The 68,088-nt window shown below is 44.9% G+C and overlaps 1 protein-coding gene and 1 long non-coding RNA gene across 9 annotated transcripts; one reads left to right on the forward strand and one right to left on the reverse strand.

Annotated features, from left to right (window-relative positions):
- The first annotated feature begins 45,621 nt into the window (after positions 1-45,621).
- Positions 45,622-53,490, forward strand: LOC120666091. 5 transcript variants are annotated; one of them, XR_005671551.1, is made up of 8 exons: positions 45,622-46,433; positions 46,544-46,725; positions 48,190-48,254; positions 48,379-48,591; positions 48,690-48,809; positions 50,139-50,352; positions 50,907-50,959; positions 52,234-53,490. It is a non-coding gene; the product is annotated as an uncharacterized LOC120666091 (long non-coding RNA). The 5 variants fall into 5 exon arrangements; XR_005671554.1 differs by having other exon boundaries at positions 52,988-53,490; XR_005671553.1 differs by having other exon boundaries at positions 45,623-46,433; positions 48,379-48,496.
- Positions 53,491-54,650: 1,160 nt separating this feature from the next.
- LOC120666092 lies at positions 54,651-59,403 on the reverse strand. 4 transcript variants are annotated; one of them, XM_039945879.1, is made up of 7 exons: positions 59,240-59,403; positions 57,505-57,651; positions 56,792-57,021; positions 56,297-56,379; positions 55,658-55,769; positions 55,195-55,269; positions 54,651-55,126 (listed from the first exon to the last, which is right to left on the reverse strand). In XM_039945879.1, exons 2-7 carry the CDS (start codon positions 57,620-57,622, stop codon positions 54,944-54,946), a joined length of 801 nt encoding a protein of 266 aa, XP_039801813.1. In that variant the 5' UTR covers positions 57,623-57,651; positions 59,240-59,403; the 3' UTR covers positions 54,651-54,943. The 4 variants fall into 4 exon arrangements, with proteins under 4 accessions (XP_039801813.1, XP_039801810.1, XP_039801811.1 ...); XM_039945876.1 differs by having other exon boundaries at positions 56,792-57,027; XM_039945877.1 differs by having other exon boundaries at positions 56,792-57,027; positions 57,505-57,648; positions 59,240-59,392.
- Positions 59,404-68,088: the final 8,685 nt, after the last annotated feature.

Consider the following 68,088-nt stretch of genomic DNA (forward strand, 5'->3'; position numbering starts at 1 on the left):
TGCATCGCAGAACACCACCGGCAAGATGCCACGGTGGAGAAGGCCGGCGAAGGACCCGGTTGTAATTTCTTTTTTTCGTTCAAGGGTGTTTCTGCAAGTTTTCCAGTGTATATCAGTGAACTTCTAAAATGCGAAACAAATCACAGAAAAATCATAAAAATGTAAACTCAACTGATCTGGAATCCTTGTAACAAGATCTAAAAATTTTGTAACAGTCACATCTGCAGAAACTCAACTAATTTTAATCTGGGAAAAAGAATAAGAAAACCACCTTATGCATGTTTAGGAAGTTCTACTCAGCAAATGACCTTGATTTTTGGATATGTTATCACTAATGGAATATTAAGATCACAGTAAAAAGATGACACCCACCAAAAGCAGTTATCATGTAGGAACAATCAAGATTCTCTAATCTGTTGTTAGCTTTCTCGATTTAATTATGGAAATTATGCACCTGAACTTAATCTGGAATTTTTACTGAATGCATGTGCCACTGAATACCTGCTAATCCCTAAAATTCAGATTTATTAGAGTTCATTTGATATATACCATGATTTATGCTTGTTTAATCAACTTAATTCTTCATATATAGTTCTTATGCTCAGAAAAATCTATATTTATTTCTGAAGTCTCTTTTTGGCTCTGTGACCACGCCTAAAAATTTTGAGCTGCAGTTGCTCAGTGTTTCTTTGGTGAATAATCATGCTTAGCATCTTAGGACTAGATTTACTATTTTTGTTCTGAATAATCTACACCATAACTGATCTTGATCTTTGGACATGATCTTGTTTAGAGTATGTTCTATCTGTAATAAAAAGTTCATATGCAGTACTGATTAAATTCACATTGAGAAATTTATGCTAATTCATGTTAAGTTAAATGCATAACCAATTTATCTGGTGGTTATAAAGCTCAATAATTTTTCTGGAGTATGTTTAGCTCATGTTTAGACTCTGGTAAAAATTTGAGAACCATATCCCAAGCAAAACTTTCTGTAGAATTAAACTTTGTTAATGGCTTGCTGTTTTTGTTCTTTTTGTCACCCCTACTGTATAAGTGTATAAAATCTGGAAAAATTTCAGTGCTGAGTATATGCTTTGAAGTTGCTCACATAACATTTGTAGCACCAGAACTCAAGATGAACATTCTGTACAAAAAGGTGAAGCAACTAGAGTAATCCATTTGCATGAATAGTTAGTTTTTGCTTTATGGGTAGATGCTGAAATTTATACCATGAATGTTTAAGTTTGGATCTGTGTTACTTTAGTGTTTCATCACTAGCTCATTAGTAGTTTTGTGTTATGAAATAATGAATCGAATTTTCCCAATAATGAAAGCATGCTATGTGTTGAAATTGAAAATGAAAACCAAAACCCCCACTCATTCATGAAGAAACGTAGTTATGTTTACTACTCTATAAATGACTGCCCATGAAACTGAAATGTTGAAATCGTCATTAACGTAACCTTTGTTGACTACAACTTTATCGTGAAGGAAAGGAAACGTTATCCATGAGTAACTCATAATCTTGCATTGCATATAGAAACGGTTAATCTCACGGACGGTGACTACGAATTGGTGCCCGCGGACTCTCGTGCGGAGCAGGAGGTTAATCTGAATTGTGCTAACTTGTCTCAAGACCTGGGCCAAGCCCCAGAGGCTTTTCTGCCTGACAGTGCCCCAGAAGGCAAGCCCCGGAGCATAATCCCACTATTTTCCGAATTATCATTCAGCTATCTATTTATGAATGTATTGTAATATTTTGTTTTCTGCATTTAAGTTTTCTTGGCGTTGATCGAAAACCGTAGATGCATGATCTCTAGGAACCTATGTTTGATACCGGATCTTTTATCGACTAGCTGCCATGCTAAATAGGTACGGTAGAAGTCGAGTGGTTTCCTGCCTCTCGCGAGCAAATAGGAATTGTACTGACTTTATTTCCTGTTGAAATGTAAGGACAACGGGCGGGATTGTGTAGTTGTGATACCCCGCTGGTGTAGTCAAAAATGGCTAAGGTCGCGGTGTGTGGCTCATTTCGTTAAGCGTTTGAAAGTACTAGCCACATACCGAGAAATATGGTAATCGGTAAGCTTAGGTACCTGATTGGACCGGCGAGTGGAACGATTGTAAGGATCGATGGATCAAGAGGGGGGGTGAATTGGGCCTTTTTCAAATTTTTAAGATAGATAAAACAACCTTAACCTATGCAATGCTAGTAAGGCTCAATTCACCAACCGGTTAAACAAAGCAAACTACACAAGCTAACAAAGATATGAAACTAAGCAAGGTAGAGCTAAGCTATGATCTCTAAGGTCAAGCACATGAAAGAATGCATGAAAGTAAGTGCTTGAAATGAAAGAGAGTGCAAGAGACAACCGGATTTTTTCCCGTGGTGTCGATGTGTTGGCACACACCCCTAATCCACGTTGTGACACTCACTAAGAGTCTTGTCACCTCCCATGTCACCGAGACTTGGGCGCTCACTAAGAGTCTCCGTTCACCATCCCGGCGTGGTGGAGCTCAAGCCATGTACAATCTTCTTCTCCGGGCTCCCACAATCCTTGGCAAGCTCCGCGAGAAACACTTCGATCACCAAGATCGTCTAGGTGCTGCCAAACACCAAGAGTAACAAGCTCCTAAGCCTTCACTTGACCTACACTCAGTTGGCCCTAGCTCAAGCACACTTGCTACACTTGCAAAGGATGAAATCTTCAAGGTTGAAGCATAAACAAAGCACTAGATCTTCTCTCTTTTGCTAAAAGCTCTTTCTCTTCTTCTCAAGGGTGGCCTCAGGTTTTCAAGGTGTCAAAGGCAACTGAAAAGAGCCAGGGGGTACCCTTATATAGAGTGGAGGAGGTCACATAGCCGTTGGAAGTTTTCTGCAGAAAAACCGTGACCACCGGAAGAACCGACGGTATAGAAAGTATAGGCATCGGTTCAACCGGTCTCTCTGTGTCAAAGAAGTAGCCGTTGGAGTTCTGACACAGTATCCACGCTTGTGTTATTGCACCGGTGCATGCTCCGTAGGGGCATCGGTTCAACCGGTGCTGAAGAGGTTCACTGATCAACTCAAACAAGCGTTCTGGAATAAAGTACATCCAATACACCGGTGCTTTGATTCTGAAGCGTCGGTTCAACCGGTGCTGAAGAGGAGTTGAAGTCCACCAAAACATGCTCTCTGGAACAAAGAACTTCCATTGCACCGGTGCTTATCTTTTGACCATCGGTTCAACCGGTGCTATACTTGATTTCTGCCTTCATCCAGAGAAGTTAGACCGACAGGGCATCGGTCCTTCCGCCATGCATCGGATGCTCCGATGCTAGAGCACCGGTTCAACCGGTGCTGCTGATTTTCTTGGTTTTCAGCTGTTTTGACTTGGATTTGAATGTGACTTTGATTGTTTCTTCTTCCAAGAGTTGTGTTGACTTCTATTGACCATCTTTTGCTGTTTTTGAGTGAGTGTGCAAGATTTCTAAGGCCAACTCAAGTTTGATCAAGCTACTAACTCATGAACCCCTCTTAATAGTACGATCAAGAACTAGAAACTATAAAACCTAACTAAATCAAGTGTCCTTCAACTCCTTGTGACACTTGAGACTAGAAAGGTCCTTAATCTTTCATATCGAGTCCTTGGTACGCATGATTGTTTCGAATTGAGGGGTCACCTTTCATATTTCATATGAGACTAATCCAGTCAAAGAGATTTCCTTTAAAACACACGTTAGTCGCATACGGTTGTCATTAATCACCGAAACTTACCATTAGCATCTATCGGCCTAGATGCGCTACAATCTCCCCCTTTTTGGTTATTGATGACAATACAAAGTAGAGATACACAAGATATGAAAATTTAAAGCGATAAACAAGCATGCAATACTCGAAATAAAGCACATGTAGGGACATGTCAACACAGAGCATACACAATATCCAAAAAACATGTCCATACACAAAATCCATGAAGATCCAAACACGCCACAAACCACCAAGCTCCCCCTATCTCTACTCCCCCTATCTATCTCCCCCTTTGGCAACAAAGCACCAAAAAGGAAGGCGATCTAGCCCTGAGCTGGAGAAGGCAGGGTCTTCCGGCTGGGTCCGGTGGAGAACTGAGCGGCGGAGTCGTCGGCGTCGTCGTCCGTCCAGTCGTCGTCGATCGAAGAGGACTTCTGCTCGATTGGAGTCGTCGGAGCAGCAGAAGTAGCTGGTGTAGCGGTAGAAGCTGGTGCGGCGATGACCGTGGAGTCCGTCGGAGGAGCAGACGTGACGGGAGTCAGGTCTGGCTGAGTGGAGCGCACGACGGACGGACGGAGCACCTCAGGCTGAGAAGGAGAGTCGAACGTGAGAGACTGAGCCGAGGGGTGCTGGAGCTGGTGTAGGATCTGCTACTGCCTAAGGAACTCTGCACGCTGCTCGGCAGTCCAAACACTAGGCTGAGGAGCAGGAGCTGGAGCAGTAGTAGGAACAGGACTGGCAAACAACCCGGTCTGAAGAAGTGGTGACATCGGGAAAGATGACAAGGGTGTCTGCACAAATCCGCCAACAGGTGGAGGGGGAGCAGTGGGGTCGAACTGGAGCTGCTGGGGTGTAGGGAGCTGAGGCTCAGACAGTCCAGTGTGACGGTACAGCTGACCGAAGCATCCCGAGAAGAAGGTAAACATCTGCTGCTGGATCTGGGACTGCTGCTGAAGCTGTAACCTCATGGCCTCCTGCTGCTGCCGAATCCCCTCAAGCACTAGAGTCTGGGCCTCCTGCTGGCGAGCCTGCTCAGCTTGCATACTCAGCTGAGCTGCAGCAAACCGGTCCTGCTGGTCAGATAGCCTCTGAAGAATAGTAGCGAGTGCATCGGGCTGAGTGACCTGAGCAGTGGTGACTGGAGGAACAGAGGCTCGTGCTGCACCAGAGGATCCTGCCTCATCATCATGAGCTCCTCGAGGGACTGTAACAGTGGGAATGAAGTCTTCGTCATCCTCCGAGTCCTCTGAGTCAGTGATCAGGTAGTGTGGGAGCTGGGCCTCTGCTGCTGCTAGTGAAGCGTCCTCGGCTACTGTCGGATCATCTGCAATTCTGCCCTCAGCCAAGATACGCTCATCCAGAACCCGATGTGCTCGACGCTGGCCTCTCGAGCCACGACGACCGTCTCGAGGAGTAGCAGGTGAGTAAAAACTGAAGTGTGTCCTCGAGTGCTCCAGCTCATCCATATGCTCATTCTGACTTAGCTGAGCCAGAATCCAGCAGATCCAATGAGCAAACGGATGACGACGGTGAACAGTCATCCCATCCAGAATCACATCCTCTAGCTCGCAGATAAAGAAGTCGACTAGGTCAAAGTCATGACCTGTCATGATATAAAGTAGAAGCCACTGCTGCAGAGCTATGATCCCCTCATTGTATCCAATCCGAAACAATAGACTCTTCCTCAAAGCTAGATGTACTGAGTGAGCTACGTGAGTAAGTCTGTCCGGGGTCCTCGGTGTGCCAGGCAGGAAAGGCTGCTCAAAGAGAACGCTGATCTCCTCGTCAGATGGGATGTGAGACTCATGAGGACGACGAGGAGGCACTGTGCTGCCATAAGCCTGACAGTGCACGAAGTGTGGCTCCTCGGCAATCTGAACTCCAAGCAGTGTAGCTAGACGTGCTTGAGTCAATCTGTAATGCCTCTGCTAGAACATAAAATCTATGAACTGTCGGTCCTCCTCAACAAATAGGGTGGCGTAGAAAACGCGAACCCACTCTCTGATGTACCGATACCTCTCATTCAGTAGAGCTGGCAAACCCTCATATCTCTCAAACAAGGGGAGGATAGGAGTGCCTCCTGCTACCACGCGCATAGCCACCCAGTGGAGCATTTTGTGCTCACTGATCTTGATATCCATCTGGGTATAAGCGTGGTAGAAAGACTCCTAGAGCAGAGTGTGAAAGCGACGGTCAACTCCAATATCCCTCTGCTCGGGAAACCACTGCTCCGGGGTCACGTATCTCAGTCTCTTGACCCTAGGTCCTGGAATACCCCTGAGATCAAATAGCTCAACCTCGGGCAGCTCCTCACCACTGTCCTGACCTCCTACCTGAGTGTCACTGCCGGTGTGCTGCTGTGCATGGCCTGCTCCCCTCTGAGTACCACCACCTCGAGTCCGTGGACGAGAGCGGGACTCAGGTGTGGTCTGTGCCGTCTCTGGCTGACGAGTACGTCCTGAACGACGTAACTGCTGCTGTGGCTCCCCCTGAGTCTGAGGATCCCTGATCCGAAGTGATCCATGCCTGTCTGCAGCATCAGCAACTGCCTCAGCCTGCTCTCTCTCGCGGTCCTCACGGGTGCGCTTCTTCTTCTTTTGCACAACCATCTTTCCCTTGCCCTTCTTGTCACCAGCCATCTATCAAAGAGGCATAAAACGGAATGATATGAGCCTAACAAGGTAAGATCTAGTGGATAACGACTTCACTAACACTCTAAAAGGACTACTGAAGTGACGAGATTAGATGTGAGTGATCCTTAGGGTTTAGGGTGATATGTGCATGTGTGTAAAAGATGATGAACCAAAAGAACTTCACATGCTAATGAGTGTGTAGGTCATACCCTTGCAAAACAGGGAAGAAATCGAAGAAACAGCCTAAGAGGCAATTCCTCGAACACCTTGAGTGCACCCAAAACAAGGGTGGAGAGAGCTCAGAACAGGGCTCTAAACCTCGCGCCTGGAGTGGAGCAAGAGGGGCTACTCGCGTGAGATCCAAGAGGACACGTCGGCGGCAGTGCAGGCAAGCGGCGGCGCAGGCTTGCAGGTGGCGCAGGCACGGGGCGGCGCAGGCGCTGGCCTGGCGCGGGCGAGGCGCGGCAGCGGCGCACGTGAGGTGGCGGAGCAGTGCACAGGCGGCGGCGCAGGGGACTAGCAGCGGCGGCGGTTAGGAGAGGCGAGCACTGGCGCGGCGGCGGCGGCGAACGGGTGGTGGAGAGAGAGACCGGGTGTGGCGGTTCGCGTGGAGAAGAGGAGGAAAAGAGGCTAACACGCGGGGCCCGCGGGCGGGATAAGTGAAACAGAACACGCGGGCCCGCCAACCCTAAAGCACCGGAAGTTCCGATGGTTCAGAGAAAAGAGCATCGGTGTAATTACCGGTGTAACTTTGACCAGATCTGATTGAGAAGAAAACATGGTCAACAGGGGCACCGGAAGAACCGTTACTTAGGCATCGGAACATCCGATGGGCGTCGGTGCAACGGCAGGAGTAAGGTCCAGAGACACTGCAAGGGCCATTTCTCCACGCAGTAGCACCGGTTGAACCGATGCTTAGGCGTCGGTTCATCCGCAAACCATCGAAAGCACCGGTGGCCGTCGGTGTAATGGTCGGAGGTTGTTCCAGAGACGATGCAGAAACCGAACCACTAGGACTTAAGCACCGGTTGAACCGATGAAGAATAAACACAGGGCGTCGGTTTAACCGGTGGTTAAGGAAAAATTCTGCTGAACTACAAACTCTACTTCTGATCCAAAATTTCAACACCAAAGCCATAAACACTCAATTTTGGACCATTTTCGAGAGACAACCTCACCCCTCAAACACTCATACTAAGTGCTTGCAAGCTTTTATATTAACTTAGGCAAATTAAGATCCAAGCGAGGTTTAAACACAAAAACCAAATGTATGAGCCACTTTGCCTATGAACTTAGAGATTAAACCTTTAAGTTCGATAGGACGTGACTCAATAGGCATGAAAGCGCAACATTGATCTTATCACCCTTGTAGAGATGATATTTCATATTTAGCATGAATATCTTTCTCGAAGTGTGATTTGCTCCCTTGTGATACTACTAACGTGATGCAATGCCAAAGCAAAGCAAGAAATAGACATGGATGCATTCTATATGACAGGCACATGCATTGCACAAAATTAAATCTATCTTGTCAAGTTTGAACCCTTGGCAAGCTTCTTCATGATGAACCATTCTTCATGCCATGAGCGAAACAAAGACCACCGGCTCATGCAAGACCCACGTTCATCACTATCTTGACAAGGTTAGACAAGTGTCCTATATGTATGCATCTTTCTATATGACAAGGCAACTTACATGACGTTTGCCGCATCTAATACATTAAGCTCATTCCTTAGCCTAACAAAAGTACTCTCGTCTAAAGGTTTTGTGAAAATATCCGCCAATTGCTCCTCGGATCTCACATCTGGAAGAGATATGTCTCCTTTAGCTTTGTGATCACGCAAGAAGTGATGGCAAATATCAATGTGCTTTGTGCGAGAGTGTTGAACAAGATTTTTGGCAATTTTTACGGCACTTTCATTGTCACAAAGGAGCGGGATCCTATCTAGTTTCACACCAAAGTCCAAAAGGGTTTGCTTCATATATAGGATTTGGGCACAACATGCACCGGCCGCTATATATTCCGCTTCCGCGGTGGACAAAGCCACGGAATTTTGCTTCTTACTCGACCAAGAAACTAGAGAACGCCCAAGCAAGTGGCAACCCCCGGAGGTACTCTTGCGATCCACACGGCTTCCGGCAAAATCCGAATCCGAGTATCCCAAGAGATCTAAGCTAGCGCCTTTGGGGTACCACAAGCCTATGCTTGGGGTGTGCTTGAGATACCGAAGGATCCTATTCACAGCCGAGAGGTGTGATTCCTTTGGGTTTGCTTGAAAGCGGGCACACAAGCACACACTAAACATTATATCGGGCCTAGATGTGGTAAGGTAAAGCAAAGACCCTATCATAGAATGATAGAGGGATTGATCAACCGATTTACCGTCCACATCCAAGTCGAGATGCCCATTGGTTGCCATGGGTGTCTTGATTGGCTTGCACTCATCCATCTTGAACTTCTTCAAGATATCTTTAGTATATTTTTCTTGATGGATGAATGTCCCTTCCTTCATTTGTTTGACTTGAAAACCGAGGAAGAAGGTCAATTCGCCAATCATGGACATCTCGAATTCCCTAGACATCATGGTAGCAAACTCATGGCTTAGTAAATCATTAGTTGAGCCAAAGATAATATCGTCAACATAAATTTGACAAATGAAAAGATCCCCGTTGACATCTTTTGTGAACAACGTGGTGTCCACCCTCCCGATCTTGAAGCCTTGCATGATTAGGAAGTCACGAAGCCTCTCATACCAAGCCCTTGGAGCTTGTTTGAGCCCATAGAGTGCCTTGTGCAACCTATAAACATGATTAGGATTCCTCGGATCTTCAAACCCGGGAGGTTGCTCAACATAAACAAGTTCGTTAATAACGCCATTTAAGAATGCACTTTTCACATCCATTTGATATAACTTAATGTTATGATGTGAAGAGTAAGCAAGAAGGATGCGGATAGCTTCAAGTCTTGCGACCGGAGCAAAGGTTTCACCAAAATCCAAACCTTCGACTTGAGAAAACCCTTTTGCCACAAGTCTTGCTTTGTTGTGTATCACCACCCCATGTTCATCTTGCTTGTTTCGAAAGACCCACTTTGTGCCAATGATGTTCTTGTCTTTCGGAGGAGCTTCGAGGACCCAAACTTCATTGCGGGTGAAGTTGTTCAATTCTTCTTGCATGACCATCACCCAATCCGAGTCCTCAAGCGCTTCCTCTATGCTAGTGGGTTCCATACAAGAAACAAACGAGTAATATTCGCAAAATGAAGCATGCTTGGAGCGAGTTCTTACTCCCTTGGAAGGACTACCAATGATTTGACCAATTGGATGATCCTTGGAGATGCGACCATGCTTCACTAGCGGTGCTTGAGTGGATGCTTGTTGGGGTGGATCATGGGTGACTTGTGCTTGTGGTGGAACACTTTGCTCTTCTTGTTCTTGGACTTGGGGTGTTGGTGTTGGCACATCTTCTTCAGGTTGTGTATCATCTTTGTCTTGATCTTCATCCACTTGGGGTGCCATGGAGGTGCTTGTTGTAGATGAGGAAGGTCCTCCCCCTTTATCATTGCCTTCATGCACCTCTTCCGGCTTGATATCCCCAATTGACATATTCTTCAAAGCTTCATCAATCTCGTCATCACCTACAATGTCATAGCCAACAACCTCCTCTTGGGAGCCATTAGATTCATCAAACTCCACATCACATGTTTCTTCAACTAACCCGGAGGTTTGATTGAATACTCTATATGATTTGGAGTTTGATGCATAACCAAGAAAGAATCCTTCATCACATCTACTTTCAAACTTACCGAGCCTTTTCTTCTTATAAATGAAGCATTTGCAACCAAAGACTCGAAAGTAGGAGATGTTTGGCTTTTTCCCAGTGAGGAGTTCATATGGCGTCTTCTTGAGGAGTCGGTGGAGATACACCCGGTTGGACGCATGGCACGCCGTGTTGATTGCTTCCGCCCAAAATTTCTCGGACGTGCCATAGTCATCCAACATTGCTCTTGCTAGAGTGATCAATGTCTTGTTCTTTCTCTCCACCACTCCATTTTGTTGAGGCGTGTAGGTGGCGGAGAACTCATGCTTGACACCCTCTTCATCGCACCATTCTTCAATTCTCATATTCCTAAACTCGGTGCCGTTGTCACTCTGGATCTTCACAATTGGGGAGTTGTACTCCCTTTGAGCCCTTCTTGCAAATGTCTTGAAGAGTTCCGGAGTTTCACCCTTATCGCCTAGAAACATAACCCAAGTGTAACGTGAAAAATCATCAACAATTACTAGACAATAGAGGTTACCACCAATGCTCTTGTATGTAGTTGGTCCAAAGAGATCCATGTGAAGTAGCTCGAGCGGCTTGGAGGTAGACAACATCGTCTTGATGGGATGATGTGTTGCAACTTGCTTTCCGGCTTGACATGCACTACATAGCTTGTTCTTGTCAAAAGTGACATCCTTCAAGCCGGTGGTCATCCCTTTCTTGTGGGCTTTCTTGAGGTTGCTCATGCCGATATGAGCAATTCTTCTATGCCAAAGCCACCCAAGAGACGACTTGGTGAAGAGGCATGTCATGGTGCTTGTTTGCTTTGAAGAGAAATCCACCAAATAGATGTTGCCATGCCTAAACCCCGTGAATACCATTGACTTGTCTTCTTCAAGAGTTACTACAACACCATTCTTGTCAAAGGTACACGTTAGTCCAAGATCACACAATTGAGCAATTGAAATAAGATTAAAACTTAGTGCTTCTACAAACAAGACATTAGAAATAGATAAATCTTTAGAGATTGCTATTCTACCCAAACCTAAGACTTTCCCCCTTGAGTTATCACCATAGGTGACATGTTCATGATCGCCGGGGTCTTCAAGAGAGGTGAACATGCTATCATTGCCGGTCATGTGTTGAGAGCAACCGCTATCAAGTACCCAATATTTTCCACCGGCTTTGTAGTTCACCTACACACATGAGAATTCACTTTTGAGTTTTAGGAACCCAAACAAGCTTTGGGCCTTGCACATGTGTGACAAGAGCTTTTGGGACCCAACGTTGCTTGGGGAGCTTCTTCTTTGACTCCTTAGCAATTTTGCCAATGAATTTGGCCTTCACCTTGCCCTTCACTTTACTCAAGAGAAAATGGTTATTTTGAAACATTGATGAGTAATTCTTAGGTAAAGTGGGAAGAGGACGTGATGGTAAGGTGCACTCCCTAGTGTGGTGCCCGGTGACTTTGCAATGTTGGCAATATGAACCAACTTCCTTGATGACGCTAATCTTGATCTCCGGAGAAGGAGTAGTGCCTTGATTTGGCTCCGGAAATGAACCAAGACCTCTCTTGCCATAGTCACGGGCATTGTTGAAGAGAATCTCCTTGTGGATGTATTCTCCTCTTGAGAGCTTCTCCACACTACTCTTGAGGCTTGCCACTTGATCCATCAATTCCTTTTCCCTAGAAGGTACAAGCTTGGGCAAAGCATTAGTAGCATTTGCATTAATGAGTAGGTCATCACATGAAGTAGAAGCATTGACCTTCTCAATAGTTTCATGAGCAAAGTTCTCAAGACTTGGGTCAATTGCTTCATAGACAAATTCAAGTTCTTGATATTTGTGAGCCAACTCCCTATGCTCTTGTTTAAGCTTTTTGTGGCTCTCTTCAACTTGCTTAGCAAGTACAAGTGACTCATTGTGCTCTTTGAGCAAGTCATTGTACTTGCCAAGCAAGTCGGAGTGGGCAAGCTCTAACTTGGCATGAGTGCTCTCAAGAATCTTGACTTTGCCCTTTTCCCTCTTGATGACGGATGTATACTCATTAATGAGGTTAGTGAATTCATAAGGGTCAAGCTCTTCATCACTATCATCTTCACTATCCACCACACATACCTTGGTGTTACCTTTTGCCATGAGGCACATAGGAGGCGGAGGTAGTGGTGGTTCTTCATTTGTGAGGGCGATGGTGACGATGTCTTCTTCATCACTTGAATCTTCGCTTGATGAGACATAGGTCACCCACTCTTGTTTTTCCACCAAGAAGCTTCTCTTGGTGTGCCCTTTCTTCTTTGGGAAGAGCTTGGTCTTCTTGTCATGGCTCTTCTTCTTCCCAACCTTCTTGTTCTTGTTCCTTTTTTCATCCTCTTCATCATCGCTTGAATCATGGCGATGTTTGCCTTTGTTGTCCTTCTTTCTCTTGTCCGGCTTGGGGCAATCGGGAGAGATGTGGCCTTTTTCTCCACAATTATAGCAAGTTCTGTTCTTGACATCTCCCCATGACCGGAAAATTCTTCTTTTGGGGTCAAAGTTGAAACCCTTCTTGTTGATCTTGTCATTCAAGCGTGTGAACTTTCTCATCATGAGAGCAAGTTCTCCATCATCTTCTTCATCGGATGAGCTCTCATGATGATCCTCTTCTTCATTGCTTGAGCTTGATTCTTGCTTGACGATCTTGAGCTTGCGGGATTTGTTGGCCTTGGTTTTGAGAGAAATTGACTTGCTTGTTGTTGGCTCTTCGGACATACCAAGGATACCCATTTCATGAGCTTGATATTTTGTTTTCTGGATTTAAGTTTTCTTGGCGTTGATCGAAAACCGTAGATGCATGATCTCTAGGAACCTATGTTTGATACCGGATCTTTTATCGACTAGCTGCCATGCTAAATAGGTACGGTAGAAGTCGAGTGGTTTCCTGCCTCTCGCGAGCAAATAGGAATTGTACTGACTTTATTTCCTGTTGAAATGTAAGGACAACGGGCGGGGTTGTGTAGTTGTGATACCCCGCTGGTGTAGTCAAAAATGGCTAAGGTCGCGGTGTGTGGCTCATTTCGTTAAGCGTTTGAAAGTACTAGCCACATACCGAGAAATATGGTAATCGGTAAGCTTAAGTACCTGATTGGACCGGCGAGTGGAACGATTGTAAGGATCGATGGACCAAGAGGGGGGGTGAATTGGGCCTTTTTCAAATTTCTAAGATAGATAAAACAACCTTAACCTATGCAATGCTAGTAAGGCTCAATTCACCAACCGGCTAAACAAAGCAAACTACACAAGCTAACAAAGATATGAAACTAAGCAAGGTAGAGCTAAGCTATGATCTCTAAGGTCAAGCACATGAAAGAATGCATGAAAGTAAGTGCTTGAAATGAAAGAGAGTGCAAGAGACAACCGGATTTTTTCCCGTGGTGTCGATGTGTTGGCACACACCCCTAATCCACGTTGTGACACTCACTAAGAGTCTCCGTTCACCATCCCGGCGTGGTGGAGCTCAAGCCACGTACAATCTTCTTCTCCGGGCTCCCACAATCCTTGGCAAGCTCTGCGAGAAACACTTCGATCACTAAGATCGTCTAGGTGCTGCCAAACACCAAGAGTAACAAGCTCCTAAGCCTTCACTTGACCTACACTCAGTTGGCCCTAGCTCAAGCACACTTGCTACACTTGCAAAGGATGAAATCTTCAAGGTTGAAGCACAAACAAAGCACTAGATCTTCTCTCTTTTGCTCAAAGCTCTTTCTCTTCTTCTCAAGGGTGGCCTCAGGTTTTCAAGGTGTCAAAGGCAACTGAAAAGAGCCAGGGGGTACCCTTATATAGAGTGGAGGAGGTCACATAGCCGTTGGAAGTTTTCTGCAGAAAAACCGTGACCACCGGAAGAACCGACGGTATAGAAAGTATAGGCATCGGTTCAACCGGTCTCTCTGTGTCAAAGAAGTAGCCGTTGGAGTTCTGACACAGCATCCACGCTTGCGTTATTGCACCGGTGCATGCTCCGTAGGGGCATTGGTTCAACCAGTGCTGAAGAGGTTCACTTATCAACTCAAACAAGCGTTCTGGAATAAAGTACATCCAATACACCGGTGCTTTGATTCTGAAGCGGCGGTTCAACCGGTGCTGAAGAGGAGTTGAAGTCCACCAAAACATGCTCTCTGGAACAAAGAACTTCCATTGCACCGGTGCTTATCTTTTGACCATCGGTTCAACCGGTGCTATACTTGATTTCTGCCTTCATCCAGAGAAGTTAGACCGACAGGGCATCGGTCCTTCCGCCATGCATCGGATGCTCCGATGCTAGAGCACCGGTTCAACCGGTGCTGCTGATTTTCTTGGTTTTCAGCTGTTTTGACTTGGATTTGAATGTGACTTTGATTGTTTCTTCTTCCAAGAGTTGTGTTGACTTCTATTGACCATCTTTTGCTGTTTTTGAGTGAGTGTGCAAGATTTCTAAGGCCAACTCAAGTTTGATCAAGCTACTAACTCATGAACCCCTCTTAATAGTACGATCAAGAACTAGAAACTATAAAACCTAACTAAATCAAGTGTCCTTCAACTCCTTGTGATACTTGAGACTAGAAAGGTCCTTAATCTTTCATATCGAGTCCTTGGTACGCATGATTGTTTCGAATTGAGGGGTCACCTTTCATATTTCATATGAGACTAATCCAATCAAAGAGATTTCCTTTAAAATACACGTTAGTCGCATACGGTTGTCATTAATCACCGAAACTTACCATTAGCATCTATCGGCCTAGATGCGCTACAACGATCTCGCACCCTCCTGGTAGAAGTAGGATTTATATTTTTGTCGCGACGTACGGGTGCAGAGTGGTCAGACTCTGTAGTCGGGGAGGGTGTGCCGGATCCACGGACTGGAAAGAAAGGGGAACTGTAGCGTGGGCGGAAGCGAAGTCGATCCCCATGCGTGTGGTCTAGGTTCCCCTGGCCAGGTTGAAATTCGATTCAGAATCGTCCGCCTCTCACAGCATGAGATTGCTTAATGCTTTCAGTCACATAGAGTAACAAGTGGAACCAATGTTGATAATACTGCTGTACGATTAAATGTATGCTCTACCATGCTTGAGTAGAGATAGTTGCAAATTAGAATGGTTAATCTAACTAGAAGATGGCTAATTATAATATGAAAATAAGGATCAACTCTTAGTGGCATTTTTGGCAATCAAACCCCACAAACCAAAAAGCCTTGCATGTCTAGTTATCGGACTATGATATATCCGGAGACGGGTCAGTCTTGCTGAGTATTAGTATACTCAGCCTTGCTTGTGGCACTATTTTTTAGGTACTAACTTTGAGGATCTGTTTGCAAGTCTTACTTGGCCTTGTACCTTGCCTCTGGGTTGGTCTGTTGAGTGGGATGGCCCTTCAGCTGGTGCTAATCACCCTCCCGCGGAGTGACGCATTCGTACGGGCTTTATCGATGTGTCACGTATTTCGCTAGTTATATTTTACTGCTTCCGCTGAACAATGAAACTTGAATAATTTGAGTAGATGGAACTCTGTAGTACTTTACTATTCTGAACATGGTTTGTAATAAATTTCTTTTCCGCTGCAATCACTCTGAGATGTATGAAATGTTCTGTGTTGTAATCTCTAGGCTCACCTTCGTGTGAGTGTTGTCTGCTGATCCTGGAATAGCGTGGCTTTTATCGAGGCTTCACTCGAGGAACTACCGGTGAGTGCCAATTTGGGTCAGAGTTGCTTAGCAACAAAGATCAGTGCACCCGGGCCCAGTTAATTTGGGTGGTTCCGCCACACAACACGTTGAGTTGGCCAGTATAATATATATATATATATATATATATATATATATATATATATATATATATATATATATATATATATATATATATATATATATATATATATGAAAAGCAAGGCAGCTGATGTGTAACCATGGACTTAAGATGTTTTTAATAGGTACGAGTTTCAGATTTAACAGGCAACATTAAATGTTCTCTGAATTGTTCTACTAGTTCAGGAACCCTTCTATGGCATGAATGGCTTCTGTGCGTATGGCGTCGGCTTTTGCTATGATCGATTCGTCGTCCTTGTCATTGCCTGTTACTATATGTTGACTCAAGGTGCTTATCTCTGTGAAGTCTGCCCGTATTTGCTCGGTTATTTCTTGGGCTTCTTGCTTGGAGTTTGCAATCGAGGCTTTCTCCTCGTGGATTAGACTCTGGGTGGTGCAGACCTTTTCTTCGAGTTCCACCAGTTCTTTCTCTAGGAGATTGAGTCGCCTTGTACTCGCGGAGATATCGGCTTTGGCGTCCAGAGTTGCTTTCTTCTGGTTGAGCATCTTGCACTTTTGAGCGATGTCGGCTTTCAGAGGAATTTGAGAATGATGTAGTTCTATTCTCTGTTGTGCTGCTTTCACCTCTACCCGAAAGAAGGGAAGATGGCCGGCTGGCCAGAGCTTGACCTGAAGTGACTCTGGGAGTTGGGATTCTATCTGCTCGAGGATTTTCTTTATTTCACTGGAATCGTCAACCAGGTTACTAATTGGAGCAGATAGCAGATTTTTGATGTGTTGAAGCTGATCCGCGAGGTCAATCGGCTGCTGTGATGGTGGTACTTTCGCTCCAGGGGCGATCAGACCCATTGATGCTGGGTCAAAGGAGAGCAAATCTGAAATATTGAAGCCCTGTGGAGATATTAGAGTTAGTTTTGGAACAAGGTGCATCAATGGAGTTATTGGCTGATTTAGAATCGGCTCATGTAGTGTTACCTGTTCTGAGGAAGAAGCAATGGTCAGTCCAGGTGTGATCGGCTCAGTTGGGTTTGAGGAGACAATAGGGGCATCGGCTATGTCAGCCTGTTCATCACGCACCTCCATCGGAGCATCGGGAGTTCCGAGTTGAGCTTCCATCAGCACATCAGCTGTTGCAGTTCCTTCGCTGCGAATTTCTGCTGGGACAATGGTTGATTCTTGCTGTTCTTGGACTTCAGTTGTTCCAGTGTCGGCTTCATGAACGGTGGTTCCCTGTTGTGCTGGGCTTCCAGTACTGAGCATGTCTCCAGCTGCGTCATGAAAATAGGATTATAGTCAACCAGAATATATATGCGTAAGGATGAAGTTTCGGAGAGATGAATTACCTGGTTGGTGTTGGATTCTGATAAATTCGGGGAAGGTTGTACTGTTTTCTTGTTGACTCGTCTTGCGATGATATTCCTTTTCTTAGTCGGGACTCGGGGGGCAGCACTTCCAGAGGTTTGTCTCCGCTTAGAAGCCGACTGGGGTGAGTCTAGCTGAGCAGTCATTATTACTTTCTTCATTGGCGGTGACTCCTTGCAAAAAAGAACATCAGGGGCGGTTGGAAGGAAGTAGAATGTCTCCCCGTCACTGGTCATGGGTTCTGGATCATCTTGTTGATGTAAGCAAGGTGAGCAGGGTTAGCCAAGTAAAGTGGTGGAGGACTTACAAAAAATAGGTGCACGGATTCAGTACCTCTTCCTCGGGGATTGCGTATTCAGGATCAATTTGCTGTTGTAGAGGGCCTAAAGCTCTTCTGAATACATGAGTTTTCCACATTCCCCACCATGTGTTAAAACCGATTGACGAGGGAGTAAAGGATAGATCGGCTGGTATTGAAATGTGGAGGTTGTCAAACATGATGTAGCATCTTGAACTGGTAAGACCATCGGGTAAATCGGCTCTACTCTCCACCAAGTGGTAAATATGGAAGTGGGGAGGGACTTGTCCTAAGCCAAATTGCCGAGCTGCTATGACTGGTTGATAGGTTTCATAACCTGTTTGATGATTCTGTTGGAAGTACTTATGCCAACAGGGAGGAAGCCAGGTCGGACCATTAGGGAATACAGATGCCGAGTGCCGTCGTCATCGGCAAAGCTATCCAGCCTGAAGGTAGTTGGGTTCTCAAAGGCTTCAGATTCAGTGAATGGAAAGTAGAGGGGATTGTCTAGACCTTTGTAAAAAACTCTAAACCAGTTTGCTGCATCTGTCGAGTTCAGTTTACTGCCAGGGAGGCTGAATAGGGCTTGGCCATAGCTGGTACATCTAATTTGCTTGCCATTCTCGTCGGGAAAGGAATTCTTGGCTAGGCTTTGAAAGTTTGGAATCTGATGCTGGAAGTAGAGTTGTGCCCATAACTGAATGAACCACCAAGGGCCTCCAGTTCTGAGTTTCCTTTGGCTGAGCAAACTAGTTGTCATCAGATGGAGACATCTGTATGTTTCTCCGAGAAAAAGTTTGCCTAGGCTAGTGCGGTTGCCATGGGCCAGATGGTAAGCCAAAGGAAGGTAATTCTTAGTTGGAGCTAAGGAAGGACCACAGAAAATAAAATGTTCTAACCAAAGATTTAAAAAGGTTGTGTGTTCCTTTTTAGTCACTGGACCTTTTGTCTTCATGTGCTGGTTCATGTAAGTACTCCAGTTTGTGCAGTCTGTCTTGGATGAAAGTTTGAAGGGGACTTCTACCATTCTGTGTGCTGCAAGATCAGGGGATCTAATGTCTAGGCCAGTAATCATGGTAACATCTAGCAGAGTAGGGGTCATGAGTCCATGACTAAAGAGGAAGCAGTTCAGAGCATCGGACCAGAAATAGCCGATGGTTTTCAGAAGGTTTTCATCTTTATCAAGGGGGGATAATGATAAACTGAGTGCATCAGCTATGTTCAATTCTTGCCACAAGGGCATATAGGTTTTTGCTACTCTGCTATACCATGCAATCCAGCTCTCGGGTGGATTAGACCAGGCTCTTAAGCAGTTGGCCCAGGAATTTAAATTAATGTCTTGACTTACGAAGGGGATTCTATTTGCTTCATAGGAGATTAAATCTGTGGGATTTTCATAAGCTCGTGGGCCAAGACAAAAGGATTTGGGATTGGAAGGATGCGGCAAAAGGATGTCTGACACCTGGAGTTCAGAAATTTAGAAATTTATATATGGTGTCATATTTTAGAGTTTAATTCATTCCGAGCTGAGGAAAGTTGAAAGGACAGGCTGAATATTTTCATCAGGCCGAGGTTTGCCGTATCTACGATTGGAGATCTCGCTGTTTGAGTTTCAGAGTCCGCCATGGTTCAGATCTGCTAACTTAGGGTTTGGTTGTTTTGCGGGCTCTGGTTCAAGTTTTGAATACTGTGAGTTTTCGCTCGAACTTATGGAGCGGGATTCTCGAATTGTGCTCGGATTTGGAATATCTATTTCGAGTCGGATTCAGAGTGGGGTGATGTTTTGTTCTTATGAGGGTTACTTCCAGTTTTGAATTTTGTCGGCTCTTGGATATTAGTAAAGCCCGATGCAGTGCCATCGGCTTTTGGAGGGTTATCCGAGCAAGCAATTAAGTGATAAGGAACTTTATTCATTAAAGATAAAGTTTTTACAAGAGGAAGAGCCGATTTGACAAAGGGGCGAATCCTTCGGCTCAATCTACGCTATAGTACTACTCCTACAGTACTACCTACATCTACCACCTGTAGGTACCTAGGTGCCTACGGCGCTTGGGGCTTCGCGCCGACATGTTTCCGCCGTCGCTGTCGTCGTCGCTGCCGTCGCTCTTGTCGGCGCTACTGCCATCGCTGGCCTCGTCGTCGCTGCTCCAGCTGCCGCTGCCGTTGCTTTCCTCCTTGCGGTCCTCCTCGGAGGAGCCGAGATATCGGAAGGCGCTTCCGGCCATCGGGTCGTCTTCGTGAGTCGATTTCCTCTTCCGAGGAGGAATCGACTCTGTCCTAGGAGAAGTGGTCGTCGCTACTCTCCTCCAGCTCTTCCTGGAACAGGAGCCGAAGGTCCTCGCCGTTGGTCTTGGGTTCGTCATCTTCAGAGACGACCCCGAAGTCAAACTCGTCTGCATCCCAATGCAGAGGAGCAAGCGCCTCGTGCGCCGCCGTCGGGTTGTATTCCGGCATCGGCTCTCGGCTCTCGGAGATGGGGTCGAGGGAGGAGACGGAGGAACTCGAGGAAGAGGGGGAAAGAGGGGAGCCGATGGAATTGGAGACAGAGGAGGAGGAGATCGCCATGGCTACAGGAGGTTTGGGTGCTCTGTGCTATTTGGCTGAGGGAGGAAGACAAGTTTGTGGTGAAAGGAGTCGATTCAGGGTGAGATTAAATAGGAAAAAAATGGAAGATGAATCGGCACTTTCACATTCTGCGAGGAGCCGGCTGCAGAGACGTTGCGTCTTCCGTGGTGGTTATAGTGTGTTTTAATGAGCATCAACAGGAAGATGAAACAACGAGATGGTTTTGGAATTATCATTGCCAAAACCAGGGGGGCATGTGTTATCGCCATAAATTAACAGGGTTAATTAATGGGCTGCAAGTGAGTTGGGCTTAATGCAGAAATTAGAGGCTTACGAATCGGCTCCTGCGTGGGCGTTCGGGCCATCTGGGCCATGTACCTTTAGGTTTAAGTTCAGTTTGAGTTAGAGATAGAGTCCAATATGGACACGTTAGTTTAGATTGTTTTCCAAGTCTCCGGACTATAAATATGTACCCTATGACATTCGTAAAGAAAGAACGTCATCACGTCTCGCAACAACAATTCTCGGCGCACTGCCACCCCTAATCCTAGGGTTTCATCCAAGTAAGCGCCATGCTGCCCTGATCACTTCTTGTGATCAGGGCAGCATTGTTCTTACTTTTACCTTGGTATTACTCGTACTGAAGCGTTTTTGATGGCGAGTAGTGCTAGTTATCCTGGTATTCGTAGCATGGCCTTTAGTAGATCTATCATGCTCTTGTTGTTTATCATCTACGAATATCATGTTATCTCTGCGTGATCACGTATTAATCTTATACTAATTATCGTTGCATAGAGTTAGTCGCGTAGAGATAACGCCCTGCTTCTTTTCTATCTAGTAGATCTTGTCGGTCAAAACCCACCGGCGAGTAGTGACAGGCAACACGAAGAGCCGGGAGGCTGCCGGGGCGCTGGCTGGCACCGGTCCCTCGGTCAACGACCCAGATCCTGGCACACGCCGATGCTTCCGGAGATGCAAGGCGTGCCACCTGACCTATACCCGATCAGGAAGGTGCAAACGTGCTTTCGACGATTTGCCTACATGCACAAACAACGTGTAAACATTAGTTCGAGCCATGGTCGGCTCCCCGGGACGACTCTTGCATCGGCTTTAAAGAGCCGATAGAGTCCTGGTGTCAGATCATATCTGCATATCTGGATATTAATAGATAAAGCAAATAAATGCAAAAACTACTTCAATTAGATCTAGTTAATCTAATCCACGATGGTAAAAGCTTCACTACTAGATCGGAACATCCTACACATAGTTAGGCCTAACGAGCGTAATAGATAACCAAACTTTAACTAGAATAGAGGCCTAAGAATAAGCAAAAGCCGATTCCCGGATCAATCCCTATTAAGATCAAGGCAAAGCATCTAATACGTCGTCGGATCGTCCAACCTGTTTGCAAGGCCTAAACTAGCAGATATTAAGCCGATTCTTACGTATAAGAACAAACCATAACAGATTAGATCTAATAGATAGAAAAGAAGCAGGGTGTTATCTCTACGCGACTAAATCTATGACACGAGAACTAGTATAAGATTAATACGTGATCACGCAGAAATAACATGGTATTCGTAGATGATAAACAACAAGAGCATGATAGATCTACTAAAGGTCATGCTATGAATACCAGGATAACTAGCACTACTCGCCATCAAAAATGCTTCAGTACGAGTAATACCAAGGTAAAAGCAAGAACAATGCTGTCCTGATCATAAGAAGTGATCAGGGCAGCATGGCACTTACTTGTATGCAACCCTAGGATTAGGGGTGGCGGTGCGCCGAGAATTGTTGTTGCGAGACGTGATTACGTTCTTTATCTACTAATGTCAGAGGGTACATATTTATAGTCTTGTAGACTTGATGACCAAGTTAAACAAAACCTAGTCCAATACAAAAACTAATCTATCTCTAATGATTACAGATAAAGAGAGCCCATTGGCTCCCGACGCACACAGATAAGAAGAGCCCATCGGCTCTTGGCATGGACCACAATCGCCTCTTCCCTGGACAATCTGTATAGGCCCATCGGCAGCTTCGGCCCATATCCTTCTCGACTAAATTCTGGTGGTAACACAGCCGATTCACAAGCCTCCTTTAATTTCTGTACTAAGCCCTACTTGCTCTCGGCCCATTAATTAACCCTGTTAATTTATGGAGATAACACATGCCCCCAAGTTTCAAAGTATGAATGCTTTGAAACTTTGTATAGTCGACGCCTCAATCTACATGATAGACTCAGCGCCTCGGCTCTTCTGATGCTGCTCTTCTGATAGCTGATGCTTTACTAATAGCCGACACAAAGAGACGAATCGACTTTACTCCTCCTACTAAATAACTTGGATCTTTTGAACAGAAAATAACTTCACTCCTCAAATGATTCTCTCAAATCGCTCAATGTGTATGATTCCTCACCAAAGCATTATATTGCCTCTTTTCTCCCTATCTTTAGTATGGCTTTTTGTGGAGTTCAGGGTAGGGAATGAAGAGGTAGCATACTCGGGCCGCACATGTTGCAAAGTCAAAGACCGGATCCAATAGAGAAAGCAAGTCATACAATCAGATCAAGATGTGCATGTGTGTGGAATTTTTGTGGTTGGAACTCGCATCCCCCTTTTGCAGAACTCTCCCTTTTATCTTTTGCTGAGATATGAGTTGTCTTTCATTTTCCTTTCTTCTTTTTTTCTTCTCATGCTTTTTGGGGCACGGACATTTATATTTTTTTTCTTCTTTTTTTTACATAGCCCAAATCTTTCTACATGATGAATATAAAGAGTTCTATCAAAAAAGGAATGGAGCATTTTTATGGATGGAAGGCATATACTTGTGTAACTTCCAGTGTAGAAGTCAGCATATGAGTGGTTGAGTACATGGAGTGTACGTGATCTTGATCTTAAAAATATGAAGCGAATCTCACAAGGATCACAAAGAATTTGACAATGCTCAATGCAAACACAAGCATCATATGTATAAAGGCTTTAAATGTGTATATATGGCTCTGGTAGGAATTTAGTATATCACTGAGGAGCTAAGCTATTTAAATTCAAAATTCCCAAGTATTTTGCAGTAAGAAATAAAGTTTGCTCGTCATACCGGTATCAGTAGTGTTGGCAGCATCGGCAATTTGTTGGTGATCTCCAGTAGCTTCCCGATGCTCTCAACAATTGGTCGATAGAATAGATCCTACTCCTTTTTTTATATGCTGGAGGTGATGCAACGCATCGGCTTTCCTTAATGTTACTATTCCTGGATTTGATGGCAATGCATCGGCTTTCCTCACTGTCCCTTGAGGCGATGGCAACATATCAGCTCCCCACACTGTTCCTGGAGGTGATGGATTTCAACTCAATGTGTTGGCCTTTTATAATACAACCAGATGGATTTCATCGGCTCTTGTTATTCGCCTTCCCACATGCTCGGGAAATATTTCTTGAGGTGCTAGCCATTGACGGCTACAGGAAACTTGACATCGTCTAATTCTTCAAGCATGTACACATTTTCAGGCAGGACTTGATCAACCTTGTACGGCCCATGCCAAGTTGGAGACCATTTAACATACTTCCTATCTTTAGTTCCCAATGGTAGCACTGCCTCCCAAACTAGGTCTCCAACCTGGAAATTTTTTGGGTTGACCATTTTGTTGTATGCACGAGCGACTTTAGCCTTGTTTTCCTTGATCTTCTCAAGTGACCAAAGTCTTAGCTCTGTGAGATCCTCCACATTGTCACTCATCAAGGCTGCATACTCCTCAGCTGACAGATCATTCTGAAACTCAACATGCCTCGATCCAGCCGTGATCTCCCATGGCAACACAGCGTCTTGACCGTAGACCAGATGGTATGGTGACGTCTTGATGGATCCGTGACACGAAATACGATATGCCCACAAAGCCTCTGACAACACCTCATGCCAGCGCCTAGGATATTCATCGATCTTCCTTTTGATCAGCTTGATAAGGCTCTGGTTGGATGCTTCAGCCTGTCCATTAGCCTGGGCATAATATGGGGATGATCTGATCAGCTTGAACCCCATATCATCGGTGAACTTCCTAAATTCCTCCGATATAAAGACCGATCCTCCATCGGTCGTAATGGTCTGGGGAATCCCGAACCTATGAATGATGTGCTCATTAATGAAACTGATCACATCTTTCGATGCCACCGACCTCATAGGTACCGCCTCCACCCATTTCGTGAAATAATCCGTGACAGCCAACACTCATTGGTGACCTTTGCTGGATTGTGGGTTGATCTAGCCAATCATATCTGATGCCGGCACCATCTGAATCTTGCCGAATCTCTGACATGCCTGACATCCCTTGTAATATTTAAAGCAGTCCTCAAGCATGGTAGGCCAGTAATATCCCGATCACCTAATCAGCCACTTCATCTTATGAGCTGATTGATGAGTACCGCAGGCTCCCTCATGAACTTCATGCAAAAGCCGATTCAACTCCGAAGGCCCCAGACATTTAAGCAGCAGTCATTCCAAAGTCCTGTAGAACATATCGTCCCCTATCAGAATATACTTTATAGCTTTGAGTCTTATCCTTCTGGGTGCCCCCGAGCCGAATCCTTCAAATAATTGAAGATATCGGCTCTCCAATCTCCAGGTTCTAGAAACTGAACCTCTACATCTACCCCATCGACTGTTTCCTTGTATCCGGAAGCCATCTGTGCCAAGTCATTGGCTTCATTGTTCAAAGTCCTACGTATCCAGTGGAAATTAATGTACCTGAATTGTGACATCAACTCACGGCACTGCATCCATATCGGAAAAAGAGCCTCGCTCTCACATCTGTATTCTTCTGTGAGCTGAGAAATCACCAGTTTCGAATCCCCAAAGATTTCCACCATTTCTGCACCAGCTTCCAGGAGTAATTCCATCCCCTTGCGAACGGCCTCATACTCTACTAAATTATTGGTGCATGGAGTAGTCATCCTGATGGAAAAGGAATAAGTCACCCCTCGAGGCGATACCAAAAGAATTCCTACACTGCACCCATCATCACATGCCGATCCGTCGAAAAACATGGCCCATGGACGTATGAAAAGTGCAGCCACTTCAGTGCTGATCCTGTCTGCAATAAGATCTGCCAGTGCCTGTCCCTTGACTGCCTTTGCCGGTTGATATCGGATATCGAACTCTGACAGCGCGAACATCCACTTTCCGAGTCGGCCTTTCAGACTAGGAGCCGACAGCATATGCTTTATGACATCCGATTTGCAAATAACGATTGTTTCCGCCAAGAGCAAAATATGACGAAGCTTTGTACATGTAAAGAATAAACAGAGACAAAGCTTTTCAATCTCAGGGTACCTGGTCTCGGCGTCCAACATGCGCCTGCTAAGGTAGAACACAACCCTTTCCTGTCCGTCATGCTTCTGAACCAGCACCGAGGCGATGGAGGTGTCGCCTACGGATAAGTATACGTAGAAGGGCCTGTATTGCTGTGGAGGAACCAAAACTGGAGGCTTCGACAAGTATTCCTTGATTTCGTCGAAAGTTTGCTGCTGCTCTGCCCCCCAGTGAAATTCATCATCGGACTTGATTTTCACGAGACCCATGAATGGCTCAATATGTCCAGACAGATTGGAGATGAATCGTCTGACAAAGTTGATTTTGCCGATGAGCTTCTGCAGCTCCTTCTTCATAGTAGGCGGCCTCATCGTCCTTACAACTTCTTGACTTTTTAGGCCGATCTCGATCCCTCGCTCATGTACCAGGAATCCTAATAACTGACCGGCCGATACACCAAAGGCGCATTTCTTCGGGTTCATTCTAAGCCCAAACCTCCGAGTCAGCTCCAATACCTTACGCAAATCTTCCAGATGTCCCCCAGCCGATGTGGACTTGACCACGACATCATCAATGTAGATTCCTACCAGTTTGCCGATGAAATCATGAAAAATGTAATTCATGGCGCATTGATATGTCGCACAGGCATTTTTCAATCCAAAGGTCATAACCAAGTACTCGAACAAGCCGACCGCACCTGGTACTCTGAATGCGGTCTTGCTTATATCCTCTGGGGCCATGAAGATCTAGTTATAGCCGGCATTACCATCCATAAAGCTCAGCATTTTGTGACCGGCAGCTGCGTTGATCAATGTTTCCGCGACGGGCATCGGGTACACGTCCTTTAGCGTTGCTCTGTTGAGGTCTCTAAAATCCACGCAGACTCGCCATCGGCCATTCTTATTTTGTACAGGGACCACGCTGGAGATCCATTCTGCATACCGACATGGCCTGATGAACCCTGCGTACAACATCTTTTGCACCTCTTTCTTATTCTCCTCTAGGATTTCGGCCTTCATCTGTCGTGCTTGTTGTTGAAACGGCCGAAATCCTTTCTTAAGCGGGAGCCGATGTTCGACGATGCTTCTATCCAGACCGGGCATTTCAGTATAATCCCAAGCGAAACAGTCCCGGTATTCTTTCAATAGTGCTATCATCGGCTCACGCAGGCTCGGGTCTAACCTTTTGCTGATAAATGTTGGTCGCGGCTTATCCTCGGGACCTATACCGACTTCCTCCAAATCGTCAGCTGATGTAAACTCTTACCCCAACTTGCCGTCGCCTGTAAAATCAACTGTGGACGCAGGCAACTCGTCGTCATCTGCCACGTCGACAGCAAATACGGAGAGATAACAAAAGAAAATTTTCGGCCGACCGCACGGGCTGGCCATTTCTATATTACCATTCGAAACTGAATGCTCATTAACTAACCAACTGCCAGAGCAGGCTATTGTTTGTTCATAATGTAACAGTTTCAACTCCAAATAAGAATTATCTACCTTTTGGGGCCGGTCGCTGGGACCAGCCTCTCTAAGCTTGCTGAATTCCGTAGCGTGCCAGGATGTGTTTATTCTGTGAGGCCAGTGGATAAGACTAGCCTCAATCCGTTTTTTGTCGCTTCGATCCGATCACAGTCTTCTAGCACAATCCCTGAGATCGGCTCTTGTCCTTCCGCATCCTAGGCATTCATGTCTGCGAGCGAAACCTCGCTAGAGTCATCTGCACGAATCACCTCCACTTCGTCGCCATCCCATTGAACCAAACACTGGTGCATTGTGGAAGGAACACAATAATTGGCGTGAATCCAATCCCTCCCAAGCAGCACTGTGTACGTACTCTTACTGTTGACGATGAAGAACGAAGTTGGGATGGTCTTGTGGCCAACTGTCAACTCCACATTGAGGATGCCCTTTGCCTCCGATGGCTGCCCATTGAAATCATTGAGCATTACGTTGGTCTTGATAAGGTCAGCAGCAGAACGACCCAATCGGCGCAGCACTGAATACGGCATCAAATTAACTACGGTGCCAGTATCGACCAACATCCTGTTCACAGGCTTGCCGTCGATGAGGCCCTTGAGATATAACCCCTTCAGGTGTTTGTAGCTTTTCGCCTTGGGCTTCTCGAAGATGATCGGCTGGGGGCCAAGATCGAGCTGTGTGACGGCCAACTCCTCAGGTTGGGGTACCCAAAACTCTGATGAGAGCACGAATACCATATTCACATCAGTCGATGGCTTCTCATCGGCTTTTGGCTACTTGGGGCGCCACTCCCTCCTTGGAGGGCGCCTTTCCACCCTTCGTGGGTGCCTGACTTGCTCCGCGAGATCCGGACGCGCCTTCCTCAGCACGTCGAGGTACCTTGCTTCCGCCTCTTCGAGATTGCGTAAGCACTGCACTCTGTGCTTCTGCGAGCGACTGAGTCTGTCAGGACACCATCGTGGATGATGATACTTATCCTCTCCTTCGAGCTCAAGATCATCCCTAGATGGCCGCTCAACATGGTCGTCATGACGCGCTTTGGGCCCCAAGCGTCGGAACACCGACGTCTCGCCTGACTGGCGTCCCCGAGGCCTGCACTCTAGGCAATCATCGATAGTAGGCAATCGGCTCATGCCAGAATTCCAACAGTACCTGAAGAACAGGCAATGCCAGTGGTCGCGCACAGCCTGGCGCCTCCCCAGCATTCTCCCCGCGCGGTGCTCGTACTCCTCCTCTTCCGATTCATACCGGCAACGCATCTTGTACTAATACTCGTATTTTTCAAGAAGCCAATTGGAAGCTGGGAGTTAATTGCGGATGTGACGCACTTGTTCTTCAGTAATATGTTGCTGCTCCGATTCGTCCTCATTCTGGGGCTGTTTGCCAGAATCGGCCACTTTCCTCTACTCGTCACGGCGGCGTACGGGTCCCACCATGTTAATCTGGAACGCAAAATTCTAGCCCTCAGGTCTAAGATCTGACAACTCCACCAAGTTAGCATGTGGGAATGGTTGAGTGTCAACCTTCATCGTGTGCTGGGCCAGAATTAATCGGCCTTGCTCAATAGCCGATTGGATCTGCCGACGCAGCTCCTTGCAGTCATTTGTGGCATTGGTTAACGAGTGGTGCCACTTGCAATAGGGCTTCCCCTGCAGCTCTTGCGTCGTTGGCAGCTTGTGATTCTCTGGGAGCTTCAACTGCTTTTCCTTGAGTAGTAAGTCGAATATCTGCTCTGCCTTGTCCACGTCAAAATTAAAGCCCTTCATAAGCCCCTTTTGTTTGACCCACTTGCACGGGACGGGGTTTGCCCCCCGGGTCCACTCTGCCACAGCCACTTCTTGTTCCCCGCTAGAATCATCAGAATCATCTGCTTGGGCCATATTCACATGGCGCTTGAATTTTTTCTGGTACAGCTCAGGGTGATAGTGTTCATACGTCGTGAGCTTCTGTACCATGTTCGCCAGAGAGGTGAATTCCAACTAAAAAGCCAGATCCTTGATCGGCTTAGCGAGCCCCAGAACTGCCAAATCAACTGCCTCATTTTCTGTGATGCGCGATGAGTAGCATCGATTCTTAACCTCTCTGAAGTGCTGCACGTACTCCAACACACTTTCCCCTCGCTTCTGCTTGACTTGGGCGAGGTCGGCAATCCCGGCTTCAGCAGCCTCTGAGTGATACTGGGTGTGGAACTGATCTTCTAGCTGCCTCCAAGTGCGGATCGAATCTGGGGCCAATGATGTGTACCATCCAAAGGCTGAGCCCGTGAGAGACTGGCAGAAGAACCAGACCCTCAGAGGATCCGATACTGAAATCATCCCGAGCTACATTAGGTATCGGCTCACATGCTCGATGGAGCTGGCCCCTTCTGACCTGCTGAACTTAGTGAACTCCGGGAGCCAATACTTGGGTGGCAACGGGATCAAGTCGTAGTCGCTTGGGTATGGCTTGGAATAGCCGATCGCCTTTCTCTTGAGCAGAATGCCGAACTGGTCCCTTAGTATTGCGCTGATCTGTTCCACACTAAGAACTCCTGGGGCCTAGGGTTCAGCACTCGGCCCGGTAGCGTACTTCGCTAGCCATGCTTGTTTCTCCGCATCTGTCCCTGAAGCTCATGTACCTGCCAAATGTCCCGTGCATGTTGGGTTGATATTGTCAGGTATGTACACGCACGTGTAGCCATGTGGGATCTCCTTAGGCGGCTCGCTCAGGAACTGGCCCTCCCCGGGATCTCCGCCGATCTTGTAGACGACGTAGATCGGCGAACTCTGCGGCCCTGGAGTTGTGAGCGAGTATGGCAATGGCGGCCTAGACTGAAGTGTGGCTTCTCCCCTGTGACTCCCCAGGATTAGTCCCGATGGGGAGTACTGGTTCTTGATCACCTCCTGGACGACACGATGTGCCACGCGCTCGAGCTCGTTCACCAGGCTTTCTGAGTGCCGATGAAGCGAGTGAGCCACCATGTAGTTCATCTCCTGGCGTAGGGCCCTGGTGTGCTCCTCTGATGGTACGGACAGGTCGACGTTGTCGAGAGCACCTTTGGGTGAGAACCCCTTCCACCTGATGCCATGACTGTGGGTCCTCTCGAAAAAGCCGATGAGATCGGCTTCGAACTGAGCTTTGACCTCATCATACTTCTGCTGGTGTTCGGGGGTCAGCTCTTCATACGTGACAGGGTTGGTGACCAGCGGAACCGGCGCTTGGTTCTGAGGTCCAGTCATCCCGGCGGTGGACGTTGTTGCTGATGAAGGTCCCACCGGCGAGTAGCGACAGGCAACACGAAGAGCCGGGAGGCTGCCGGGGCACTGGCTGGCACCGGTCCCTCGGTCAACGGTCCAGATCCTGGCACACTCCGATGCTTCCGGAGATGCAGGGCGTGCCACCTGACCTATACCCGACCAGGAAGGTGCAAATGTGCTTTCGACGATTTGCCTACATGCACAAACACGTGTAAACATAAGTCCGAGCCGTGGTCGGCTCCCCGGGACGACTCTTGCATCGGCTTTAAAGAGCTGATCGAGTCCCAGTGTCAGATCAGATCTGCATATCTGGATATTAATAGATAAAGCAAATAACTGCAAAAACTACTTCAATTAGATCTAGTTAATCTAATCCACGACGGTAAAAGCTTCACTGCTAGATCGGAACATCCTACACATAGTTAGGCCTAACAAGCGTAATAGATAACCAAACTTTAACCAGAATAGAGGCCTAAGAATAAGCAAAAGCCGATTCCCGGATCAATCCCTGTTAAGATCAAGGCAAAGAATCTAATACGTCGCCGGATCGTCCAACCCGTTTGCAAGGCCTAAACTAGCAGATATTAAGCCGATTCTTACGTATAAGAACAAACCATAACAGATTAGATCTACTAGATAGAAAAGAAGCAGGGTATTATCTCTACGCGACTAACTCTATGCAACAAGAATTAGCATAAGATTAATACGTGATCACGCAGAGATAACATGATATTCGTAGATGATAAACAACAAGAGCATGATAGATCTACTAAATGTTATGCTACGAATACTAGGATAACTAGCACTACTCGCCATCAAAAACGCTTATGTACAAGTAATACCAAGGTAAAAGCAAGAACAATGCTGTCCTGATCACAAGAAGTGATCTGGGCAGCATGGCGCTTACTTGGAAGGAACCCTAGGATTAGGGGTGGCGGTGCGCCGAGAATTGTTGTTGCGAGACGTGATGACATTCTTTCTCTACGAATGTTAGAGGGTACATATTTATAGTCTTGTAGACTTGACGACCAAGTTGAACAAAACCTAGTCCAATATGAAAACTAATCTATCTCTAATGATTACATATAAAGAGAGCCCATTGGCTCCCGACGCACACAGATAAGAAGAGCCCATCGGCTCATGGCATGGACCACAATCGCCTCTTCCCTGGACAATCTGTATAGGCCCATCGATAGCTTCGGCCCATATCCTTCTCGACCAAATTCTGGTGGTAACATAGCCGATTCACAAGCCTTCTTTAATATCCGCACTAAGCCCAACTTGCTCTCGGCCCATTAATTAACCCTGTTAATTTATGGCGATAACACTGTCCCAGTAGAGGATGAGATCACAACCCTAGCTAATTCTCTCTTGCAACGCATACAGTGGCCAAGGCGGAGAATCCTTATCCCACCCAGGTCTAAAGATCCGAACTCTGCAGCACCATCTGCTGGTAATACAGCTTCAGATGCAGCTACTTTAGCAATGCATCAGCAAAAGCTCAGGGTGAGGAGGGGAATCGAACCCCCTCGGCCTCCTCTTTGTTTTCCCTCTCCCCGGCCGCCGCCCCCTCCCATGGCCTCCTCTGTCCCAGGCAACGGGAGGAAGAAGAAGGAGGGTAGTTTTGCCCAAAACCCCCTCCCTTCCTTCCTTTTCTTTTAAGAGCCCTCCCCCTCTATCTATATTCCTTTTTCAAAGAAGCCCTTCCTATTTTTTTTCCAAAAATGAACCCCTGTACTATACAAACCTAATTACATAGAGGCCCCTACTCCTTTCTAGAGTGGCCCAACTATTTCTATAAATTACAACTAAGTCCTTTCCTCTTCTAAAAGTATTTTCCAAAAAGCCCTCTCTTATTTTTTTAATGAATAAGCCTCTCCACTATATAAACATAATTTCAAATAGACCCCTGCCCCTTTTCAGAGTAGCCCAAACATTTTCCAAAATTATATTCAAGACCTTTCACCCCCAGAAATAATTACAAAAAGGCCCCAGATCTTTATTTAGCCCGTAGACCCCTCTTCGACCCATCATTTCGTGCGCCAAAAATCCTCCATTTGTCCCGAAATTTTACCACGCCATTTCTAATATAATTTTGGCCGCGCCATTAGAAAATCTCCCAGAAATATTCTTCCCACATCCATATCTTAATTTTCCCTGATTCGAGCTCAACAATAAAACCTTTATTTCTTTTTCTTTATTGTGTGCTTGTCTGCGTGTGTCGTAGACCACGGTGTGAACGAGGTTGAACCTGTCGACGAGCAGTACCGTGAGCAAGTGTGTGAGGACCAGTACCACGACCCCGAACCCGAAGGACAGTACCTCGATCAGGACTTCCCAGAAGACTTTGTGAACGGCAAGCTCAATCCCATCCATTGATACATATTTTGTCCCAGTTTTATAAACACAACCTATTTGCCTATTTTCAAAACTGCATATTGTTTTGCTGCTAAAACCCGGTTGGATAGCCACTCCTTGATTTGTTATAACCTTTCCTTGACCACCTAGATTAATGTCTAAATATGATTTATTCTATTTGGATGTTAATCGCTGCTAGAATGCTTAGGACCTGGAATTACAACACATCAAACATGGTACAACTGGTTTCATAAAAGCAAAATCTATTTATGAGTGTGTGGGAAGGGAGAATGTGAAATTTTGGGAAACTAAAAGAAAGATGAACGTAGATGAGATGGATGGCACTTCTGTGTGAATTGCCAAATGGTGTGCTCCTACCTGTGTGGTTGAGCAAGATTGGGAGATATCCATCTTGTCACAATTAAGGACCCAGTTGATGGGTCATCTTGCCTAACTCAACTATCGTGCAAACCATTCGACCGTTGTGTGTGGCAACGGCTTAGCATAAACCCCACTAGTTAGTCTGATAGCCATCAGGAGAGCTGAGAGCAATGGGGATCAAGGAGAAGGGATAAGCTCTGTGTGACTTATGCTCCGGTTAAACCATGGTGATAGGTCAATGACCCCTTGGTGGATCCCGTGTCGGCTAGTCAGGTCTAGCTAAGGTGGGTAATAGCTTTGTTGGGATCTGCACCGACACTAAGGTGATCGTGCTGTGGTGCCCCGCTTGTGGGTAAAGTTGCACACTTTTGCAGAGTATAAAATCTATTCGAATAGCCGTGCCCACGGTACTGGGCGAGTTACGGTTTGGTCACACAACTAGTATTACTTCTGGGAATTGATGGGTTGGCGTGAGTTGTTTCGGAAAAGTGTCCGGCAGCTGTGACGTGTGCTACGGCGGATGAGGAGTCCGGTAGCAATTTAAAACTTGGATCCTACGTGGATCAACCCTACATGTCAAGATAATTGCCCTAAAAACCCTTTTCTTTCAAACAAACCCATGCATAAAAATTAGCTTTCCGTAAACTAAACCCTAGCCTTATCCTTGATTTGTCATGTGCATATACTCTGTTTATACCCCCTCCGTGGGTGCGGTTGGACTTGCTGAGTACGTTTGTACTTACCCCTTGCTTAATTTTTGCAGAGGAAGATCCAAACTTTATTCCCGAGGACGTTGAGTAGGGGTTCCGTTCTGCACCCAACCTTACCTGTGGTTAGGGTCACCCGCAGGAAGCTTCATATGGCGTAAGACTCTGATGACCTCCTCGTAGTTCATGTACTTGTCTGGGTTATAGTTGTTATCCTCGCGATAGTGGTGCTTCATTGCCCATTACCGCGTAGAGTTGTACAGTGATGTACCATCTAATGTAATAAATGTATTATCAGCCTCCTGGGACTGATATTTGTATCACATTTGCGGCACCTCCTATGAGGGGACACTTCAGGTGGTACTAGAGCCGTAGGTTGGCCGTACGGACGTGACCCCTAGGATCGAGACTCTTTTTCAAGCATGTTCACCCTATCTTTGTTTTCAGATGGCCGAGGAAGGATGGACCCAGGGCATTTGCCAAGCTGCACCTGGCTTCCCCATCCTTTTGATCAATGTCTTGGAGAGTCTTGGTGTTTCGGAACAGCCAAGGTACTACAGCAGGGAGTACGAGTACCATGGTATCCTCCGCTGCAGGGTGATCCTGGTCATCGCCAAAAGTGACTGCTACCCCGACATCCAGCCATGGCAAGTGACCGCCATGGGGTTTAGGTACCAAGACACATATCCCTTTATCGTCAGAAAGGCGCTCTATTATCTGTGCTGGATTTTTGAGGGACACCTTGCCCCCACACCGATGAGGTTCTTTCCTATGGCCGTCAGAACCCCAGTTTGGGAGGCTCGCATGAGAAGCCTGGAACGGCGCCACCATGAAGAGGACCCCCCTGTACCAAGTGGCTACTTACCTAGCCTCTTTGGATCAGCTCTTTGACGAGCAAGCCAGCATCCTGAGGGAGCAGACCCATCGGGCCGAGCAAGCAAAGCTCGCGGTAAGAATGCATCAGATCCGGGTGGCTCAAGCCGAGGCAAGAGCCGCAGCCGCGGTCAGTAGTGAAGCGGTAGCCCAGGAGAGCCTCAGGCACGCTTGGGACCGGCGTATGCAAGAATGGACCGAAAGTGGAACGCCAGTCTCGGCAATTGGGGAAACCCATGTCCTGCTTGGGACGCCCATCATAGGATGGGGACCACTGTTGGGAACCCCACAAGCCCCACCCGAGAACCCTGAAAGGCCTACTGCCACCGTTGAAGGAGAAGCTGCTGAGCAACCCCTGGAAAACGGGAACCTAGAGGACAGCGAGCAAGGACTGCTCATTCCCCTAGAGGCACACTCCATCCTAGAAGAAGGCTCGCCCTGCGAGTAGCATGTCCCGAAGCCACCCTAGAGGAAGCCCCCAGCCCCTTTGGCTTAAGTTGTACCCTTAATTGTGGTCTTTGTACCCGAACGTGTAGTACGCATTTTGGCCTTGCCCCAGTGTTGTACCCCCCCCCCCCTCGTAGTGATGAAGTTGTTTGTGCTTGTTGCTTGCTAAGTCTTGTGCTTGTTGTTAGTCGGAGTGCTTTCGGCAAAAGGTGGATTGTGCCTTTTCAAAAAATACGAAATAAATAACTTAAACATCACCTTAATCCCAATCCATGTCTCATGAGAGTCCCACCCAATCGGCAGATACCTACCAAGAGTGCCACCTTGAGTCAGGCCAATATGACTCCAAGTGTGGGAGAGTAGCAGGGAGTGCATGGATAAGCCCCTGACCAAAAGGAACAAGAAGTAAGCTAGAATGAAGGAGTTATTGATTTGGAACAAGTTATGAACAATCAGACCCTTCTGCTGGAACCTTTGGCCAATGCCATCACCCGCCCAATGTCCCGCGGACAAGGCATGAATGATAAGTTAATGGATTTCCTATGGACCAAGGCCAGCTGTGTCAGGTTCCAACCAAGTGCCCATCCGCAACAATAGCAACACCAACAACAATAGCCAGCAGATGAGGCAGCCCCAACAGTCATTTGGACGAGCCCGCGATAACCACATCAAAGCGCGAGAGGCTCAAGAGCTCGGGGCGTAGTGCTCAGTCAACTCAGCCCTTGCAATAGTATTGTTTGATTCTGGAGCATCACATTCATTCATATCCTCAAGATTGATACTACTAAAGTTACCCCTATTAACCCGAACGCTTGGGCTGACATACATTGTCAACTAGGTTGTTTGAAGTAAGGATCAATTTAAGTGGGGTAGAATTTCTAGCAGATCTGGTGGTACTTAAATCTAAGAGGATAGATGTGATCCTTGGAATGGATTGGTTAAGCCTGCACAATGTACACATAAGATGTGCTAACAAGGTAGTACACCTAACCAACCCAGATGGAGTGCAAGTGATCTGCCACACTCGGGGAAGTGGACCAGACCCAATGGTTTTTAGTATGGAAGCTAAGACCCTGGAGGAAGTCCTGGTAGTGGACGAATACTCTGGTGTTTTCCTGGAAGAACTCCCTAGAATGCCACCTGACAGAGATATAGAGTTTGTCATTAACCTTATCTCCGGAACCTCTCTTATAGCCAAGAGACCCTATAGGATGGCAGCCCCAGAACTAGCGGAGCTGAAGAAGCAACTAGAGGAATTACAACAAAGTGGTTTTATCAAGCCTAGTTCATCCCCATGGGGAGCTCCAGTCTTATTTGTCAAGAAGAAGGATGGGAGTATGAGGATGTGTGTAGATTATCGGGCACTGAATGAAGTCACCATCAAGAATAAGTATCCTCTGCCCAGGATTGATGATCTCTTTGATCAACTAAAAGGAGCCAAGTCCTTCTCCAAGATTGATCTGAGATCAGGATATCATCAATTCAAGATTAAAGAAAAGTGACATCCCCAAGACGGCTTTTGTCACACGTTATGGGCAGTTTGAGTTTACAGTGATGTCTTTTGAACTCACCAATGCACCTGCTTATTTCATGAACCTCATGAACAAGGTGTTTATGGATGAGTTAGATAAGTTTGTCGTAGTCTTTATTGACGACATACTCATCTACTCCAAGAGTGCTCAAGAGCATGAACAACACCTTAGAGTGGTTTTGGAAAAGCTAAGAGCACATAAGTTATATGTCAAATTCAGCAAGTGTGAATTCTGGCTTGAGAAAGTAGCTTTTCTCGGTCATCTTTTGACCGCAGAAAAAGTAGTAGTTGACCCCGAGAAAGTTGAGGCAGTTTCTAATTGGCAGCAGCCAACCAATGTTAGCGAAATCAGAAGTTTTCTTGGATTAGCTGGGTATTATCGGAGGTTCATCGAAGGATTTTCCAAAATAGCCCGGCCCATGACAGAACTGCTCAGGAAGGATAAGAAATTCACTTGGATAGAGTCATGTGAAAAGAGTTTTCAAGAATTGAAGAGAAGATTAACGACCGCCCCAGTACTAACCCTACCGGATATTCATCGGGACTTCGTCATCTATTGTGATGCATCCCGACAAAGTTTAGGGTGTGTCCTTATGCAAGATGGGAAAGTAGTTGCATATGTTTCCCGCCAGCTCAAGCCTCATGAGCAAAATTACCCGACCCATGACTTGGAGCTTGCAGCCGTAGTGCATGCCCTCAAGATTTGGAGGCACTACCTGATTGGAAACAAGTGTGAAATATACACGGATCATAAGAGCCTGAAGTATATCTTCACCCAACCAGATCTAAACCTCAAGCAAAGAAGATGGTTAGAGCTGGTCAAGGATTATAATGTGGAAATTCATTACCACCTCGGCAAAGCTAATGTGGTAGCTGATGCCTTAAGTCGGAAACCTCACAAGCAACTTAGGCCCGAGAATGCTCATTTATAGGAAGAAATGGAACATCTAAATGTGCACATCATTCCTCAAGGATCTCACCGCAAGTTAAGTGTTCAGCCTACCTTGGAAGAAGAAATTAGAAAGGCACAAGGTTCAGACCAGGATTTAATGAAAATCCATAAGCACACGGGAGAAAATAAGGCCCCAGATTTTAGGGTGGATGACAAAGAAACCTTATGGTATAAGAACAGGATTTGTGTGCCTAAGGAAGGAAAATTCCAGAACATTATCATGGACGAAGCCCATAACTCGGCATACTCCATCCACCTCAGAGCTACCAAGATGTATATGGATTTGAGGCAAAAATATTAGTGGAATAGAATGAAGGCAGACATCGCCCATTGTGATATTTGCCAAAGGCTCAAAACCGAGCACCAGAAGCCGGATGGGTTATTGCAACCATTACCCATTCCGGTTTGGAAATGGGATGAGATTGGCATGGATTTTGGGGTTGGTTAACCCAAGACCCAAAAAGGAAATGACTCGATATGGGTGATAATGGATCGACTTACCAAGGTCGCACACTACTTACCCGTACGGAACAATTATGGTGGAGAAAAATTGGCCCGACTCTATATAGACCACATAGTGAAATTGCATGGTGTGCCCAGCAAAATCATTTCGGATAGAGGGACCCAATTTACCTCCAAGTTTTGGAAAAGCCTGCATAAAGTCATGGGCACAAAATTGAATTTTAGTTCAGCTTATCACCCACAGACCGATGGTCAGACAGAGAGGGTAAACCAAATTATGGAGGATATGTTAAGAGCATGTGTCCTTACCTATGGAAAAGATTGGGAACAGAGTTTGCCCTATGCAGATTTCTCATACAACAACAGTTATCAGGCAAGCTTAGGCATGTCGCCATTTGAGGCTCTCTATGGGAGAAAGTGCAGAACCCCTCTGATGTGGTCAGAAGTAGGAGAGCATTCATTAGTTGGACCAGCCCTCATAAAGGAAGTAGAAGGAGTAGCAGAAATCCGCGAAAAGCTGAAAGCAGCCCAGTCCAGACAGAAAGAGCTACGCGGACAAGAAAAGATGAGAAATAAGTTTCAATCCAGGAGACTTCGTCTATCTCAAGGTTTCACCTATTCGAGGGACCCGGAGATTTCAAGTACACGGAAAGTTAGCCCCTCAGTACATTGGACTGTACCAAGTGCTAAAGAGAGTCAGAAAACTAGCTTACCGACTCCAACTACCGAAAGGAATGTCAGATATACACCCAGTGTTCCATGTCTCACAATTAAGAAGGTGTTTGAGGGTACCCGAGACAGAACATGTGCCAGTGGAGGCAATAGATTTGCAGCCAGAGCTGCGATACCAGGAAGTACCGGTCAAAATTATGGACACTGTCACAAAAAGAACAAGGAACTCAGAAGTACGGATTTGCAGAGTCCAATGGAGTAGGCATGGAGTAGAAGAAGCTACGTGGGAACGCGAAGATGCTCTGAAGAAGGAGTTTCCCCATCTCTTTAGGAACCAGCCGAATCTCGAGGACGAGATTCATTTTAAGTGGGGTAGGTTTGTAACATCCCGAAAATTTACCGAAACAAATCACTCGATAAAAATCATTTTCAAAATCTTTTTCGTCATTGAGCTCAAATCATCCCAAAATTCTTTTCTGTCCAAGCTCTCAATTCCCCGAAAAATCTTTTCCGGTGATCCACCGTCCCGACACCAATACGAATCCCTGTCCCGTCTCTCTTTTTTCCCGTTCCACGCACATCACATCTCGACACCCGAATCAATCAGTGTCCCCTCCTTGTTTCCGCCTCTTCTCGTTCCGCGTGCACATCGTCGACCGACCGAACGCCGCAGCAGGCGCGTGGCCGACCGCCGCCGCGAATCACGCCGATGCCTCTCTCTCTCCCTTCTCTTTTCCTCCTCCCCTTTCTCCTTTTCTCCTTTTTCTTTCTCCCCTTCTCCATTCTTCCTTCCCTCTCTCTCTCTCCTTTCCCACACGAGCAGCACGACGCCGAGCAGAGGTCGACGCCGGCCATCCCTCTACGCTGCCCATCCCCCCTGTGCCACCCCCACCGGCCACTTGCCACCGCCCCTGCCTGCGCCACCGTACCCCCTTGCCCGCCTCGACGCGCGCGCATGCGCTCAAGTAGCAGCAGAGCTCGCACGGAGCCGAGCTCTCGTGCAGCCCGCCACCGCGCGGTGCCCCTCCATTGGCTGCCGCCCCTCCCACTTGCACCACCCCTTTGTCTTCTCATCCTCTCGCCGTTGCTTCCGTGCCACAGCACCGCTAGGCGACATTAGCAAGTAGCCGGAGCCACCCCCATGCCATTGAAGGCGAGCTGCAAGCCTGCCGACCGGCCAGCCACCGCGGCCCCTCCTACCCACCCCCGCCTTGGCCTAGAAATAGGCCCCTAGCGCAGCTCTTCACCTCCACCACCTCACCCGCCGCCGTGCGCCCCCTCCCCAAGCCCCTCAGCGCCGCCGCCACGGCCATAGCCGTCGCTCTCCACCCGCCGCAGTGGGCAGCCCGCCTCGCTCCATCCCAGCTCAAGGTGAGGAGGGAAATCGAACCCCCTCGGCCTCCTCTCCGTTTCCCCCCTCTCCCCGGCCGCCGCCGCGCCCCAAGGGCCACGGGCCCATGGCCGCTGCCCCCTCCCATGGCCTCCTTTGTCCCAGGCAATGGGAGGAAGAAGAAGGAGGGCAGTTTCCCCTCCTTTCCTTCCTTTTCTTTTAAGAGCCCTCCTCCTTTATCTATATTCCTTTTTCAAAGAAGCCCTTCCTATTTTTTTCCCAAAAATGAACCCCTCCACTATACAAACCTAATTACATAGAGGCCCCTGCTCCTTTCTAGAGTGGCCCAACTATTTCTAGAAATTACAACTAAGTCATTTCCACTTCTAAAAGTATTTTCCAATAAGCCCTCTCTTATTCCTTTTAATGAATAAGCCTCTCCACTATATAAACATAATTTCAAATAGACCCCTGCCCCTTTTCAGAGTAGCCTAAACATTTTCCAAAATTATATTCAAGACCTTTCACCCCCAGAAATAATTACAAAAAGGCCCCAGATCTTTATTTAGCCCGTAGACCCCTCTTCGACCCATCATTTCGTGCGCCAAAAATCCTCCATTTGTCCCGAAACTTTACCACGCCATTTCTAATATAATTTTGGCCGCGCCATTAGAAAATCACCTAGAAATATTCTTCCCACATCCATATCTTAATTTTACCTGATTCGAGCTCAACAATAAAACCTTTATTTCTTTTTCTTTATTGTGTGCTTGTCTGTGTGTGTTGTAGACCACGGTGTGAACGAGGTTGAACCCGTCGACGAGCAGTACCGCGAGCAAGTGTGTGAGGACCAGTACCGCGACCCCGAACCCGAAGGACAGTACCTCGATCAGGACTTCCCAGAAGACTTTGTGAACGGCAAGTTCAATCCCATCCTTTGATACATATTTTGTCCCAGTTTTATAAACACAACCTATTTGCCTATTTTCAAAACTGCATATTGTTTTGCTGCTAAAACACGCTTGGATAGCCACTCCTTGATTTGTTATAACCTTTCCTTGACCACCTAGATTAATGTCTAAATATGATTTATTCTATTTGGATGTTAATCGCTGCTAGAATGATTAGGACCTGGAATTACAACACATCAAACATGGTACAACTGGTTTCATAAAAGCAAAATCTATGAGTGTGTGGGAAGGGAGAATGTGAAATTTTGGGAAACTAAAAGAAAGATGAACGTAGATGAGATGGATGGCACTTCTGTGTGAATTGCCAAATGGTGTGCTCCTACCTGTGTGGTTGAGCAAGATTGGGAGATATCCATCTTGTCACAATTAAGGCCCGAGTTGATGGGTCATCTTGCCTAACTCAACTATCGTGCAAACCATTCGACCGTTGTGTGTGGCAACGGCTTAGCATAAACCCCACTAGTTAGTCTGATAGCCATCAGGAGAGCTGAGAGCAATGGGGATCAAGGAGAAGGGATAACCTCTGTGTGACTTATGCTCCGGTTAAACCACGGTGATAGGTCAATGACCCCTTGGTGGATCCCGTGTCGGCTAGTCAGGTCTAGCTAAGGTGGGTAATAGCTTTGTTGGGATCTGCACCGACACTAAGGTGATCGTGCTGTGGTACCCCGCTTGTGGGTAAAGTTGCACACCTTTGCAGAGTATAAAATCTATTCGAATAGCCGTGCCCACGGTACTGGGCGAGTTACGGTTTGGTCACACAACTAGTATTTCTTCTGGGAATGGATGGGTTGGCGTGAGTTGTTTTGAAAAAGTGTCCGGCAGCTGTGCCGTGTGCTACAGCGGATGAGGAGTCCGGTAGCAATTTAATACTTGGATCCTGTGTGGATCAACCCTACGTGTCAAGATAATTGCCCTAAAACCCCTTTTCTTTCAAACAAACCCATGCATAAAAATTAGCTTTCCGTAAACTAAACCCTAGCCTTATCCTTGATTTATCCTGTGCATATACTCTATTTATACCCCCTCCGTGGGTGCGGTTGGACTTGCTGAGTACGTTTGTACTCACCCCTTGCTTAATTTTTATAGAGGAAGATCCAGACTTTATTCCCGAGGACGTTGAGTAGGGGTTCCGTTCTGCACCCAACCTTGCCTGTGGTTAGGGTCACCCGCAGGAAGCTTCATATGGCGCAAGATTCTGATGACCTCCTCGTAGTTCATGTACTTGTCTGGGTTGTAGTTGTTATCCTCGTGATAGTGGTGCTTCATTGCTTATTATCGCGTAGAGTTGTACGGTGATGTACCATCTGATGTAATAAATGTGTTATTAGCCTCCTGGGACTGATATTTTTATCACATTTAGGTCACCTCTTATGAGGGGACGCTTCACTATAGCTCAGTGCGACTGACAGAACAAGGGACTTCTACTAGAGTATGCGGACATGGAGGAAACTTGGTAATTATTAAGAGGCCGGCAGAAACCTAGGCGTGCAAGTTGAACTCTTCTTCTTAAAAGAGTATCAAGTGTTGATAGTTGAAGTGTGACATCGGTTGGTCACCTGAGGGTGGGGTGGCGGCGCGGCTTGGGGTGGCGGCGTTGGTCGCCGGGAACAGTGAGTAGCGAGGCAAGGGGCCGGGGGAGCCGGCGGGGAGGCCAAGGGGAGGGACCACCGCGCGGGAGGAGACGGCCGAGCGCGGCGGAGAGGAGGCGGGCACGGCGGCGGAGGGGGTGGCGGAGGATGATGCCAATAGTGGCTAGTGGGAAGAATCACCAGTTCAGATGACTTATGAAAGAACTTCCATAAAAGCATGCCGTTTGGAACTTCAGAGCTATGGTTATCTGATTCTAGATTTATCATAGTTCAAAATCCAAGCACTTCGACGAAATCAACATGATATTGTTAGTCTCTATGAGAGCCTTTCACGAGATAATCTACATGACATAGTATGTGAATTTTGTTAACTTAAAGAATTATGATAGTTTCTACATGACATTGTCTGTGAATTTTGTTAATCAAAGCATTTTGTAATATTTATATTCAATCTCCATTTCAGGATATATTTTGTAACACCTTTGTGGCGATGAGTTTAAAAGAAATTTTACGTCAAGCCGTGGAGCAGTTGAGTTATTATTCAACTGAGGATGGACCGGTACATACAAGGAAAGGTCTCTACCAGGATTCTTTTCAATTTCGGACCACGCCAGATCCTACCGCAAAACCAATGTTCACCATCTACGGCAAATCACTTCCGCTTAGAAGTGAAGCAAAGGACAACGTACTTATCCGCGCATTGATTTTCATTGATAATGCCCTGGGGTACAAGATTGGCGATGTTAAGTATGTTGACTACCTCTTGCTTTGGAATAATATTCGTTAGATGATGTAATGTAGGCATGCAATTGAACTTTTGTTAAATCTTCTATCATTAAGTGTATTTTGTGAGTTGTGACTATGTATTGCACACTATTCGTGTAGCTGCGAACTTATGTTAAATCTTCGAATGATGAGCCAATGCGTCTCCCAAAACCAATGGTTGGTTTTAGTTTGTCGAACAGGTTAAGGTCAGTGAACAACAGATTGCTACCTGGACCGGCTATTGGGCCACCGTACTTCTATTATGAGAACGTGGCACTTGCTACAAAAGGTGTTTGGGGTAAAATATCAAGATTCCTCTTTGATATTGATCCATAATTTGTAGACTCAAAGTACTCCTGTGCTGCTGCCAGAAAGAGAGGCTACATACATAACCTGCCACTCGTCAATGGGTCACCTCTACTTTCCATACCTCCAAAGACAATATTTGATGCCTTCCCTCTTACCAAGAAGTGGTGGCCCTCGTGGGATCGAAGACGGCAATTTAACTGTCTTTAGACTTGTGTGGCTAGTGCTAAGTTGTTAGAGAGGATTCGCCTTGCACTAACAAATCGTGAAGATCCGCCTCCTGTAAGAGTTCAAAAGTATGTGCTCTCCACAGGCTTGGTATTCGCATGAACTATGCCTAATCCATACCATCGAGATCTAAATCACGCGAGACGCAAAGAGAGTTCCATTTGAGTCAAAAAGCAAACAAAAAATCTCATATATATTTGTAGGGGCGGGTCGGGGTGTGAACCACCCCTACAAATTGTGTTTATAGCGACAGCTCACCCCGGCCGCCCCTACAAATGAAGCCATTTGTAGGAGGGCGGGGGGATATAAACACAATTTGTAGGGGCGGCTCACCCCCCGACCGCCTCTAAAAATGGACGCTATTTTTAGGGCCGGCAGGGGGGAGCCAGCCCTATAAATGGTGTTTCTAGGGGCGGGCTGATTGTTATAGTGTCGACGTCCATTTGTAGCAACGGGTAAAATTTAGGTCCGCCTCTTAAAAAAATTGAGCCGTTGCTGAATATCATTTTTGCAGTAGTGTCCGACGCATACCAGATGCAGGTGTTGTTTCTGCCGCTGGTTGTAGATGGGACATTTTTTGCGATATGAAAATATATTGGTCTACAGGCGGTTCCAAGAGCATAAAAGAACGTAAAACTTGGTACGGTTCAAATTAATAATGTAAGGAATTGTAATGACACTAGTAGGAGTACGCTAGTTATACTGGTGTAACTCTGAACTCGTAAATGTGCTGTGGCACCGATCCAACTAACCCTACGTAAAATGTTGGATTCTCCTCATGTAATGGCTATATATCACTGTCAGCCGCACCTCCTGATAGACTCATGTGCGGTGGAAGATACATGATTTGATAAACAAGTTACATAAATATATAATGTTTTTAATTATATATCATTCTACTATATCATTTTCAAGCCAGGGAATAGTTGTTTTAAATGAAAATAATGATTTATTGACTATTCCATAAAAAACCAAAAAAAGCATAAACTCATAAAGATATAGGAGCACATAATCTCCATATGCTTTTTAAGTTGTGAGAATTCATAGAATTTTTTGAGCCTTGCACTCTCTCTTCACATGTGCATCTCAATACATGTCATGCCCACTCCTAGACTTCAGCCATGAGCAAGTTATTAGTCAGTTGGTTTCTATAGATATTCAATAACCAATCAAAATATAGTTGTCCTAACAAAAATTTAAAAAAATTATTAGTACGCTCATATAACCATAATCAAATATGTACACTACCTCATTTTTATTAAGTAATAAAAATACCTAGAAAAATCTTTAAAAATAATAAAATTTTATATTATTTTTTGTAAGAATTATATACCTATTTGATTTAAATAATATTCTGTAAATTTTGTTAGTAGGGTAAAGATTTTTACAAGTGTCAAGATGGTGATGAACCTTCTCGATCGCTGCTACTAGCGAGGTATGTACACTGAATTCGAATATATGCTTTTACTATTTTTCTAATATTTAGCAAGTAGCAACACATCATTCTCACTCAATTATCTTTTCCCATTCAAATCGAAGGCATGAGAAATTGTGTCTACCTTGGTTTAAGGGATGTGCCTAGTGGCGAATCTTAAATCTATACTATAAGGAACCAAAATAATTGAAATTAGTATGTATCTAGAAAAAACACTTCCCCATCTCACGGTGTCCCCACCTGTTAAGAAGGTGGACAATAAAAATCTGATGACGAGGGAAAAAACCACTCTTTCTAAAATGTTTTCTATGATTTGACTATTTTTTTTTCACCTAGGAGTAATCTACCCATTGATTGCATCCACTCCCTAAATTCACGGATCCCGCCTGGCCTAATCATCACTCGCTCGATCCGCACTCGCAAATCTCGGACGCCGCTGCCGCTCTTGCTGCGCTGCCGCATAGAAATTTCGGTCAGGCCGCATCTCCGCCGAGCACGCAAAGCCTCCAAATCCCCTTGACGGCTTGACCCCTTCCCTCCGTAGACGTTCCATGGCCACCAACGACGTGGGTGCGCCTCTCCGTCGCGCACCAGACCCGTTTCGCGCTCCGCCTCGCCGCTGCACTCTCCTCCCCCTCCTCTTCCTCCTCCAGCAACACCATCATTATTTCGCCGCTCTCCCTCCACGTCGCGCTCAGCCTCCTCGCCGATGCGCGACCAGCTGCTCGCCGCCCTCGGCGGAGGAGATGGGACGAACGCGGCCGATAGCCTGCATGCGCTCACCGAGAAGGTGGCTCGCGGTGGCGGTGGGGGCAAGGGATGCAGCGAAGGAGGCGCCGCAAGCCGGGGCGGGCGCTCGCCTATGCCTCGACCGGCGACCCGTGCGTCGACTTCTTCCAAGTCGTCCCCGGCGTCCGCCCCGATCCCGCCCGATCCATGGCGTCGGAGATCGAGGTGCTCGAGGACACCCCCTCATCTCGGCGGCGTCCACGGCCCCTCCCATCGAGGATGGTGCGGGGGCGGCGGCCGCCGAGGACGAGGCACTGAAGAACGACGCGTACACCGCAACGACCTACGGCGATCTGGAGAAGATGCAGCGGCTGGTGGAGGGGGAGGGCCGGTCCGTCGGCGAGCCCGACAGTGGGGGTACCACGCACTCCAGTGGGCCGTGCTCTACAACCGTGTCGCCGCCATGCAGTACATCCTCGAGGTTGCCCTCTGCCACCGCCCTCCTCTCCGCCTCCCAGCTCCTCCCCCGGCACCCTCCTCGCCGCCGGTACGTTCTTCCTCCTCTCTCGAAATGTGATTTAAATCCGTTCCCTTCCAGTCCCAACCGGATCGCCGAGCTTCCGAAGTGAGCCAAATTTCCTTCTTTTTCTTTGCTAGACTGACTGATATAAAACGGGAGCTCCTTCCATCTTGATGTGCAAAGGGCCGCACCGCTGTGCTCGCCATGCTCACCAACCTGGGCTGGAAGACCCTCCCCACTGCCTATGCCTACCACGAGCAGGGATAGCACCGCGCCTCCTTGGGAGGGGGAGCCTTCGCCGCCGCCGTCCCTAATGCAGGTCCGTACGTACTAATCGATTCGATTCCATGGTTGTATGTTTCTGTTTAGTTCTTATCTGCTGCCTGGCTCTTACCAGCGGGCACAACTCAGCTAGGATCCCCGTGGCTTTGCCCCTCGTGATGTGCTTGTTTTTTTGGTATTAGAGCATGACTATTCACCAATAGCATCGGGCGTTTGGGAGGAGATGATGAACATATGATCATTATAACTATTTTAATTTGTCAAAATAAAGTTTCATGGCCAAATTACTTCTCAGCGAAATAGGAAGATCCTGATTAGCGATTGTAATTTGACATGATACGGACATTGACTTGTAAACGAGGCCTCGGATTCATGCGCACCCATAGACTTAAAGTGATTCATGCTTCTCAGTCTGCAATGAGGATTCATGCCCATCTAAATTGTACAGGAGGCCTCAGATGCGTGCGCACCCATATACTTAGATTGATTCATCCGTCTGCAATGAGGATTCATGCCCATCTAAAAGACTGAAAGTGCTGCATGCTACATGAAAATTACTTCTGAACCAAATAGGGAGAATCAATGTTAAATTCAGTTGCAACTAGTACAATCTAGATCAGCGAAGGATATGTGCAAGCTAATGAGCTATGTATACAAAGTGTAATTAACTTGGAGCCAAACTGACAATCAGCAGTTACAGACTAGATTAATACTCTATTCAACTTGGTTTAATTCTTCAGCAGGAAGGAATAGTTGTGACTGAAGCTTCTATACGATCGAGGCTTGTTAGCTTCTTGCTATAATTGATCAGATAGCATGGCCATCAAACCAATGGCCTGGCTATATGTGGACCCACCTCCTCATTGTCTTCCCCATCTTGCATAAACATTGGGATCAAACTGATCCAAAAATAAGTCTTCAATTTCTTTTTGTGTGCGTGCAGGATATTCTAGATTTCGGTAGCAGTGTTCTTAGGTAATGCAATCTCCATCTAATTTTATTGTGTGTTCGTTGGTCTGTAGTTTTGCAGCTGCTCATTATCTGTATACAAGATGAAGCTTGCTACATCACTTTTATTTTGCTGTAGAGATTCAACTCAACTTTTTACATCAATGGCAACTGAATGGCTAAAATTAGATTTTATTTGGCCTCCTGGTTCTATCAAAATGTTCAGCTGCCCTGCAAATAATTTTCTATTTGCTTTAAATTCATAGTACATTTATCATATGTCGGTTACTTGCATTGTTTTTCAGCACGTAAACAACTACACCAAGCCTTTCTAATACATGACCATGTTTCTAGCATAATGATGCATACAGAACAGCTGCTATAGTTTTTGCTAATTCAGTGCTATACACTTTGCTCCCCTGTTTGATTGTGACCTTTTTAGACATGCATGTCTCCCACCAATGCAAGAACACCAAAATGAATATATGGAGAACCAATCAACCGACTGTTCCTAATTACTTGTATTTCATAATGCTGTTTAATTGTGTTGCAGGGTTCATTGGATGCACTAAATGAGATTCTTAAAGAACCTGCACCAACGAACCGTTTCAGACCAAAGTGAGCATCACGCATATTCACTTGTAATTTTATTTCCTGAATATCTTTGTAATTGGGGTATCCTGATTCCTGACGCGGTAGATAGCTAGCTTGTTACTAATTGCGTACTTGCCTCCTTGCTAAGGTAATTTGTGGGCAGTATTTTAGTGGATGGATGCCAACCATATTCAGAGGATCCGTGGAAAACCATAAAGATAAACAACCTAACATTTCAAGGTGTGAAGCTATGCAGCCGTTGCAAGGTAAGATATTGTATTAATATTCTCCTAGCTTTGAAATTGATTATGCAGTTTATGTCTGGAGGGGACATGATAACTTTGATGGAAAAAATTCAGTGGTATGACAAGCTTGGCCTTATGGTCTTATTGTTGAACTACTTAATTGTACGATAATCTTATACTGATACTTTTGAACTTTGTTTGTATGTGATTGCAGGACGGGGAGGAGAAAGCGCACTCCAAATCTCGCGTCGCCCCCTTCTTCCCTGTGGCGCCTGCAGAGGCTCTTGGCAGCATTGCTCCATTGCGCCACTTCATGGGGTTCCAACATATCCTGGTATGGAAGCCTTCCTTGGTCTGGTTCTGTTCCCCCTTTTGTTCTCCTGTTGTTCGGGTGGAGTTGACTCCTGCAAGGTGTGGAGAATTCGCAATCACTTTGTGTCCTGATGGTATAGACTACAGAGATGTTCTCTTGTTCTTCTACCATCCCACCTAAACTCCTAAAGCCGCCTTTATGTTCTTTGCTTAGATTACTTTATACCGTTATTATACTGTTAGAATTGGCATAAAATAAATAAATAATGGGCTTCAGAGGGGGAAGTTGTGCAGCGCGGAGCCTAGGAATCCTGAGATCTCGGCCCCTGCCTTTGGAATGTGCATGCTCTTATAGTCTTACTTCTACCATATCCTCATGTCAGGTCCATAAAAATTCTCCGGTGTGAGCTCATTGGCACCTGCAGGCAGATGTTTAGCCCAGTAGAGCTTTCCCTCAACTAGAAGTAACAAACTGGTCGAAATCAAATACGAGCTCCTCTATGCTCTTTACAGCCTTCCATGCAACTGTCATATGTAATCACAGTAAATTTGTCGCTGTAGCTATCTGACAAACTGAATAACTGCAAACTGGTATTCAAGCTGGCGGTATACCAGATGTAACTGGGTGCTGCCTCTTCTATGGTTGTTTCCATATTTAGTTCATTTTTCCTAGAGGAGTTTCCATGTTCGGTTTGGATTGGCCTGGGAGAGGGTCCCATGAATTACTTAACTCTGTAATGTTTGGTGTCCTGTCTTTGATTATGTGTGAGGCCCATGCCCTTTTTCTTGGATAGAAGCAATCAAATCGTCAATATCTTCATTTGGGCTAGCAGAAATGGGGCCATAAGGGATGTGGTCTATTATTCTTTCGCCTATTTTCCATCCCTGAAAAGGAAGTGTATAATTTAATGGTTGCACAGCTTGTAAAATGTCCTGAAAGCAAAGTATTACAACCTGTCTATGAATCAATAATATTTAATAATCCCTTGTTCCATATGAACAAGTAAATCTCTCATTTTTCACCTTGTCGTCGCCTCTTTTTTATTTAATTTCACATCTTGAGAGTGAATTTTTTCATTTGGTGTGTGGTTATGTAGTATTGTTATTTTGACTATATGCATTGTAGAGAGTTGGGCAAACACCACATACCCTTTGAGGGGTTGACCTTTTGTGTATAAATCTTATTGTATCCTTCTTAATGGCCTCAATGTTCATGCTTGTTCTAATTTCAGCACAAGATGGTTTTTCCGAATAAGGGATAATCATTTGAGTCTTTTCAGTGTTGCTTTAGGGTAAGCACATTAACTCATTGACGAGTAACCTTCATTTGAATATTTCCGGTGTTGCTCAGTCTAGAGAAGCAGGGTTGCGATCATGCAGCGGAGCAGCAAGTTTGGAACCATCCATGTTGGCATATCCGGCAGCATGGTGGGGACATGGGAGTATTTGCCTCTCTGTTTTAGCATCTTATTCTTCAACTTTGTCATCCATCTGGCCATCTGCATCTAAAGACAACTATGGCTTGCTTGTTCTGATCAAGGACTCGAAGAACCCATCCAATCAAGGTAATTGTCTGAATGGCACTGCTCAAAGTTGTTTTAGGTGGCTAAAATTTATTTTCTTAAAAAATAAAATACTGGCCTGTACCTGTGCTTGACTGCTTTCAATCATTTAGCATAATTCTATTTAATTTTATTTACGCATGTATTTTGGTGCAATTTATATACCCATGTTTCCAGTGATCAAATTGCCAATTTTATGAATTTGTTTTCAGGTTGTGCCACATTATAACGTGGTAGCTACTAATGATAATTGAGATTTGGCCAGTTGCATCTAGATTCCAACATTTTTAATCATTTGCAACTTGGCTTCTTGAGTCTTACTAGCAATGAAATGCAGAGTTGGGTAATAGGTTACCAAATCTGTAGCAATGCTGATTTTGGATTTAAAGTACCGAGGATTGGGTCTTTTTTTTTTGTGTGCAAGGTCAGGTTCTGTGGGTCAATATATGTTATTTTTGTAGTACAGATTGTCTGATATTAGTCTCTGCACATGTTCTTCTTGTAAAATGAGACTAGGAAAGCTTAAAGATCGATGTCTGACAAAAAAACATGGCCAGGTATGCAAATTGACATAATTGATGATGCACATGATCCATGCCAACTTGGCCAGGTCTGTGAAGATTGTTTCTTTTTATATCTACTTCATCTGAATGCATTCATAAATTCAATGCCAATGTAGTGGTACTGGTATATAGCACTACATTAATTTTTTGCTCTGCATGCACCACTGCAGATTTTAGACTATATGTTTGTCAATATTGCACTTGCTACTGCACTTTCTTTGTGATCTTTTACTCCAGCTGCATAACTGGGATGACAAAAATATCCTGCTTGACCATGTGCACATAGCTTCTGGTTGTCCGGTCAATCTTCTTTCCATGGCTTAGGGTTTCATCAGTTCATCAGCAGACAAAATGGCTTCTGTACAGTCATAGGTCAGATATCCATATATCACTGATATGATGGAGCAGTGAGTATGCTAACTTGTAAATGATGCCTTGAAGCACCTAGACATGGTCAGGTGTGTTTGTTTTCTTATCTTGTGATCAAGTCAGTGTCAAACTCACCCCTAGCAGCCTGATCACGGTTAGGATCGAATTTTATTTGGACTAGGTATGTGCTAAAATTCTTCATATTAGTGCAGGCTGTGGTTCAGACTTTAGAATTGGAGATTGGCAATACTCTTAGAACTCTAACACCAGATATACTGTTTGACTGTCTGCACGAAAAGTGAAATGTAAGTTTGTGGCCCAGAAAAGAGCGACTGATTTGCTGCACTCTAGACGTCTGTTTGCACTTGTCAACTTACTCTGTCTTCTTAAAAGAATTAGGCAAACAACATTAATATCCAGTCAGCAGTCTGCCAATGCAGATTAGTTCTTCCTGGTATTTCCTATACAACACAAGCTGATTGATCAGTTAAATGTTTTTTCTTGATTAGTTGAATCGATCAGTTGAAATTTGAAAGCATCTTCCTTTTCAAAAAAAATGAAAGCATCTACATGCCACTGGGTTGTGTCCTCGAGAGTTGTATATCACAACAACCACTACATTCATTGCGCCTGTGAGCTCATTTTCCTTGTGTCATAAAACTACTCTAAACTAAACTCAAATACTTCCATTTGTGCTAGTTAGTGATGTGTTCCTGGTGAAACTGCAAACATTGCATGACAAGTGGACCACAAAGTTTTCGGATATATGCGATGGGTGCATTAGGATGTGCTCGCCAGAGTTCTGGTATTCAATTCCTCGCTGAGTGAATTGGAAGATGCTTTGCCTGAACCACTCCTTGGACCAGTTCAACCAGTTGTCTGAAATATGAGTTCATGTTTGAGATAAAGTTGCCGTCAACACTTTACTAATAACTTGTTTTCTGGTCAATAGAAGGTGAATCTTTCTTGGACATCTATCGACAGGAGTTGTCAACCTCATTGAAGAAATATCGCACATCTCGCATTTCTGATAATTAATCAAAGATAAAGTTAAATATCATGTACAATCCTTCGGCTTGGTACTCCTGTAGGTTCCAGTGTGAGAATGTACCAAAGATTGTAAGCAGTTCTCTCATTATTGGTGAAAACAGTGGCGGATGTAGGATTGAGTTTTAGGGGGGCCTCTCCTCCTCTTCTTCCTCCTCCCACCTCCCCTTTCCTCTTTCCTCTTTCTTCCTTCTCAAATTTGTAGGGGGGGGCTCGTGGGGGCTCCAATGGAGTTCGTGGAGCTAGGGGGGCTGGATCCCCCCGCACCCACGCTAGCTCCGCCCCTGGGTAAAAAGAGTGTATTTCAAATCTGATTGGTGGGTAATGTGTAATTTCAAACACACTATTTCTATGAGCTGTGAGGAGCAAATTTAGAAGTGTTATTATGCAGATGCCTTCTTTTTTTAGGTGTTTTTCTCTCAGCTTTTGCATTCTTATCTGACCCCAATTTTAAAGGGTCTTTCAGACTTAATAATTTTTCATTCTAAAGGTAGATGTGGCTACGAATACATATTTATTGTAATATAATCTTTTATTTGATTTTTGAAAGATACGTGCGGCACGCACGTGCACCATACTACTTAAGAAATAAGTGTATGTTTTTATTACGACACGATACAATATTTCATATGATATGATTATGGTTCTTGATGCAGCAGAGATCAGAGGCTGAACGGCGAGTTCAATTAGCAGCAAATGGAGCACGTGATCGTTACGGGCATGTGCACATCAAGACCCGATGATCCACAGCAACAGATCGGCAGTGCGCATGGAAAACGGGCTGGCAGGGCGATAGAATGGACCCATTCTTCATGGTAGCAGGGCGTGTGTCCTTGCAACAACCGATCGGCGACCGTCATCCCTGGGAATGGATCAGTGACATGGCCATCCATCCCTTGCAACAAGAGAAAGAACTGCAACATGCTCCATAGTAGCTGATAGCAAATCATTGGCATGCAATTTTTTTTTCAATACCTTTCGTTCATGTAACTCGTAGTGCTAATGAGGTGGCCCATGTGCTGGCTCGATCGGGTGAGCAATAGGCTTATTCGGTCTTCCCGCTTTGTATCCCTGGTTGCATTCAGGAAAATTCGGTACTCACCTTTGAGCGAATGAATAGAGCCAACCTTACTAAAAAAAATCACCCTAAGGGCGTTCCCCATGCCTAGCAAAATGAAAGTCGATCTAAGTGATTCATAAATGAAACCTTTTGCTCCCTCGTTTGGTAACGATTGTAGCATTAATGGCTATAATTGAACTGTTCTGAGCTACTCAACAAGGTTTTAGTATAATTTGGTGGTTAATGAATTTCTTGTGATAATATGTGATTTCTTTTAAACATGTGTGTACGCATGTGCACTCTACTAACTTGTACATACCATTTACCTATTTTTATGATTATACATTTTTTTCATATTTTAAATTTTTTTTTGTCTATTTTCACCATAACTGAGACCTCGTCGCTCGTTTCACCATATATAATTTCTTATGCTTGTTGCAACTAAAATTTAGTGTGTTTATTTTTTTTTGCGACATTCTTAACACGTGTGTGCGTGTGCACCCTACTAGTCTAGATATATTAATGTTAAGGTTGGTCCAATACAAGCAGATGTTTTTTACGTAATTATTATGGGCTGGGCTATTAGAAAGTGCCAGCTGCCTACCTAGGATGAAAATGTGATGGGTGACTTTACTGGGCCGCAGCCCACCTAGGCGACCCCGCAGGTCCGCCACTAGGCGTGCATAATTGCTTCTTGCTATTACAAAATACTATTATTTTTAGCCAATTTGAAAGAACATAGTTTGTGGAACATGTATATGAAAAAGTGGTGATAAATTTACCATATCTGTTTTTAAGGTAAGTGCATCGTCTCTCTTCACTTACCTTGTTAGCCGAGCGCAGTGGGGCTCCTACGGTACAAGCCAGGCCAGTTCAAGCTGCCAAATGAAACCATAGTCTTATCCCACTACCACTTGTATTTTGTTTTTATCTATGCACTATCTTAAAATGTTAGAATGCGTGGGAAATTGAGCTTTCCCTACTAATTCTTTCACCATTTATGACATTTGATCAACGTGGGAAGTCGAAGAGGAGCAGGAACAAGTGAATACAGAATAGAAGGGGATTTATTTTCATCATTTGTTAGAATGCGTGAGTAATTGAGGAAAGGAATACTCGAGAGCAAACACTATCTTTCCCTACTCAATTTTCATCATTTATCTATCTTACGATGTTAGAATGTTTGAGTAATAACATATAGAGGCAACGATTCCTTTCCTCAATTGCATTCACTATCGTTATCAGATTGATTGCACTTGCAAAAAAAAAAAGCATACACTTTGCTGGCAAACTTTACCAAGCCAATGTATGATGGAGTTTATCAATAGATGCAATGAAGCTTCGCAAAACACAAGCATAACTATCATCAAAACTCCTACAAATACTATATCCAGTTTTTACCACTTGCTGACTCAACAAGTGCATCCAGATGCAGCAACCAGCTAGGACACAGTATGATAAACCATCATCACAGAACTTGCAGTCATCATAAGCTTTGTGAATACCACCATATCAGGATCGACATCTGAGAGCTCAGTCCTAGGGTAGAAGTCAATCAGTCGCTCATTATCTCACTTCCATCTGAATGCTCAGAGGCATCAGGAACATCCCCAAGCTCTTCAGCCTCTTCTCCGTCGGTTTCCATAGCATCAACTTCAGATTCTTCATCATCAGTGTCCTTGTCCTCATAAATGATTGGTGGCTCTACCTCTCCATCATCAGCTTCATCATCAGCAATCTGGACCATAATACTAGTATCAATTGCAATTCCGGAAAAGATAAATCCTTTAATGGAAGGAAACTTACCTCACTGAAAAGATAATCTAGAGTGGTAGAGAGTTGAAGTGCTGACTTGAAGGTTGATGTTCTTGCATCAATAAGCTGGGGGAGAAATTGTAGCCAGTAACATCAGTGCCCAACAATAAACATGTAAGAATTGCTATGTGTAGCAGCACAAGGACCCAAAGTGCTGGTATATAAGATTTTGAGGCTACATTGTCTTGTTGCAGATCAAACTCGACATCATCAAAGAAACAATGTAGTATAATGCAAGTTCCATTTTCAATGAGGCAGTAAGATCCTATGCAGGCATTAATCATCACTGAATGAGCATATCATCATGTATGTCCCTTTTAAGCTAATATAAGTGTTGGCATGCTGGGTTCTATTATGATTTTTTACAACTTCCTAGTGACAAAAATATCGCCCTGGTTATTCTTCACAGCAATGCAGTTACTTCGTTTGACAGCAAGCCAAAGTAATTAATAACCTGGTAGAGCGAGTTGAGCAAGGACAGAGAAGATTCCTGGGACACTATGCTGCTCATGTGCAGATTAAGTAAAGTTTGCAGCCAGGGAAGCAAACAAACCAAGACTGCGCCCCTGAGGAGGAAAAGACAGTTGTGTTAAATCGAGGAATTTAAGAATTGCACCGAAACTTTGAAAAATGCAGGATTAGCGAAAGGTAAACAGGTGATGACAATATGACTACACAGCATTACAGCAGAATAAGGAACACAACAAGCAGAAAAAGGCATTCAGATTAGGAGCTCGACCCATGCTCAGGCATCTCAATGAACACACATGCAAAGCAGATATGCACAGACATCATCTTGTCCATCAGAAGCCATCTCTGTGCAATTATATAACTAATTCCCAAACCTGTTACAGTCCCTAGGAGCATGGCAATAAGTGAACATGCACTCAAACAAAAACAGCCGATGTCAAAAATAAGAAAAATGATTAAAAATTCACAAGAGACCAAGAATTGAAGGAATAAGAAGGCCCTGATTCACCAATCACCATAAGGCCATGTAGGCCATCTCATATTCAATGAATTGAGTCTGTCCATATTACATGCACCACAATTCCAAAATATTTATGTACTAAACTGATGAAATGCTTCATACCTAGATTGTATTTGCAATACGAAGAACTTGAGAAGCTTCACAACATCTGCTGGTGTTAGGAGTGATATAGATTTTGCAATAACCTGTGTGTAGCCCAACAGTAAAATTATGAGACATGACAAAGTAACACTCCACCAAGTTGCATCAAGATTAATTAACATAGTGTACTCTCTGTTGTTTGTCAATAACAACCTGTGAACATTACTGAACCTAACGGTCTCCAAAATGTCTTTGTCAATTGCAATATATTTTCAAAACCCAATAAAAATACCTTTATAAATATAATTTATTTAGATAACTGTATACATATGGTTTTTTACTTTTCCAATATAAAGTCTACAAAAGATATTGATACTCTATCTTTCAAGGTTTGTGACTGGAGGGAGAAAATTCTATCACCAGGGACAACAGGTATGCAGTTGGTTTCAGATTTGATGGGTAGCACAACCAACATAGGATAGATGTTTTTACCAATTTTGGCACAGAAAAGAATACCTTTTCATCTCTATTATACAAGCAAGTTAGCAATGATACGTTATCATCAGCACGCAGAGCTTGCTTGAGCAAAATATGGACTGAATCTGCACTTGGTGGCACCATAGATAGTGTTTGCTCTTGAGTATCATTCTTTTCATTATCTCTATTGATCAAATCCAGAGTAGCTAGTTTTTCGCCGATAGTAGGTCCATCAAGATCATACTCTGGCATTTCCTCATAGGCTGTGTCTGAAACTTCCCAACAAAATTTAAAAGAAAGTTAATTAAAGAACTAGAAAACAGAGGGTACCCTTAACTCCGTTCATTCATAGTTAAAATAGTCAGTGCATGAGAAAATTCCAACTTTTCTACTACCACCATGTTATGACAAAAGCTAGTTAATTAAAGAGCTAGAAAACAAAGGTTAGTGTTTGTGCAGGAGATGTAGATGCAAGTCATCAGAATTTCAATTTTGAATACTCCCTCCGTCCCAAGAAAACAAGTCATTCTAGGACTCAAAATTTGTCCTAGAAAACAAGTCATTTTACTCTATATAGAAAGTGCATTTGCATGTAAGAATCAATTACTGCCAAATATGGGTTATAATAAATAAGAGGGAAACATGGTCATTTTACCTTCTTGTTAATCTGTCCTAGAATTTCTAGAATTACTTGTATTTTGGGACAGAGGGAGTATGTGCTAAATTTTACTAGGCATGTCTCAGTGTCTCACCATTAGTAGAATCCAAAACAGATGATGTCCTCTTCCTTGCTTTCTCTTTTTTCTTTGCACTTTCTTTTTTCTTTGTCTTTCCATGATGAATGCGGGTTGTGTTCTCTTGCATATCCATTTTGCCTAACTCCTTGCTATTCACTACTGCTGCAAAGGAATAACAGTTTACATCAATGGCATGCATAATGTATATGACATGAGACTACAGTAACACTCTAGCATAAGCATATCATATAGCTGTCTGAAAACATGGATACATTTTTTTCAGAAAATTGTAGTAGGTTTTTAAGAACCAAGACGAAAAATGAACACTGACATGAAGTTACACGGACACGGATAAGCGTATCAGCTAAGCAACATGGATACAGATACGTGTATCGGAAGGATACGGATACACGGACACGGCAATTTCCCAAACAACCCGATACGTGGATACGTTTTAACTATTTTTTTAATAAATAATAATAGTGCATAATAAATGGACAATAGTTGCATCTCCATAATATATTTCCTCCACCAAGTTTAGGCTTCTCTAGAATGGTGACATGATCCCACAATGGAGCCCTGATATCAGTTATTTGTCTGGCCCCATATTCAACACTAGAACTAGCAGCAGCACTAGCACTAGCACTAGTAGCACTGAGATTTGGAGATGCCATACTGCTGAAATTGAAAGCTCTAATCAGGAAGATTGGTAGGGAACAAGAACAGGGGAAGGGAGAGAACAAGAACAGGGGAGGAGCTCCTTTGCACCTTGAGCCGGGCGGAGGTCCTCTGCAGCAGCCAGGCGGGCAGAGGTTCTCTGGTCCCTGCAGCGGTGCAGCCGCGGTTCCGGCTCGTCATCGCCACGCGGGGAGCTCCTGGTCCTGGGTTCCCTGCGGGCTGCGGCCGTGGCTCGTCGTCGCCGGCAAGGGCGGAGGCTGCTCCGGCGGGGGCCGGCCACGAGTGGCGGCGCGAGTCGCGCGTGGGGGAGCGGGACGAGCGGCTGCGCGTGGGGGAGTTGGGTTAGGGCAACAGGGGTGCCCCTTTAGGTGGGCTGTAACTGAGCCGTATCCTATCAAATACATATCCAATCTGAGGTTTTCCGGCCCAATACGGCCCAACTCGCGGATACGTCTAGGATATGTATCCGCGGCGTATCCGTGTCGGTTACATATTGGATACGCGATACGGCAGCTGATCCACGTATCCGTGTTTCTGAGCATATCAGTATCGAGGCTGATACGGATATGCCAATACGCCGATACTGCAGTTTCCCAAAAAAAAGAGTCCGTGGATATGTTTCAGAATTAAAAAAAATCAAGAACAATGCATATCAAAGTTCACAACAATAAGAAATCGAAATTCAATATAGGCAAATAACAATCAGTACATAACAAACATAGGTAAATCTAGGAAACTAATATAATATAATAAGGACAGCTTGCAGTTCAATGCTTCATGGTTTATGCTTCTAATTCCTCAACAGGTGCTTCATTCTCCTCCTGTTTTAGGCTTCTCTATAATGTTAACATGAGCCCACAGTGGAGCCTTTATATCATTCGTGGATGTAGATCTTACACTACCACTAGCACTTGCGCTCGCACCTCCAGCAGTAGCACTAGCATTGCTAGATGTAGCCATGTACAGAAGTCAGAAGAAAGCAACAACAGGTCTGGGGTCTCTAGCTCGGGCCATCGAGGACGGGGAGGAGGAAATCAGAGAGGACGACGAGAACGGGAAACGGGAAACTCACCAGGGGTTGCAGCCTGCGCTCCTTGCCGGCGGGCGGCGGCTCGTCGCCGGCGACGGCGAACGGCGGCGCTCGTGCAGGTCCCTAGTTGGTCGGGCGGCGGCTGTGTGCGAGTGTTGTGCCGTGCGTCGTGGGGGGCTAGGTCAGGGGCTGGGTAGGACCGTAGGAGGCTGAAGTGCTACGTGGGCTTGGCCGTGCTAAAAAAACGCGCAGATACGCGTCCGGCCCATGTGTCGATTCACAGGATCTCCAGCAGTTTGGCAAATCGAGTTGTCATTTTTTATTTTTGGTAAAAATATTAAAAATATTCCTCCAATAATTTGGCAAAAGAATTAGTAATTTTTGGGAAGTTGGGAAAAACCAACCTCCAGCACGTAAATATATTTACGCACGCGCGCGGTTGGCATCGTGGTTTCTAGTCAGGTGGGAGGGTGAAAAAAGAAATAAATAACATAGAAGGGTTCCTGATTTAAGTTTTCAAGAGGTGGAAGGACATAAATATAATTTTATTTCTCTCTCAGGGTTCCCGATGTAAGTTAGATCTGGATTTGCCAAGTGAATTATGCCAAACTGTTGGAGATAAGTTCTTTTTTTACTTATCATATCTTTTTAGAAGTTGGCAAAACACAAGATATGCTAAGTAAAATATGTCAAACTCTTGGAGATGCTCTTATTTGCGATTTTTTTTCGATACTCCGCGGGTACGTATCCTCGCCAAATCTGAACAGGTAACGGCACCTTGCCTAAGTGGAAAACCGAGTTCCCAAATCTGGCTAACCAACACGAGTTAATTCGGCTCATAAACCTGAGCAACTTCAATCCTTTGGCAAAAGGACTTGGCATCCTAGAATTTTGCCAAAAACTCTAAAAAGTAGTCTCCAATCGTTTGGCATCCCGGCTAGCAAATTGGTGAGACTTGGCATTTGACGGGCCAAAGGGTGCATATATGCGCTCGCCGCATAAGCGCGCATCCGCTAGCGCACCGAGGCAGAAATGGTGGAAAAACAAATTTGTTTGTCTCAGGGTTCCTGATGTAAGTTTTCTTTAGTTTGCTAAGTGAATTTTGCCAAACGATTGGAGATGACTGATTTTTTCACTTGGCAAAACTTTTGGAGAGTTGGCAAAATCCTGTTTTTGCCAAGTGAATTTTGCCAAACGATTGGAGTTGCTCCACGTCACATGATTATGAAACTTGGGGACTTAAGTGTAATCTATGATTCTGCTAAGAATCTACCGGAAAAGTTCACAAAGATAAGGGCCACGTTCAAGGAGCGTGGGATTGAATCTACAAAGATTAGGGATCGAGGAAAAGTTCACCAAGAGGGCGTGTTTTTTTTATTTTTATATTTTTCAAAATTGTTTTTTACAGAAATATATTTTTGGTTTCATAATTTACAGATTTATACCTCTACCGCCCGGCTGCGGGGTGGCCGGCCCCTGCCGCCCTCCTGCTGGGCGGTAGGGACATTAATGTAAATAAAATTTATTTTTAATCGCATTTTAGCCCTTGGGGGGAGGCTGCCGCCCGGCAGCCGGGCGGCAAGTACCCGCCGCCCGGTGGCGGGGCGGTAGGCCTACTCGCCGCCTGGTAGGGGGCGGCAGGCCCCTTCCGCAGGTTAAACCTTGACCGTCAGTGCGGCATTAAATGTGGTTTTAAATATTTTGGATAGAAATAAAAATCGTTAGTAAAGTAGATGAATATGAAAAGTATAATTTAGCAATTCATACACATACGCAACTGAGAACGAAATAGGTGATTCATGAGAACGAATAACATGACGACATGTCCATAACAAAAATATAAAAACAACTAGAAGCACCTCCTAACCATCCCGGCCATGTCGACCTCTTTTACGCTATGCGTGGACGTGGTCTGTAGGGTAGGTGTGTCGGTCTGGAGGCCTTACGTCTCTACCTGGACGTCCGGTGGCCACAGGTGTCTGGAAGGTAGGATCGGCCTGCTGGTTAGGTATAGAAAATAACTGACTCCAGTCTTCGAAGCTCGCCTCAAAGGTATCCTGTGTGGCCCCTATGCAGTAGCAATTAAGATATCTTAATCATCGTCTTATAAAGTCATATATTTGGGTACATATTCATCATACGTACCTGTTGGTGGTGGATACGAAGAAGGACCCATATCGGAAAGCTGGTGGTGCGATCCTGTAAACCATTCAAATTATTTAAAATATTCATAGAAATAAGAAGAACATGATAAATTTGGGCTACGGATTAGGTATTTACCTTGCGTTCCTTCTGCTGTCGCCATAGGATAATACGAAGAAGGTCCCGCATCATATAACTGTTGTAATCCTATATGTAAATGCAAAAGGAATTAGACTTCATACCAAAATTAATTGAAATTAAGATATGGACTATATGTTTACCGAAAGGTCGTGGTGGTGCCTGTGTTGGTTGAAATGACATCCCTGCAGCTGGTGCCATGGTACTAAACTGGGTCCCTTAGTGAGGTTGATAAGGTGGGTGTCCATCACTTGTATGGACTGAGAATTAATTGTTGTTATCAAAGTAGGAAGTCAGTAAGTATCCTCACGTAACTGGAGTAAGTATCCTCACGTACCTACCGGGCGGCTGTCTGGCCTACCGCCCCGCCAAAATGCAATTAAAAATAAATTTTATTTATATTAAGGTCCCTAACGCCCGGCAGGAGGGCGGCAGGGGCCCGGCCGCCCCGCAGCCGGGCGGTAGGGGTATCAATCTGTAAATTATAAAACCGAAAATATATTTCTGTAAAAAATAATTTTGAAAAATATAAAAAAAACGCCCAAGAGGGCTATTTGGGCAAGGCTAGGGAGACTCTATACACTATGGGTGGAGCGGACATACATGGTTTTCGACCAAACGTGGTAAACTATTGAGATTTTGGGTTTTTCTAGGTCCGAACTTCTTAGATTTTCTTTGTCACGTTTAAGTTATTGCAAGCCATGTATGCTTCGATACGTTATTCCTTTGGGTAGGAAATACTCCTCTATTTTTATTTACATATATACATTAGAATTTTCTAAGTCAAATTTGACCAACTCTGACCAAATTTATAAAAAATAATAACATTGATAATACCAAATTTGTTTCATTTAATTCACCATGAAATATATATTGATAGTTTATATATTGGTTAATATAGTTGTTGCTCTATTTTTTTTATAGATTTGGCCAAAATTAGCCAAGTATGGTTTAGGACAAACCTAAAGCGAAATGAAAATAAAAACGAAGGGAGTAGTAAGTCAATATTTTAGAAATAAAATGCAAAAACGGTTGTTTCTAGAAAAAACTGTGTATCTATTATATAAATAGAGGAATGTTGAAAGAAGCCATACACATTAATTTGAAAAAGAAAATGATTTGCATTGTTGGGTCTTATAAAGATTCTAAGGGTACATAGTAACTCTAGAGTCCATATCAAATAAGATTAATAAATAGCTAATTTTTAAATTAATAAATTAAGAAAAGTTAGAATATGACCAAAGAGTCTATGCCGCGATCAGTGTCGGATTGCTATTCCGGCTAGTCCACCAGGGGATCTCCGGCGATAGAGTTTCAGGACGGGGACCTCAGGACCAAGAGCTCGATGGTAACACAAAGACGTAGGGACTTAGTGTAACACCCTAATTTAAATTCCAGCATTTATTAATAAATTTAATTGGCTTTATTTAATTTTTTAAGGTTTTATATGCTTAGACTTGCATTTAATCTAATTTTGATCCACAAGTATTGTGCAAGACATAGGAGCATTTGGAAAAGATTCATATCGACAAAGCATAGTATAACAAGGTGCATCATGATTATCACAAAGCTCAACAGTAGCATATGTAGTAGCAATATAAACTCCTTCTTTCAATTTAATTCCATTTGTTTTAGCATCAGAGGATTCATTGCTAACATTTTCAGCAAGCTCTTTAAAATGTTTCCTAATATCAGCTGGCGATAAAGGAAGCAAAGTAATTTTTTGTCCTTACGCATGAAAGAATATGTATTAGTTCTACCATGGTGTGCAGCATCAGTATCAAATTCCCATGGTTGTCCGAACTACAATGATGATGATTGCATAGGTACAACATCAAAATTAGCATAGTCACGATAAGAACCAACACAAAAGTGTATGCGTGCTGATTTAGTTACCTTAGTCTTACCACAATTGTTGAACCATTCTAGGTGGTAGGGGTGAGGGATAGAACGAGTGGTCAAGCCAAGCTTCTTGACCAAATCTGAACTCACCAAGTTGCTACAACTTTCGCTATCAATTATGGTGAGAACACGACAATCCCGAACAATGAGAAACATGTGGAATAAATTCTTGCGTTAGTGGTTCTCCTCATCCTCATGTTCTGCTTTAGAACTCAACACACACTGCACAAGAAGACTAGGAAAATCCGCCGTTGCAGCTATGGAATCAATTGCCTCACCCTCATCTTCCTCTGAATCTGCAACAATGTTAGCTGCAAGAACCAAATCATCCTCAACATCACTAGCACTTACATATCCATTACCATCAGGTGCAGCTACGAAAGCACGAGCACTTGGACAATCCTTCATCACATGTCCCATTCCCTTGCAGCGATGGCACACGATGTCTGCAAATCTACTCGAAGAACCCTTTTCCAAAGTAGTATGCTTATTGTGATGTTGGGTCTGCACAGTAGACTCATTGCTTACCTCAGAAGTGGGCGTAGGAGCTGGTGGTGTTGCTGGTGGCTTAGCAACTAGCGCCTTGGGCTTCTCAACGTCTAAATGCTACTGAAACGATCTCCCAGTGTTGGACCTGAAAGAAAGTTGGTCTTGGCGGCATCCCTGTACTTCTCGTTCTGCCTTAAGAGCAAGATGATACAATTGGGAAAAATGAGTCCATTCTTTGTAATCGAGAATATTTTAGATATCCCGGTTTAAACCACCAAAGAATCTTGCACTAGTTTCATCATCACCCTCACGAATACCACAATTTGATAGACCAATAAGCAATTCCTGATAATATTCCTCTACTCACCTTGTTTTAAAGTTTGCAATTTTAAACGTAAATCACATTGGTAATAAGGAGGAACAAAACGAGACTTCATGCGCTGTTTTAAAACATGCCAAGTTTGAGGCACGGCAGCAGCATTACCAGCATTGCAAAGATCATTCCACCAAAACAGAGCAAAGCTAGTACATTCACTAGTAGCAAGTCTAACTCTATGCTCAGCAGAAACTAAATGAGAATTAAATTTTTGTTCAACAGCAAGAGTTCCCAATCTAAATAAGCCTCAGGATCAGCAGTGCCAGCAAAACGAATCATGGTAAATTTGGCTTTAGCAAAAGGATCATTATTACCACGATTTTGATTACCTCCCATACCTTGACGATTGCGCCGAAGACGGTCCGCAGCATGAGTATCAGCATCAAGGTCGGCATCCTCATCCTCCTCGTCGTCATCCCCATAAGGTTGGCGTCGGTGTCGCCATGGAGGGGGACGTTGTTCAACATGTTCCACCCAGGTGACCAGGCCGTTGATAGTGCGCATCAGCTCATCAAACTTCCCATCTTGCAAGTGTACTGGGTGGTGGTGACAGTGGAGTGCAAAATCTCAAATGGCTTACCACCGTCTTGCAAGTGTTCTTACCAAAGCCAAACATACAATCAGTTGTTGAGCTAGGTGTAACAGTTGCAAGATGAACCTGTGCTGATCAGAAGAATATGTGTAGCTTGGATAGGCACAATATGGTAGCAAGGGATTAGCAATAAACGCAACAGAGTAGCAAAGTTCAATAAGTGTCCAAGGCACAAGTCACAATTGCTGGCTAAGATATGTCCCTAGGTGTAGCACAACAAGTTGGAACAAAGAACGATGGATAAAGCTCAAAGAACAAGCAAAACAGCACTTGCGCGATTGTTTTTATTCTTTTTGCCCATTTCCCTCCAGGTCTAGTAGGGAGCTAGATTTCTTATTTTCTCAACTATTTTTTTATATTTTTCTCTGAACAAGGATCATATGAGATGGAACCACAAAAATATTCACCTTAAACAAAGGTGGGATGTGGCCTACACAAAATTAGGAACGTTTCTTGAAAATCTAAAAACAACTTCGGAGCCTCAAAACTCTATATTTGTGATATTTTTTTGAAATTTTGAGATCGGCCCCAAATGGCGAGGCGATTTCATCGTATGTGCAAAATTTCGTCACCTTTCTGCTGTAAAAAATTGAGCCAAAACGGAGCACCGAGCGAAAACTTATGCCCGTTTTACCTAAGATAACTCAAGTTATGTTTTGAATTCTTCACAACTTGGCAGATCGGGTGACGTCGGCTAGGGCAAATCTTCCCTATTCTCCAAAATAGAACCACGGCTGAGCAAAGCTTCTCAGCAAGCGAACAACCTAGGGCAAAGCGTCCCTGGTGTATGCAGCAAGGGTATCGCCAGATGAAATCAAGAAGGGCTGCGATGCAAGGCGAAAACACAAGGCGGCTTGCAACCTATCTAGGGCTCGTGCGGTGAGAGTTCACACAAGGAAGCTAGCGAGGGCAAGTCAAGTAATGTGAGGGCTCGACTTGTTGTTTGGGTAAAAGTGGATGGGACTGCGGCGGAAACAAAAACAGCGACAGGTGGTAGACTACGACTACGAACACACTAAACCAGCAGCAAGACTCGACCACGGACACGAAGTCAACTAATCGAAACTGAAATGAAAATTGCAGAGGCTAAAACAGGTCATAAGATTGCAGAAAGTGTAAATTTTTTTGGGCTTTTTGTGGATTGCAGGTAAAGGAACAAAATGAATCTAAAGGGGAACACGAAATTGTACCTCACGGTAAACCTGAATCCTGATACCACTTGATGTAGACTAGGCCCGATCTTCCGAGAGGTAGGGGTAAATTCGATTGATAGAGTACGTGACGTGGCGATCCAGCTTCTAATTGGACAGGAATTCGAAGCCTGCAACCGTTACACCACCGCTCTGTTAGTTATCAACCAAGAACAACTTGATTGACATCGCCAAGAAGGCTTTTCCTGCAAGCGAATCGAAGAACACAAGCAAGAAAGTGTAAACGTGCTATCTGAAATTGCAAGTATGAATGAAGCGAAGGTAAAGTAGGGGTTCAAGAACTCGATTCCAAAGGACTAATCCACACAGTGGATGAGATCAAGAACGGGGGCCCTGATTCACAGCAAAAGGATTTGTCATCACTGTTACAATGAAGAAGGCAGTTTCTCGATGGAAAATCTGATCTAAACAAAACCCTAGTCTAAACGATGGCGACTATTGAGTTTATGGAAAAAAACCAGGGCGACCTAGGGTTTGGGCGACTAGGGGGGGCCCACAACATGGGCTTAAGGCCCGACACGATACACGGGCCATTGGCCCAAAAGAGGTGGCGCAACACCCTGACAGATTCTGGATGTTGACTTGTTTTGTGAATTGCCATCTACTCCGAACTGCTATGGGCCTGAATCTGGTGGAGTTGGAAAGTTTATGAAATTATCTTTCCAACCATATAAAGATCTCCTCAAACGGGCTCCATATGTGGCCTTGGCGTCATTTTTAGTGCAGACTGTTTCTGGAATCCGAGAAGGCAACGAAGTCCAACTTGTAGACGATTCAGACTTAAATGTGTACGTATCCGATGCAGCGATGTCCTCATCAGACAGCCATGTCTGTCTGGCGTGACAACAGTTGTTGCGTTTAGTGAAGTCCCCGACGTTCGGGTTCGGTGTAGGAGTTTTGTAAAGAGTTAACGGGACTGGATGTTCTTTAGTGCGGGACCTTCTCCCCGCTATCCCATTTTCTTGGCACCTGCAGTCCAAACCATGTTCTGACATATTCTTTACTTTGAATAGATACACTAGGACACCTAACCTAGCCTAAGCTCCAGCTAACTTAACATAGGATAGTTTAGTTCGTTCTTTCATTCTTTTGTTATTTCTTTCTTTCTTCCTTGGGTGTTGGATGTGTGATTGTGTCACATTACCCTGATTTATCTTCTTTATCATGGCTTACCCCTGCTAGAGTTTTGCCTATTGCTTGAGGAATGATGTCATGATTAATGTTAAGTACACTACCTTTGCCACTACCATCCTTTGGGAAAGTATAAATAACGATACCCTTACTTTCCGGGTGAAATAATACAATGGTATATCCACGCGCTTGCGGATCCCATCTGTAATCGTATAGACTATACCACGAGAGTGGTAGTCCTTGGTCCAGTTGCTAGGGATGGGCTTAACACCCCCGTTCCTAGTGATTACGCTAAGGAAAGTCAACACGCGTTTCTGGCGCCGTTACCAGGAACTAACCCCTCTTTGTGGCGACATTAAGAAACGCCAACATTGTGTTCAAGTCTACACATTCGTAGTCCTGTGCATTGCTTTCAGCATGTGTCAGTTAAATCCAACCGGCTGTCGCTACCCACATCAGCAGCCCTTGCCGATCCCCTCAGATCGCTTTAATATCAGTTTATCACGATCGTTTGTTGTTTTATGTATCGGCATCGCCTTGCCGATACGCTGTGTGAGAGTTATTCGGAAATCCAGCCAATATGCTCTCAAATTTAACGTTTGCCTACTCCTTGTCAATTTATAGGTCAAATTGACTGGTATGCCTCAGTTTGAAAGCGTTTGCAGTCTGAGCTTGGCGAACGGTGCTCACAGGCTTGGTGTGTCGATCTCGCGCGTCAACACATCTTTTGGCATGCCCGGTGGGACAAGAAGATCTCAACATGTCCAAGGCCAGTGTTAACGAGGATAACTACGTCCCAGTGGACAAGGTGAAGCTGAAGGAAGAAGAAAAGGCAGAACTTCTGAAAGCCTTAGAAGCATATGAACAAGAGTTCTCAAGTCCTTCAGCGCAACCAGGGCTGGTGAGGTGA

Source organism: Panicum virgatum, chromosome 3N (assembly GCF_016808335.1).
Source record: "Panicum virgatum strain AP13 chromosome 3N, P.virgatum_v5, whole genome shotgun sequence".
NCBI lineage: Eukaryota > Viridiplantae > Streptophyta > Magnoliopsida > Poales > Poaceae > Panicum > Panicum virgatum.

Bases quoted from the DNA above. Each gene is read 5' to 3' on its own strand.
- LOC120666092 (XM_039945876.1), bottom strand. From the start codon at position 57,622: ATGGATATGCAAGAGAACACAACCCGCATTCATCATGGAAAGACAAAG. The intron at 56,380-56,791 runs GTATTCTTTTCT...GGCTACACACAG, and splicing joins TGTATAATAGAGATGAAAAG to GTTATTGCAAAATCTATATC. The intron at 55,127-55,194 runs GTAAGTTTCCTT...ATTATGGTCCAG, and splicing joins TAGATTATCTTTTCAGTGAG to ATTGCTGATGATGAAGCTGA.